The sequence below is a fragment of the Sturnira hondurensis genome, unplaced genomic scaffold, assembly GCF_014824575.4.
Source record: "Sturnira hondurensis isolate 20B ecotype Veracruz unplaced genomic scaffold, ASM1482457v3 Scaffold0001538, whole genome shotgun sequence".
Lineage (NCBI taxonomy): Eukaryota > Metazoa > Chordata > Mammalia > Chiroptera > Phyllostomidae > Sturnira > Sturnira hondurensis.
The window spans coordinates 1022180-1094268 of NW_028074169.1; the positions used below are offsets into that span (position 1 = coordinate 1022180).

At 39.7% G+C, this 72089-nt stretch overlaps 1 protein-coding gene across 1 annotated transcript; it reads left to right on the top strand.

Annotated features, from left to right (window-relative positions):
- Positions 1-30194: 30194 nt before the first annotated feature.
- CST3 (cystatin C) lies at positions 30195-34790 on the top strand. Its single transcript, XM_037030088.1, has 3 exons — positions 30195-30552; positions 33279-33392; positions 34480-34790. The coding sequence occupies exons 1-3, from the start codon at positions 30313-30315 to the stop codon at positions 34561-34563; spliced, it is 438 nt and encodes a 145-aa protein (XP_036885983.1). The 5' UTR covers positions 30195-30312; the 3' UTR covers positions 34564-34790.
- The last annotated feature ends 37299 nt before the right edge of the window (positions 34791-72089 follow it).

A 72089-nucleotide genomic window follows, 5' to 3' on the forward strand; every position in this document is an offset into this window, starting at 1 on the left:
GTGGATCATACTTTTAGTTCCTGAAGCAATTGTTTGTTTGTTTTTTAACATCCATTAATTGCTAAGCGTATTGACTATTACCTAACACTAAAATTTTCCAACCTTTGAGTCCCTCATAAATAGTAGTTCATATTACACTATAATTATCTATAATTACAGCTTTCTTTCATATCTATCTAAATTCTTTTAGGCAGTTAGGGAGCAAGTCAAAGGTTCTTTCTGAGTCTTTTGTTTCTTAAAAATAATCTGCTTAAAATAATATCTCAAAAGGCATATTTTGGCCTTGGCTGATGTGGCTCAGTGAATTGAGTGCTGCCCTGTGAACCAAAGGGTCACCACCTGTTCAATTCCCAATTAGGGCACATGCCTGGGTTGTGGGCCAGATCTCCGGTAGGGGGTGCTGGAGAAGCAATCATATATTGATGTTTCTCTCCCTCTGTTTTTCTCTCTCTTCCCTTCTCTCTAAAAATAAACAAATAAAATATTTTTTTAAATGCATGTTTTGGACTGGCAAATTCTGCTTTCCCTCATTAAAATACTTGTTTGTGTATTTCTCTCTTTATCAGACCCAGAGCTTCTGGAGGAGAGTTTGTAAACCTTTCAAGTCAGTAGCTGACACCATGTGTTCCATGAATATTTACTAAATAAGTGAATGAATAAATGGCATAGACATGGAGTTGATAACACTTTTCAGGGAGCGTAAACAAGAACAAGGTGGATGTAACAGAAATGTGATTCAGGTATAAAGACTGAGGTAACATTCTTTACTTCAGCAGCCCATCCCATGGCACCACCCAGGCAGGGTCTCAGGCCCAGCATAACAATATCAATGACAAATGAACTTATAAATATTTGCAAGTAAAATAAATAAATAAATAAATAATAAAAATAAAATGAGTAAAAAATGTTGCTTATACACACTAGAACTTTATCCTCATTATTTGGTCCTGAGTGAGTCAGAAATATATTTTTGGAGAAGTATTTGGCAATCTGTATCCAAAACCTCTCTGTAAACTTTAACCCAATAATTTTAATTATAGGGAGAAAACAATCTAAAACACACATGAAAACTTTTTCCTATGATAGTGTGTAAAATATTTTTATAATAGTATTACATTTAAAAACAACAACATTATATTAAAAAATAACTGGGAGCAGCCCAAAAGTTAAGCATTAGAAAAAAAATTATCAAATAACTTGTTGAACAGTGTTGTGGACTGCTCTGCCTGGTTTTATGAATTGTAACTCTACTCACTGTGGCTAAGGATAAGCAAGCTATGACCTCTGGAATGCCAGCTGGAGGAGACAAGACTTGTCTCTGGTAGCAAATGCTGCCTCAGTCTCCTCCCTGCCCCCAAAGCATGATCGGAAGTCCATGATGGGTAAGACCCCTCACAGCAGGGGGACAACCTAGGCCAGACAGGACCACTTGGGAGGTCATCATGGGAAGACTTGGGGGCTGCAACAAAGAGCCATGGACTCTAGCCCCCCCCCACTTTGAGATAGCCTTAGTCCCCATGACCTCTGGGAGAAGCACTTCCTGGCTCTAATCCTCTTAAGCCTGAATACCTGTTGGGGAGGAATGCTTGCCTTGCTAGAGCATGTCCTAGAGCAGGAAAAAATCTGGCATCACAAAGACTACCTGATAAACTTGTGAAATCTGCTCTGCTAAGAGTGCTTTTATTCATATGTTAAGGATTTGAGCTGAAAACTCTAAAACTCTCTGCCTGACAGACTCTGACTCAGACTATCTACTGTTTGATCTTTGCCGCCCTGTATTCCTGCGTATTACAACCCAATAAAAGCCCTTGCAGGAACGGGCTCAATGCCTTTTTTCCCTGAGAAACTGGCTACTGCTCAAAACCTTTTTCCTCAGAGAAACTGGCCACCTCTCCTCCTCAAGCAGAGTTTACTCTCATCTGTTGCAACCCGGGGGGGACTTGCGAGGAAAGTCACCCCCACAGAATAGGGAATAAAGCAGAACTTTAGAAGACAATTTACCACCATGAAAAAATGTTCCTCATTCCAGCTGGTGTAATTCAGTGGATTGAGCACAGGCCTGTGAACCGAGGGGTCACTGGTTCATTTCCTGGTCAGGACATGTGCCTGGGTTCCCAGTGGGGAGCACATGGGAGGCAACCACATATTGATGTTTCTCTCCCTCTTTTTCTTTCTCCCTTCTCCTCTCTCTAAAAATAGAGAAATAAAATCTTTTTAAAAAGTTCCTGGATATTAAAGATCAAAATCCAATTGAGTGAATTTGAAGACATAATTGGCTTTATGAAATGACTCGTGAATTGGGCAGTATGACATTTAGATTCAAGAAGTTGTACAAAATGAAAGATTTTAATAGGTATAAAGAAGGTCAGACAAAAAAAGTTAAAAGGATGGATTATTTCATGCAAGAACACCTTCCTTTAGGGGATGACACAGGATCTTAACAGGCATGTAACCTCACTAGTGCTGACCAGCAAATTCTAGACCAATCGTTTTAATATTTCACTCCTGGAAGAGACTGAGACTACAATTTGGTTAGTTATTAAGTCTTAGTGGGGCATAAAAAAAGTAACTTCTCTTTGGGTCTATTTTTTTCTTTTTAACATGACATAATAATTGAGAAAAAGCAGTACTGAGTTGTAATCATACTGTGATTTCAGTGTGGTAAACAATAATCAAGTGCACTAACATGTACACAGATACATACAGTCACATGCACCCATGAAATTTACCTTCCTTATACTTTTCTTTTTTCTTATTTTTTCCTGCAATAAAATATTGTTGTAATTTTATTTATTTATTTTTATTGTTCAAATACAGTTGTCACCCCACCATGCATGCACCCTGCCCCCCCATCCCCACCTCCCACCCTTGAACCTACTCCCTTTAGCTTTGTTCATGTATACTTTATACATGTACCTTGATGACCCTTCCCTTGTTATCCCCCATTATCCCTCTCCCCACTCCTCTCTGGTTATGATCAATTTGTTCTTTATTTCAATGTCTCTGGTTATATTTTGCTTCCTTGTTTGTTTTGTTGATTGGGTTCCACTTATACATGAGATCATATAATTTGATATTTAAAAATTTTTATTTTCAAACATGAGGGCAAGTTTGAAAAGTCTGTTGTCTTTTAAAATCAGGTTTTCCTTTACCAATGATGACATCTTTATATAAAGACTAGCTTTTTGGGGGGTTGAGATAAGATGGGAAGGAAGGGGACAGGGAGGGGAGAAACTGCAGCAGGTAAGGGGATGGGGGGAAAGTTCTTCCTCATTAACAAGGAAAAAAAGAAAGAGAAGCAGCAACAAAAATTTTTATTAAATAAAAGTTGCCTCCTCATAATGGCAGACGCTGTCTGTGATCCAGAGCCTGAAACCCTCCAGAGACACTTCTGGAGTAGGCAACCATTGGCTGACATAAATATACAATTTGAACAACGAGGATGAATCTCAACAACTTCAAACCGAATAAGAAGAGGCACACAGAGAAGTTTCTGCATTGTAGAATTCCTTTTATATGAACTTCTAAAATTATAAAAATTAATCTATAGTGGAAAAAATCAGCTCAGTGGTTGTCTCTGAAAGTGAGAGCCCAAATTGACTGGAAAAGGGAATGGGGCTTTCTTAGGCAATAGTCATATTCTGTGTCTGATAAGGGTCTGGATTACACAGAGGTATGCATTTGTCAGAATTAAATGAATGTACACTTGAAGTTTGTGCACTTCATTGTTGGCAAATTTATAACAAGTGAAAAAGCTGTAAATAATATTTGAACTCCAGTTAATGCTATTCATGCTTAAATATTTGGGGGAGAAGTGTACTGAGGTTTTTAACTTACTATGAAATGCATTTATATATATATATATTTGCTATAAAATTCTTCTAACTTTATACGTGCTTGAAAATTTTTATAATAAAATATCAGGGAAAATTCATCTCACTTTCCCACCTTCCACCTTCCCTGTGCCTCTTCCTTCCTGTCTGCTTCCCTCTTTCTGACATCTCCCTCTTCTCTGTTCTCTTCCAGTCTCACCAGCCTGTGGGCTCCAACTTGGCAGGGCTCAACTGCCAAGTACTTGGCAATACTGGGCGGTACTCTCACCATATTCCAGGAAAAGCTGGGATAGGCAGAGCTCTGGCTTGACTAGGTTCTAGTGTTAAAGGAATGTTATTCAGATGCTTGTTAAAATAGTAAGAAAGACTCTATTCAAAACTAGTGCAATAGAAATCAAGACTACAGAAATAGGAGAGAGAAGGAACTCAACCTTAAATATAACCAGGACGAATGAGGATGTGTAGTCAAGCTGGGGGAAAGCAGTCAAAGAATGGAACATTACTAGAAGACACTGGAGATATTCTGGCTAAACTGACCTAAGAGGACTCTTTTAAAAGATTTAAACATCAAATGTGGGTTATAAGAAACTTTATCAGATATCAGGGTAAGGGGATTCTCACCAAGAAAGGATGAGGAGGTCTGTCAAGGATAGGACAGAGCCAAGGCCCAGCCTAGTGAAGAAGCAGGCTTGGAGGAGTTAGACTAAAGCTCCATCAAGTCCATGTCACTATACCCAAATCCTCTGTGAGTGACAGAAGAGATGGAGTGTGAAAGGGGCACCATAGAAAGGGAAGGTTTTTCTGAGCGGCTTCTGAGTTTCTGTTCAAAAATCTGGTATGTCAGTTTTAATCGGATCTTGGGTAGGAATAAACTTCTTTCTGCTGCCTCATTTCAGATTGCTAAATACAACTGAAATGCATGATTTCACAAACACTGAGAGGGAAGTCAAAACAGCAACCACACTGTGGATTTAGAAAGGAAACTCTGGCCACCCAGAGGTGCCAAAGGGATTGCTCAGTCTGACTCAGAGCTGCCCTGTTTCCCTCATGGCCAGAGATAGGGTCCAGAGAGAAGGCAGAGCACTCTAATGCGCAAAACACCCACCTGAATCTTTGAATGCCCTCTCCTTGCCCCTCCCCTCTTGGCTGTCATTCTTCTGACACTGGAGCTGCTCTAGAAACTATGCAGCTTATGAAAATAAATGATAACTTGTAATAAAAAGCAATAATTGCTTGGTGTATCCTTAAAAAAAAAGATTATTTTCCTTTCTATTAAGTGCAAAATAGGTGAGACTACCATTACTCTCTCTTGCCCCTTTGTACACAAGTTGTACACACGCTTTCCCATTGGTATCACAGTTTCATAATAATAAAATATGAACCCTTATCAGAGCCTAAGTGTTCTACCAATGCTAGCACATGGTGTAAACACATCCCTAAGTTGGGCAGTGGGAAGGGAGAAAAGAAAATGCATGTGCAAAGACTTCAGAGTCTGTGTTCTAATCATGTCTTAACCCTTTCTGGGAGGGGGGAAGAAAGAGTCAACAATTAGGTTATCACAATTTCATTAGCAAAGAGGTCCTTGACTTCTCCCCAAGATAGAAATAAAGAGAGGAGACAAAACAGAAGAAGAAGTTTACTGAAAACAAAGTGGAGGGAGAGGAGAAAGGGAGGGAGTATGTCATATGTAGAGTGCACACACTAATAAAGAATTATGGCTCCCTGAACTGCTTCTGAAGGCTGGCTATACAGGGCTGGGTTCTTCATGCAGGTGCCAAGCTAAGCTATTTGTTCTCCAGGTTCCTTCCATAAACTCGTATCTACTGGTACAGGCATAGAACTAAGCTCTTTCAGCAGTGCCTTAACAGAAACTTTAAACCTATCAAGGAGAAGTTCAGAAAGTACTGAAGAGCATTCCTCTCCATTTAAGAGAAGCTCAGCCTGTCTCAACAACAATATGGGGCAGCTCAAGTATGATGCTGAGTGAAAGAACCCAGGCACACCTGCTCTAAAACTGCATGATTCACTTTATGGGAAGCACAAGAGCAGGCAAAAACCCAAGTCTACAAGAAAAGGCATGTGCGTTGTCAAGAGCCAGGGCTGGGCCTGGGACTGACTGTAGAGGCCTCAGGCAACTTTACAGGATAGTGGAAGTGTTCTAGACTGTGATGGAGTTGTGAGACTGGTGTACACATTAGCTAAAATTTCTCATTCTGGATACAAAAGGTGAGGTGTTGATTGTATGTAACTAAAACTCATTCAAGGTGATCTTAATCATCAAGAAACTTTTCCAAGCAGCAGACTGAAAACTGGAGTCAGTAATGTAGCTCCCAGAGGGGACATGTGAGAACAGTCCTTGAGTTTTAACATACATGCATTCTTTCAGTCACATGCTCTCTTCATGGTCTTCTTCCCACCTACCTCCTGCACCATCGTGGTAAGGGTTTTCCTGCACCTTCTTCCTTTGACTCTAACCCCCAGTTTATTGTCTACATACCTGCTAAGCTGAGATGCTGCATCATATCCCTTCCCTATTTAAACACTCTCCAGTCAATTCTTGTTACTAGAAAGGTCAGCTCAGCTCCATCCACTTCAGGACTTTGCCTTGACTGTTGTTCTCATTGCCTGGAGCTCTCTCTCCCTGGTCTCAGCAAGACTTTTTCTCCCACAGGTTTCATTTTAAATGTCTGTCTTCTCAAAGAGGTCTCCCTGAACTGGGTCTGGTATCAACCATCTTTCTCTTTCACTGCTTCTATTTTACTTTCAACAAAACCCTATCATTCCCTGATGTTCATTATTGATCATTGACCCCTGCACCCACACACATACCCTAAACCTGGGCTGTGCAATACCACAACCCCTAGCCATACTTGGCCACGGGGAACTTGAAATGAGAACAGTCTGAACCGACACCTGTTGCAAATGCAAAATATGTACCGAGGAATCCTCAGACTTAGCACACAGAGAATAAGGTTAAACATCTCATCAACAATTGCTTTCATGTGTTAAAATAACACATGGGATGTTAAAATAACATTTTGGTTTGTAAAAAATTATATAAATAGAATCAATTCAAAATGGTGTCAAAGCTGCCATCCCAGAGGAACTGCCTTGAAGGTCTTAATCCTCAAACATTTAGAAAGTTAAAAATGGGCAGAATAAGCCTTAAATTGAGCCTACAGCTGTATTATATTTTTAAAAAACGTGCTAAACTAACAGGTGTCAACAAAAGGTTATCTTTGCCAATTTAATGACAACAGGACTCCTTAATTTGACGTACAGTAATGGGAGAGACACTTCATTGAGTTAAAAGAGCTCAATTGTGAAAGCACAGTGGAAAAAGGTCAGGATTTTTTTCCTCCAAATCGCCACTTATTTCCTTTTACCCTGTTCTACTTCTCCTCATCCCATTTTCCCTCTGGTAATCACCATAATATTTTCTTCTATATCCATGAGGGTTTTTTTTTGGGGGAGGGCTTAATCCCCTCACCTTTCCACCCAACCCCTCAAGCCCACTCCCCTCTTAACAACTGTCGAGTCTGTTCTCAGTATCTATAAATCTATTTTCCCTTTGTTAGTTTATTTTGTTCATTAGATTCCACATATAACTGAAATGGTATGGTACTTGTCTTTTTCTAACTGGCTTATTTCATTGAGCATAATGCTCTACACATCCATTCATACTGTCACAAAAGGTAAGATTTTTTTCCTTTCTGTGGCCAAGTAATATTCCATTGTGTAAATGCATCACACTTTTTAATCCACTCATCTACTGGTGGGCACATCGGCTGCTTCCAAACGTTGGCTATTGTAAACAATGTTGTAATGAACATGGTAGTGTAGATATTCTTTTGATTTAGTTTTGGTTTCCTTTTGGTACATTGCCAGAAGTGGAGTTAGTCACTGGGTCATGAAGCAGTTCCATTTCCACTTTTATTTATTGTTGTTCTGCTACTATTGTCCCAATTGCCCCCTGTGGCTCTCCTCTGCCCTGCCCATCACCTGCTCCCACAGTCAATCCTCACCCTGTCGTCCATGTCCATGGGTCATTTATACCTGCATATGAACTAAACAGTCCCCCTTCTTCCCCCCTTACACTCTTCTCCCTCCCCTCTGGTAACTATCAGTCTGTTCTTTGTTTCCATGCCTCTGGTTCTATTTTGCTTGTTTGCTTTGTTCATCAGGTTGCTGTTATAGGTGAGATCATATGGTATTTGTCTTTTGCTGCCTGACTTATTTCACTTAGCATAATACTCCCCAGTTCCATCCACACTGTTACAAAGGGAAGGAGTTCCTTCTTTCTGGTATATAGCATTGCATTGTGTAAATGTACCACAGTTTCTTGATCCACTCATTTACTGATAGGCACTTAGGTTGTTTCCAGCACTTGGCTGTTGTAAATTAGGCTGCTATGAACATAGGGGTGCCTAGGTTGTTCTGAACTGGTGTTTCAGGATTCTTAGGGCTTAACTCTAGCAGTGGGATTGTTGGATCAAAAGTCAGTTCCATTTTTAGTTTTTTGAGGAAATCCCACACAGTTTTTCACAGTGGGTGCATTAGCCTACATTCCCACCAACAGTGCACTATGGTTCCCTTTTCTCCACATCCTCTCCAACACTTGTGTGTTGATCTTTTGATGATGGCCATTGTGACCAGTGTGAGGTGGTATGTCACTGTGGTTTCAAATTGCATCTCTCTGATGGCTAGTGATACTGAGGATCCTTTCAGATGTCTCTGGGCCCTCTATATGCCCTCCTTGTAGAAGTGTTTGTTCAGGTCAGATCCTTTGCCCATTTTTTTAATTGGATTGTTTAACTTCCTGGTGTTGCTTTGTATGAATTCTTTATACTTTGGGGGGATCAAGTACTGGTCTGAGGCATCATTGACAAATATGTTCTCCCATACACTTGTTTCCCTTTTCATTTTGATGATGTTTTCTTCAGCCATGCAGAAGCTTTTTAATTTGATATAGTTCCATTTGTTTATACTTTATTTCCCTTTCCCCAGTGGATATATTGGTGAAAATATTGCTGTGTGGGATATCTGAAATTTTACTGCTTATGTTTTCCTCTAGGGCATTTGTGGTGTCACAACTTATCTGTTGTGGACCATTCTGCCTGGTTTGAGGAATTGTAACTCTACCCCCCATGGCTAAGGATGAGTGAGTAACCTTCAGAATGTAAGCCACAGGAAACAAGGCTTGTCTCTGGTAGCAAATGATGCCTCAGTTTCCTCTCCCTGTCCCCAAAGCTTGGGCTATGTTGCTGACAGGTAAGTCCCCTCAGAGGAGGAGCAACCTAAGCCAGACATGATCACTTGGGAGGCCATCATGGAAGGACTCAGGGGGCTGCAACAAAGAGCAAGCAATAGACCTATGCCCCCAGCTATGTGACATAGCCCACGTCCCCATGTTCTCTGGGAGAAGTGCTTCCTGGCTCTCATCCACTTAAGCCTGAATACCTGATAGGGAGGGGTGCAGCTCTTTGCCTTGCCAGAGTGGATCCCAGGGGAAAATCTGGCATCACAAAGAATTCCTCAAAATCCTGTGAAACCTGCTCTGCTAAGAGTGCTTTCATTCATATGTTAAGGGTCCAAGCAGGAAACCCTAAAAGTTCCTGCAAAACCCCCTTCCTGACAGACACTGACTCAGATTAAGCCCTCAGATTTCTTTGAAATGTTATCTACAGTTTGATCCTCAGCACCCTGTATTCCTGTATATTACAACTCAATAAAATCCCCTGGAGGAAGGGGCTCAAGGCCCTTCCCCTTTGAGGGATCAGCCACCTCTCCTCCCCAAGCAGATCATGTCTTGTTTACTTTCATCTGTGGGGGATGGGGGAACTTGTGGGAAAAGTTGCTCCCACACTTATCTTTAAGTCTTTTATCCTTTATGAGTTTACTCTGCTCTATGGTGGAAGTCGATGGTTGTGTTTCATTTCTGCATGTACCATTCAAGTTCTCCAAACGCCATTTGTTGAAGAGGCTAATTTTACTCCATTTTATGCTTCTGCCCTATTTGTTAAATATTAATTGACCATAGACATGTGTTTATTTCTGGGATCTCTATTCTGTTCCACTGAACTGTGTCTGTTCTTATGCCAGTACCATGCTGTTTTCATTACAGTGGCCTTGTAATATAGTTTGATATCAGGAATAGTGATACCTCCTATTTTCTTCTTATTCCTCAAGATTACTGAGGCTATTTGGAGTCATTTTGGGTTCCATATAAAGTTTTGAAATATTTGTTCTAAATTTTTTAAGTCTATCAATGGTGTTTTAATAGGGATTGACTTGAATCTATGGATTGCTTTGGATAGTATGGACATTTTAATGATGTTAATTCTTCCAATCCATGAACACAGTATATGCTTCTATTTGTGTCTTCCTTAATGTTTTTCTTCAGGGTTGTGTAGTTTTCTGAGTACAGGTCTTTTACCTCCTTGGTTAGGTTTATTCCTAGATACTTTATTTTTCTTGTTGCTAAAGCAAATGAATTTTTTTCTAGTTTCTCTTTCTGATATTTCATTGTTGATGTACAAAGATGCCTTTGATTTCTGAATATTGATTTTATATCCCACTACATTGTCAAATTCACTTATCAGGTCAAGTAGTTCTTGGTGGGGCCTATTGGGTTTTCTAAGTACACTATCATGTCATCTGCAAACAAGGACAGTTTTACTTCTTCCTGTCTAATTTGGATGCCTTTTTTTTTTCTTTTATTTGTCTGATCACTGTGGTTAGCACTTCCAATACTATGTTGAATAAAAGTGGTGATAGCAGAGGCCCTTGTCTTGTCCCTGATGTTAAGGCAAAAACTTTATTTTTGCCCATCAATTATGATGTTGGCTGTAGGCTTCTTGTACATGGCCTTTATTATGTTAAGGAATGTTCCCTCTACTCCCACTTTGCTGAACATGTTTATCATAAATGGGTACTGTACAATATCAAATGCTTTTTCAGCATCTGTTCATGAACAGCATCTTTCATGATCATGTGATTTTTGTTTTTCATTTTATTATGTGGCATATTATGTTTCTTGATATGTGAATATTATATCATCCATGAATCCCTGGAATAAACCCCACTTGATCATGATGTATGATCTTTTTAACGTAGTGCTGGATGTGTTTTCCCAATATGTTGTTGAATATTTTAGTGTCTCTATTAATCAGCAATATTGGCCTATAGTCATTTTTCTTTGTTGTGTCTGTATCTGTTTTGGGGACTAGGATGATGCTGGCTACATTAAAAAAGTTTGGGAGTATTCTGTCTTCTTGGAATAATATATGAAAAATAGGGATTAGCTCTTTTTTAAATAGTTTGTAAAATTTTCCTGTGAAACCTTCTCATCCAGGGCTTCTATGTGCTGGGAGATATGTATTACTGCTTCAATTTCATCAGCTATTATTGGTCTGTTCAGCCTTTCTGCTTCTTTTTAATTCAGTTTTGGAAGATTATATTTGCTATAAAATTGTCCATTTCACCTAGGTTTTCAAATTGCTTGTCATATAGTTCTTTTTAGTAATTTCTTGCAGTCCTTTGTATTTGTGGTATCAGTTGTAATCTCTCCTCTTTTGTTTCTGATTGTGTTTATCTCTCTCTTCTTTCCTTGCTGAATCTGCTTAAAGGCTTGTCAATTTTGTCTATCTTTTCAAAGAGCCAGCTTCAGGATTTATTGATCCTTTGAATTATTCTTTTAGTCTTTATGTCCTTTAATTCTTGTGATCTTGATTATTTCTTTACTTCTGCTCACTCTGGTCTTTGTTCCTGTAGTTCTTATAGATATACAATTAGGCTGTTTGATATTTTTCTATCTATTTTTAGGTAGGCCTGTATTGCTATGAACTTTCTTCTTAAGATGGCCTTTGCTGTGGCCCATAGATTTGGGGCTGTGTGTGTTTGTTTTCATTTCTTTACAGGTACTACTTGATTTCTTCCTTGATCTCATTATTAACCCACTCATTATTTAGTAGCACGTTATTCAGTCTCCTTGAATTTGAGTGTTTTTCATTTTTATCTTGAGTTTGATTTCTGGTTTCAAGCCACTGTGATTCAAGAAGATGCTCGCTGTGATTTTAGTTTTCTTGAATTTGTTGAGGCTTGTTTTGTGTCCTATCATGTGGTTTATCTTTGAAAATGTTCCTTGTACATTTGAAAAGAACATATACTTTACTTTTTTGGAGTGAAATGTTCTGTTTAATTCATAAGTATTTTTGATCTATAATGTCATTAAACATCACAATATCATTGTTGATTCCTTTTTTGGAATATCTATCCATTGTTAACTGTGTGGCATTAAAATCCCCTATGATGACTGTGTTGCTGTAGATATCTTCTTGATGTCCTCCAAGGTTTTCCTTATATATTTGGACACTGCAATATTTGGTGCATATATATGTTTTTAAGGGAAGTATCTTCATGTTGAATTATTGTATATTTCTCTTTTTGTGCATTTTTACATTCTTTACTTTGAAATCTATTTTTGTCTGATATAAATATTGCTACCCCACTTTTTAATGTCAGTTTGCTTGGATTTTTTTTTCTATCCATTCACTTTTAGTCATGTAGACCTCTGTTTTGATCTGGGTCTCTTGTAGACAACATATATGTGGGTCAACTTTTTTTATTCATCCAGCTACTGTATATCTTTTGATTTAAGCATTGAATTTGTTTACATTCATGGTTATTAATGATAGGTACCTATTTATTGCCATTTTTTCTTTGTACATGTGTTTGCCCCCCCTTCTCTCTCTTATTAAAGCAGTCCCTTTTGAGTCTCTTTAAATGCTGGTTTGGTGGCAATGCATTCTTTTAGTTTTTATTTATTTTGTCAGTGAAATTCCTTATTTCACCTTCCATTATATATATATATATATATGTATATATATATATAAAATATATATCTACATATATATATAAATCATATATATATATGATTTATATTTATTTATCTTTAGAGGTGAAGGGAAGGAGAGAGGGAAAGAAATGTCAATGTATGGTTGCCTCTAATGCATCCCCTGCTGGGAACTGGCCTGCAACCAAGGCACATGCCCTGACTGGGAATCAAACCACAAAACTATGGTTCGCAGGCCCACACTCAATCCACTGAGCTACACCAGCCAGGGCTTACCTTCCATTTTAAATGAGAGCCTTGCTGGGCAAAGTAGTCTTGGTTGCAGGTCTTTGTTTTTCATTACTTGGGAAATTTCTTACCATTCCCTTCTGGCTTCTAGCATTTCTATTGACAAATAAGCTGTTAACCTTACTGGAGCTTTCTTGCTTGTTACTATTTCTCCATTGCTGCCTCTAAGAGTCTCTCTTTGTCTTTGAATTTTGCCATTTTAATTACAATGTGTCTCGGAGTGGGCCTTTTTGGATTCATCTTGATTAGCACCCTCTCTGCTGCCTGGAGTTGCATGACTTCTTGTATCATGAAGTTAGGGAGTTTTCTGCTATAACTTTTTCAAACAAGTTTTCTAACCCTAGATCCTCTTCTTTTCTTTTGGTATCTCTAGAATACAGATGTTATTACATTTCATATTTTCCTGCAGCTTCCTTAAACCCTTTTCTTTCTTTCTAAGTCTTTTTGTTTTGTTGCTCTGTCTGGATTTTGTTTCTACCTTGTCTCCCAGCTTACTAATTTAATCCTCTGCTTCATCTACCTTGCTTTTAATTCCTTCTGCTATGTCCTTCACTCAGATATTGTATTTTTCATTACTTCCTGGCTCTTATTGATAGTTTCTATGTTTTTTTTCATGCTGATGTAGTTCATAATAAATTCCTTTTAGCTTTCCTGGAGAATTCTGGAGTTCTCACTGAGGTCATTAAGCAGACTTATAACCATTATTTTGAACTCCATGTCTGATTGTGTGTTTTTCTCTACTTATTTGCTTTTTGTGGGGAACTTTCTTTTATTTTGAGTGGGGTTGTTTCTTTGTCTCCCCATTTTAGGTGACTCTTCTTGTTTATTTCTGTGTATTAGATTCATCTGCTTTGATCCCTATCTTCATGGTGTGAATTTCTATGGTAGGAGAGCTATGGGTTTCATTTGTGCAGTCTCCTTGATCTCCTGAACTTCATGCTCTTGAGTATATGCCATTTATGTGGGCTTTTTTGGGGGAGGCTATAATTGTGTTTTGTTTGTTGCCGGATTATCCTTTGGTGGATCCTTCCCACCTCTGCCTGACTGAGAGTCACTCCACCCACCATGCCTTGTACACTCTTGTACAGATACTGCCAGAACAAATCAAATAGCCCAGGAAACAAATTCACACCCGCCAAAAATAACTCCCACCCACAATGACACTATAAATATCAAATGAGCTAATTTTCATAAAGGTGTAAAGAGATCACAATTATTAAAAAGTGAAAAATGAATATGAGATGACTAACTGATATCTTTCAGTAATCATTTGAGAGGGTCATGGGAGGCACATTAGTAAAAGTAGGTAATAGAGACAAGGTGAAGAAAGAAAGTAAAATTTACATCAGAAATAAGAAATGAAGGAAAAATGTGGAATGGAGTAAGAGAAAAAAGCATATAATATTAAGTTTAAACATAATTTTTTAAAAATATAGCATGAGAGAGAAAAATATATGAACTATATTGGAGAAAACGATCCACCACAGCATTATCAGCAACAAATGAGTAAAAATTACTACAGTTAGGATGGGAATAAGAAGGAAAAGAGATAAAACAAAAATCTTAAGAGATGTCTAGAGGAAAGAGAAGTGATTTTGAGAGAATAGACAGAGAAGAAATACTAAGAGTGAGATTGAAAGCCAGGCTAAGAGAGGTAAAAAGTAAAAAAATGAAAGGAAAAAAAAGGGCAGGGTAAAGGCAAAATGGAATAGGATAGGGAAATGGTAAAATCTGGGATTTGAAATACAAAAATATGAAGATTTAGAAATAAAATGGAAGAAATGCAACAACCACCCCCATATCCACAGCCAATGAGCAAGGAATGATAAAAGTGAAGAGAAAAATAAGGGTATTTTCAGAATGGGGAAACAATATGAGATGACTAATGACAAGAAAAATGGTTTTGAGAGGCTGGAGGTGGGAGAAATAATAACAATGTGTAATGGAAACAAGTCATAGCAAGAGAGAAAGTATAATTTAAAATAAAAATAAGAAGAAGCCCTGGCTGGTGTGGCTCAGTGGACTGAAGGCCAGCCTGAGATCCAAAGGGTTGCTGGTTGGATTCCCAGTCAGGGCACATGCCTGGGTTTCAAGCCAGGTCCCCAGTAGGGAGCACTTGAGAGGCAACTACAAACTGATGTTTATTTTCCTCCTTCCTTCCTTCCCCTCTCTAAAAATAAATAAATAAATAATCTTAGAAAAGGAAGAGGAAAGAAGGCAAAATGGAGTAAGAGAAGAAAGGAGTGAAATATGATATTTGAAATAAACTATAATATAAAACCTAGTGACCTAATAGGTACAAACTTGAAGGACAAGCCATGAATTTTGAAAATCTAGGCAGAAGAAAAAATAATGCAAATCACAAAGAAGACTGTGGTGTAAATCATCTCAGTAGAATCTAGTGTTTACCACTGTCATTTCTTTCTGGATCTGCCCCTGGTGATATCAGAGGATGTCCCAGTTTGGCCCTAGTCAGTCTGAGAATTCCAGCAATACACAGTCTGTGGCTGTCTCCTTCAGCTGCTAATCTAGTTGATCTATAATCAGCAATTAGATTTAAGCACCACAGGGTTGGACAGAGTAGTTTTTAAGGTTGGGGCAATTACTCCCCTTCAGGCTGATGCCACTTGGAAGAGACTGCTCTGCCTGAGCAAGATAGTACCTGCAGTATGGGGAATGACACAGAACATGGTTCCTGGAGACTTCTCCTTCAGTTCCTTCCCCAAAGCCACCATCCTCAGATTCTCCTCAAGCATCTCTAATGCATTCTGCCACCCCTTTGCTAGAGCCCAGGGCAAGTGGCTACAAGTGAAATTTTATGTGATGGCTCTTTAAGAGGCTTCCTGTCTCTCCAGCCATCTCTCCGTGGTGGACAGAAACCATGCCACTTTTCATGGCTAAATGTTACCTGGGTTCCTTTGTGGCTCTGGTGCTATAGGTTGGAGGACCCAGCTTGGGGTTTAGACCCCACACAACCCCCCAGCCACTGAAATTTCCCTCTGGATGTTCAGCTGCCACTTGTGGGATCCCAGCCATCCCTCTCACATCTCCTCCACACTCAGTACCAGTCACCTTGTGCTGAAGTGTTTTCTTCTGTCTGTCTGTGATCATAAGGCCTCTATCCAGCTATTGTTCAGTTGGTTATTCTAGATGATTTCTCTACAGTTTAGCTATAATTCCAGATTGGTCCTATGAGGAAGTTGGTGAAGCTTCCACTTACTCTTCTGCCATATTGGATCTCTGTCCATTTCCACTTTTGTGAGGTAACATCATACTGCTTTCCACAGTATCTGCACCAATCTACATTCCCAACAACAGTGGAAAAGAGATTCCTTTTCTCCATATCCTCTCCAATGCTTGTTTATTGTTGACTCTTTGATGATAGCTATTCTGACACGTGTGATGCATTTCATCGTGATTTTCGTGTGCATTTCTCTTATGGTCTATGATGTTCAGCATTTTTTATATGTCTATTGGTGATCTGTGTGTCCTTTCTGGAGAAGTCTCTATTTGGGTCCTTTGTTCATATATTTTTTTTTTCATTTAAAAATGTCATAAATGTATTTCTTTATTTATTTACAGTAAATGCTTTCATATGTTAAAGTCTAAATAGGAAACAAAAATCAGGCAAGTTCAAAAAATAAAATTTTCATACATGTCAAAACTGGGGTGGAACAGGAACACGAATCTGCAGGCTGCGGGGCCCGCATGATTTCTTTTTATTTTAATAGATTTTTATTTAATACTTGTTCAAGTACAGCTTTCTGTCTTATATTCCCAAACCTGCCCACACCTGCCCCATGCTTCCCACCTCCCTCCCATTTCTGCCCCCCCTTAGTTATTGTCCATGTGTCCTTTATACTTGTTCATGTGAGTCCCTCCCATTTTCCCCTATGATTCTCTCCCATCTCCCCTCTGGACCTTGTCAGCCTATTCCGTAATTGAGTGTCATTGGTCATATTTTGCTTGCTTGTTTGTTTTGTTTAGATCCCTGTTAATGGTGAGATCATATGGTATTTGTCTGTCACCGCCTGGCTTATTTCACTCAGCATAATGCTTTCCAGTTCCACCCATGATGTTACAAAGGGTAGTAGTTCCTTCTTCCTTTCTGCAGCAGAGAATTCCATTGTGTAAATATACCATAGTTTTTTGATCCAGTCATTGACCGATGGGCATCTAGGTTGCTTCCAACTCTTGGCTATTGTGAATTGTGCTGCTATGAACATTGGGGTGCATAGGTTCTTTTGGATTGGTGTTTCAGGGTTCTTAGGATATACTCCTAAGAGTGGGATTGCTGGGTCAAAAGGCAAGTCTAATTTTAGTTTTCTGAGAAAATTCCATACTGTTTTCCATAATGGTTGTACCAGTCTGCAATCCCACCAACAGTGAACTAGGGTCCCCTTTTCCCCACAACCTCTCCAGCACTTGTTGTTTGTTTCTTTGTTTATGATAGCCATTCTGAGTGCTGTTAAGTGGTATCTCATTGTGGTTTTAATTTGCATCTCTCTGATAGCTAGCGATATCGAGCATCTTTTCATGTATCTCTGGATCCTCTATATGTCCTCCTTGGAGAAATGTCTGTTCAAGTCCTCTGCCCATTTTTTAATCAGGTTGCTTGTCTTCTTTGAGTGGAGTCGAGTGAGTTCTTTGTATATTTTGGAGATTAAACCTTTGTCTGAGGTATCATTGGCAAATACGTTTTCCCAAACAGTTGCTTCTCTTTGTATCTTGATACTGTTTTCCTTAGCCATAGAGAACCTTTTAATTTTGATGAGATCCCATTTGTTTATTCTTTCCTTTATATCCCTTGCTCTAGGGGACGTATCAATAAAAATATTGCTGTGTGGAATATCTGAGATTTTGTTGCCAATGCTCTCCTCCAGGGCTTTAATGGATTCACGGCTTATATTTAAGTCTTTTATCAACTTTGAATTTATTTTGGTGTATGGTGTAAGTTCATGCTCAAGTTTCATTTTTTTGCATGTAGCTGTCCAGTTCTCCCAACACCATTTGTTGAAGAGGCTATCTTTACTCTATTTTATGTTATTGCCCCCTTTGTCGAATATTAATTGACTATAGGGATTTGGGTTTATTTCCGGGCTCTCTGTTCTATTCCATTGGTCTATGTGCCTGTTTTTGTGCCAGTACCAGGCTGTTTTGATTACAGTTGCCTTGTAATACTGTTTGATATCAGGTATTGTGATCCCTCCTACTTTGTTCTTATTCTCAACATTGCAGCTGCTATTTGGGGTCTTTTATGGTTCCATATAAATTTTTGAAGTGTTTGTTCTATATCTGTGAAATATGCCATTGGTACTTTAACAGGTATTGCATTGAATCTGTAAATTGCTTTGGGTAGTATGGACATTTGGATGATGTTAATTCTTCCAATCCATGAACACGGTATATATTTCCATTTATTTGTGTCTTCCTTGATTTCTTTCTTCAGTGTTGTGTAGTTTTCTGTGTACAGGTCTTTTACCTCCTTGGTTAGGTTTATTCCCAGATATTTTATTTTTGTTTTTGCTATATGGAATGGGATTTTTTCTTGATTTCTGCTTCTGTTGCTTCATTGTTGTTATACAAAAATGCCTTTGATTTCTGGATATTGACTTTGTATCCCGCTGTTTTGCCAAATTCATTTATTAGTTCCAGCAATTTTTTGTTAGAGGCTATAGGATTTTCCATGTACACTATCATGTCATCTGCAAACAATGCCAGTTTTGTTTCCTCCTTCCCGATTTGGATGGTTTTTATTTCCTTTTCTTATCTGATCACTGTGGCTAGAACTTCTAATACTTTATTGAATAAGAGTGGTGAAAGTGGGCAACCTTGTCTTGTTCCTGATCTTAGTGGAAAGCTTTTAGTTTTTGCCCATTGAGTATGATGTTGGCTGTGGGTCTTTCATATATGGCCTTTATTATGTTGAGGAATGCTCCCTCTATTCCCATTTTTCTGAGTACCTTTATCATCAATGGGTGTTGTACCTTATCAAAAGCTTTTTCTGCATCTATTGATATGACCATGTGATTTTTGTCTTTGCTTTTGTTTATATGGTGTATTACATTTATTGATTTCCATATATTGAACAATCCTTGCATCCCTGGGATGAATCCCACTTGGTAGTGGTGTATGATCTCTTTGATGTATTGCTGGATGCGATTTGACACTATTTTGTTGAGGATTTTAGCGTCTATGTTCATCGGCAATATTGGCTTGTAATCTTCTTTCTTTGTTCTGTCTCTATCTGGCTTTGGAATTAGGGTGATGCTGGCTTCAAAAAAAGAGTTGGGGAGTTTTCCCTCCTTTTGGATATTTTGGAAGAGTCTGTGAAGAATAAGGGTTAGCTCTTCCTTAAAGGTTTTGTAGAATTCTCCTGTGAAAACATCTGGTCCAGGACTTTTGTGTGATGGGAGTTTTTTGATTACTGCTTCAATTTCATTTGCTGTTATTGGCCTGTTCAGGTTTTCTGCTTCTTTTTCATTGAGTTTTGTAAGATTATATTTTTCTAGAAATTTGTCCATTTCACCTAGGTTTTCAAATTTCTTGGCATACAGTTCCGAATAGTAATTTCTTACAATCCTTTCTATTAATGTGGTATCAGTTGTAATCTCTCCTCTTTCATTTCTGATTGTGTTTATTTGGGTGCTCTCTCTTCTTTTCTTTTCTTTTTTTAAATTTATTTATTTATATTTAGAGGGGAAGGGAAGGAGAGAAGGAGAGAAATATCAATGTATGGTTGCCTCTCATGAGTCCCCTGCTGGGAACTGGCCTGCAACCCAGGCATGTGCCCCGACTGGGAATTGAACCGCGATCGTGCGGTTCACAGGCCCGCGCTCAGTCCACTGAGCCACACCAGCCAGGGCATCTTCTTTTCTTGATGAGCCTACTTAAAGGTTTGTCTTTTTTGTTTATCTTTTCAAAAAACCAGCTCCTGGATTCATTGATCCTTAGAATTGTGCTTTTAGTTTCTATGTCATTTAATTGTGCTCTGATCTTGATTATTTCCTTCCTTCTACTTGCTCTGGGTTGTCTTTGTTGTTGTTCCTCGAGTTCTTGCAGGCATCGGTTTAGGTAGTTTGTTTGAAATCTTTCTATCTTCTTTAGATAGGTCTGTATTGCTATGAACTTCCCTCTCAGGACTCCCTTCACTGTGTCCCATAGGCTTTGGGTTGTTGTGAGTTCATTTTCATTTGTTTCCAGAAGCTTTCTGATTTCTTCCCTAATTTCTATCTTGACCTATTCGTTGTTTAATAGCATACCATTCAGTCTCCATGATTTGGGGTGTTTTGGGTTTTTTCCTGTGGGGTTGGTTTCCAATTTCAGTCCCTTGTGATCAGAGAAAATGCTTGGTATGATTTCTATTTTCCTGAATTTATTGAGACTCATTTTGTGTCCTATCATGTGATCTATCTTTGAAAATGTTCCATGTGCATTTGAAAAGAAAGTGTATTTAGCTTATTTGGGATGGAGGGCTCTATATATATCAATTAGTTCCATTTCGTTCAGGGTGTCATTTAATGCTGCAATATCTTTGTTGATATTTTGTTTGGAAGATTTTTCCATTTTAGACAGTGGAGTGTTAAAATCCCCGACTCTAATTGTGTTGCTGTCAATATCTTTCTTGAGGTCCTCCAGAATTTTCTTTATACATTTGGGTGCTCCTGTGTTGAGTGCACATATATTTATGATGTTAATGTCTTCTTGGTGGGTTCTCCCCTTGAGTATTATGAAGTGACCTTCTGGGTCTCTGTTTATGGCCCTTCTTTTGAAATCTATTTTGTCTGATATTAGACTTGCTACCCTGGCTTTTTTTTCTTGACCATTTGCTTGGAAAATTATGTTTCCATCCTTTCACTTTTAGTCTGTGGTGGTCTTTTGACCTGAGGTGGGTCTCTTGTAGGCAGTATGTGTGTGGGTCATGCTTTCTTATCCATTCAGCTATTCTATGTCTTTTAATTGGTGCATTTAATCCATTTGCATTTAAGGGTATTATTGAAAGGTACTTATTCATTGCCATTTGTGTATCCTTGTTCTTTTCTATCTCTCTCTTTTCCTTACTTTCCTAAAACAGCCCTTTTAGTAATTCTTGTAGAGCTGGTTTGGTGGAGGCGTATTCTTTTAGACTTCTTTTGTCTTGGAAGCTCTTTATTTGGCCTTCTATCTTGATTGAGAGCCTTGCTGGGTACAATAGCCTTGGTTGTAGGCCTCTGTTTCTCATTACTTGGAATATTTCTTGCCATTCTCTTCTTGCTTGGAATGTTTCCATTGAGAAGTCATTAGCCAACCTTATTGGGACCCCCTTGTATGTTACTTCCTTTTCCCCCTTGATGTCTTTAGTATTTTCTCTTTGTCTTGTAGGTTTGCCATTTTAATGATGATGTGTCTTGCAGTAGGCCTTTTGGGTTCCACCTGATTGGGACTCTCTGCGATTCCTGAATCAGTGTGACTTTATCTCTCCTCAACTTAGGAAAATTTTCCGTTATTACTCTTTCAAGTAGGTTTTCTACCCCTTGTTCTTCTTCCTCTCCTTCTGGTATTCCTATTATTCGGATATTATTACGTTTCATGTTTTCTTGCATTTCTCTTAAATTCTCCTCATTTTTTTCTGATTCTCTTTTCCATTATTTGGTCTGTCTGGGAGATTCTTTCTATCCTGTCTTATATCTCACTTATGAGATCTTCTGCCATATTGATTCTATTCTTCATACCTTCTACTGTGTTCTTCAGTTCTGAAATTGTATTCTTCATTTTCTCTTGGCCTTTACTAATGGTTTCTATTTCCTTTTTCATGTTGGTGTAGTTTGCGGAGAGTTCATTGTAGCTCCCCTGTAGTTTCTGGTAGCTCATTGTAAGCTCTTTGAATTTCCTGATAACCAGTGCTTTTAATTCAATATCTGATAGTTGGCTTGCCTCTATTTCATCTAACATTCTTTCTGAGACTTCCTCCTTTTCTTTCATTTGGGGATTGTTTCTTTGTCTTCCCATTGGTTGTGTTGCTCTTCTTGTTGGCTTCAGCTTCTTACAGTGATCTGTTCTGTGTTCCTGGGTTTATGGTGTGAACTTCTGTGGTAAGATGCCTGTGAGATTCAGTGGTGCAGTCTCCTGCAGGTATCTTGGTGTTCTCCACTTCCACCTACTCCTCTTGTTGGTTTCCAGCTGGTCAAACCTTTTCTTCTGGTCTCCCTAGCTGCAGCAGCCTGAGGGGTATTAGTGTGGCCTTTCTGTCGTCTCAGTGAACTTAGCTGAGAACTTAGCTGGTCTTGCCAGTGCCCTCCCAAGATCCAGAATGGCGTCGCTCTCCAGTGCCCTGCTGAGAGCAGGTTTTCCCCCAGGCTTCTCAGCTCTGGCCTGGCCTGAGGGCACACACTCCCAGCCAGGCTTTCCTGGTCTTGCAGGCTTGGTCTTGGACTTTCCCAGTGCTGTGGCTGCACACACTAGGCAACTCACAATTCTTCCAAGCTGGCAGCCACAGCCTGACTCCCGGTGCTTCTCAGTCTGAGCCCAGCTGGCTAGCGATGGATCTGGCGACTGGCACTCCCCCAAGGGCCCTGTCAGTAGCGCACAGCTCCCCGAGACTGCAGCAGCGTAGGCCCAAGTCCCGAGCTCTCAGTTCCCCACTGGCGCTCTGTCAGGGGCCCTGCCAGTAGTCCGCAGCTCCCCGAAGCTGTTTGTGCACCGGCTGGATTCCTCCACTATTGGGAATTCGCAACACCGGGAATGCGCACCACTGGGAATGCATGGGACTCCTAGACCTCCAAGCTGGTAACCACACCAGACTCCCAGTGCTTCTCAGTCTGCGCCCGGCTGGGTAGGGATGGATCTGGCAATTGGCGCTCCCCCAAGGGCCCTATCAGTAGCGTGTAGCTCCCCGAGACTGCAGCAGCGTAGGCCCAAATCCTGAGCTCTCAGTTGTCCACTGGCGCTCTGTCAGGGGCCCTGCCAGTAGCCCGCAGCTCCCCGAAGCTGTGTGTGCACCAGCTGGAGTCCCCCGCTATTGGGAATGTGCAACACCAGGAATGCGCACCACCGGGAATGCACAAGACTCCCAGACTTCCAAGCTGGTAACCACACCGGACTCCCGGTTCTTCTCAGTCTGCACCCGGCTGGGTAGGGAGGAAGCTGGTGACTGGTGTTCTTCCAGAGGCACTGCCAATATCCTGAAGCTCCCTGAGACTGTGGGAGTACCAGCTCAGGCTACTGGGAATGCCGGGGCCCTTCAGTTCCTGAAACTGGCAACCACAGCCTGGCTCCACGGGTTATCAGAGCTCTCCGGTTTGCTTCCCAATGCCCACTCCTCTCTCTGCCACTACAGGCAAACCGATCTCTCCTGGTGTTTTCCAATCTGTGCCCTGCTGGTTAGAGTCGATGCCGGTGACTAGTTCTCTCCCAGGGTTGTTGTTGTTGCCCTCCCGGGCTCTTAGAGATCAAGGCGGCCCTGCCAGGGCCCTGGCGCTGCCCGGTGGAGGGCCTCCAGCCTCTGCACTGTTCCCTCATACCTTGTTGATCTTAGGTCCTTCTCCTCTCCTCAAGCTCTGGTCATTCAGTGTCCGCTATACTTTCTGGGGTCTTGCCGTCCCATATGCTGGGTCCCTGTTGGGTGTTCGCTGTGCTCCTCTGCAGAGCAGCCTGGTTTTTCTCCGGCGTGTGAAGGGAAGCAAAATCCTTTGTCCTACTTCACCGCCATCTTCCCCAGTCTCCCTTTTTGTTCATTTTTTTATTTGTATTGTTTGGGTTTTTATTTATGTTCAGTTTTATAAGTCCTTTATGTTGGAGATTAACCCCTTACCAAATCTATCATTTGCAAATAGCTTCTCCCATTCAGTGGGTTGTGTTTTCATTTTCCTGATGGTTTTCTTTGCTGTGCAAAAACTTTTTAGTTTTATGTACTCACATTTTTTTTGTTTTATTTCCCTTGCCCCAGGAGAGATTCAGAAAAAAAAAAATACTGCTATGAGAAATGCCCAAGGTTTTATTGCCTATATTTTCTTCCAGGATTTTTCTACTTTTTTTGGGGGGGGAATGAGTCTAACATTTAATCTTTAACACATTTTGAGCTTATGCTTATGTATGGTGTAAGAAGATGTTCTAGTTTCATTTTTTGCATGTATCTGACCAGTTTTTCCAACACCACTTATTGAATACATTATTCTTATCCCATTGTATATTCTTGCCTCTTTTGTCAAATATTACTTGACCATAGGACATACATTGGTGTGAGGTGGGGAGTTTACTCTCTATTCCATTCCACTGATCCACATGTTTGTTTTTATGCCTGCACCATGCAGTTTTGATTACTATGGTCTTGTCTTATATTTAGCATAGGTTGCATAATTCTTCCAATTTTTTTGTCTTTCTCAAGGTTGTTGTGACTATTGTAGGTGTTTTGTGGTTCCATATAACTTTTTTGGAATATTTGTTCTAGTTCTCAGAAATATGCCATTGCTATTTGATAGGAGTGTAGTTGAATCCACAGATTGCTTTGGGTAGTGTTAACATTTTAATGATGTTAATTTTTCCTATCCATGTACACAGTATTTTCTTCCACTTATTTGTATATTCTTAATTTTCTTTCTTCAGTGTTTTGTAATTTTCCAAGTACATATCTTTTACATCCTTGATTAATTTTATTCCTAGGTATTTTTGATAGTGCATTATTGGTGCATAAAATGTAACTTATTTCTAGATTTTTTTGGTCTCCAGCCACTTAACTGAATTTATCGATGAGTTCTAGTAGTTTTTGGTATAATCATTGGGGTTACCTATGTACAATATTACATCATCTGCAAAATAATGACAGTTTTATATCTTTCTTTTTAATTTGGATGCCTTTTATTTCTTCTTCTTGTCTGATTATTGTGGCTGGTACTTCCAGCACTATTTTGAATAATAGTGTAAGAAGTGGACATTCCTGTTTGTTCTTAATCTTAAGGGTAGTACTTGTGGTTTTTCCCTCTTGTATGTGATGTTGGCTGTGAGACTGTCATGGAAGGCCATTATTATGCTGAGGTTTGTTGCCTCTATTCCAATTTTGCTGAGAGTTTTTATCATAAATGGGTGCTGGATTATATTAAATGCTTTTTCTTAAAATATTACTATGATCATTAGTTATAATATGTCTATTCAGATTCTCTGACTCTTCCTGATTCCGTTTTGTAAGATTGTATGTTTCTAAGAATTTATCTATTTCATCCAGATTATCCAATTTGTTGGCATATGGTTTTTCATACTATTTCCTTAAAATCCTTTTTATTTCTTTGGTGTCAGCAATTATATCTCTTTAATTTCTGGTTTTATTTATTTGGGTCTTCCCTCTTTTTTTTCTTGGCAAGTATGGTTAGGAACAGCATGATTTTGAAACAGTTTGGGAGAGGTAGCCCAGGTGAGGTGGCCTCCAGCTGGGGAAAATCTTCCAAGGAAATTGAATGTGTGCTTCCACCAAGAGAGTGAATGTGTGGCTTGTACACGGAATAATGACCCTCCCCCATCCCTGACTGATCCATTGCTATGCAAATTAGGACTCCAAATCATCACAGTTTGATTGGTCCAAAATAGCACTCTTCAGATTGGTCAAAATGGAGCAGCTCTGATTGGTCAGCACAGATACAAATGAAAATATAGCTACACACCTAAAATTAGACATGAAAGTCTCAGATCTATTGATTGAATTCCTATTTTAGGAACTCTTTTACAAAGGTTGACTCTCAATGCAGGAGAACAGTGTACAGGCTAACAGTACAGTCTGTTGCTTTTCTCTGATAGGCAGTGTGCATGTGAGGCCTCTGCCACAATGGCTGCTTGATTTCAGTTTTGAATTTGGGCCCAGTCAACTACAGAGTCTTTTTTTGGCAGGTATTTTATTTCTTGGAGTCAAAACAGGGAAGCAGAGTTCATAACTACAGAACTGAAAATCAATGACATTCTTTAGAATAAATATCACTGTATTAATTTATCTGCTTTCTGAAGAAATTGAATTTCTTCATTTTATTCAAGTAATTACTCCCATTCCCTTTCTCATAAACATTTTTATCTTTGAAACCAGCAAAATGACCAACAGTTCCAGCTACTGACCATTCCAAAAGCCAAGCTTTTGAGACAGATACTGGTTGAAAAGGAAAGGGGTTTATTCAGGAGTCAGTGACCTGAGAAGATGGCAAATCTCATGCCTTCAAAAACATCCATGGCTTAGTATCTCAGACATCCTGGCTAGGTTATATAGGGGAATTGTGGGAAGAGCTGGGCTAAGGAAATTCTGGTAACATGCAGTTTCTCAGTTCTGTCCTCAGGTTGTCTCATTGTTATCTCTTGCATGTGTCATTATGTAATTGTATTGCTCTATCTTCAGTTTTACTCCTGGAATTCAGGTACAGATGTGCAGGCAGCATTTCTGTTGGTTCCAGTAGGAATTGCTGATGTTTGTCCAATTCTTGTGGTCTGGGTTGTTCCTTGGTCAGGCAGAAACAGCAACTGCTAATATCTACAAATTACTCATAAGAAAGCTTTTGGTACATGACTTTTCTATAAGTCTCTTAGAACAACCTATTCTATAATTTGTTACACTTTCATCTCTTAATAAAAGCACTATATGAGTTTCTGCCTAAAACAGTATTTCTGGATTACCTATACTTTTGGATCTCAAATCAAGACTTGTTGCCTCTCACCTTGATTTTTTTTCAGTTAACATAACAAATAAAAATATTGTTAAACTTACTGTCTCCTGTATATTTTTACATTATTTAACATTCCCACTAGAAAACAGAAAGTTACACATGAGTTTTGTTACATCTCTATAGGACATCCACTCTACAGTGTTAAGTCCAAGGCTCACTCACCCACTTGTCCCATGTCACATACAGACCCTGGCCAGGGAGCAGCTCAAAAAGATTTGTTGAATAAATAAATGAGTTGTGAAAAAGAGAACTCAAACTTTTTTACCAAACAGAGCTTAATGAATTCGCTTATGCTTGGCAAAGAAATTCCCCAACATATGATGCAGATGAAATGTTCCCAAGTATTTGAAATGGTACTGTTACAGAACAGAGGTCCAAGGTGGGGGGGCAATATTTGGCCCCTCCAGGGATGCCAAAAACTTACAGAACAGACACACAGGGACCTGGACTCTGGAGGATGATATACTAATACCATCCAGACCATCCACTGGGCTCGTCTGTCTGCCACCAGAGGAAAGACCTCTCTCAATGCCAGAGATCTGTGAAAAGGAACAGAAAGGTTTATTTAAAGCTATACAGACTTAAAGTAGTGACCCAATGTCCCCATTAAAATATCAAAGTTCTTTAGGATAACCACAGATGCCCACAGCACTTCCTTCTCCCCATGCCCTAACTCGTGGTACCGTAACTCAGGAAAAGAAGCACAAGTCCGTGTTTCCAGGCCACTGGCACCATCAACTATGTTGCCGTCCAGGCAGGATCTCTAATTAATCCAAAGTAATGTTGATACAGGGTGCAGCCAAGAGGGCCACCCCCTGCCAAAAATATTTAGAATGGTGTCCAGAACTCAAAGTGTATAGGAATATTGGAGAGACATATAAGATGTCCTCACCCTTTCCCCCCACAGGTGTGAGTTGGGGGAAGGGACACATGGAGCAGGAACATGCAGGGCTGTTTTGTACAGCCACAGCCTTGCAGCTAATCCATGGCGCGGTCACTTAACATATCTATAGCCTTTGGCGGGTCACTTGGATATGTTAAATGGCTGTGGCCAGGTTTTGAGCTAGGGGAATAAAGTCACTTCCCCCCAAGATGTAACTGGGGGGCAGGTCCCCTGAGTTACAGTGCCTGTGTGGGAACTTGAAGAAGATTGGCTCTAGGACATGGGGCCGTACCTGCCCAGACTAACAATGGCGGCCCAGTGAACTTGTAATAATACAGAAATACTAGCAGGTGTAACTGATCTTGGGAGGAGTCAGAAATAGGGGTACAGAGGAAGATGGGCATGGGGATTTAAACCCAGACACGGCAGCCATTAGAGAGATATCCACGTGGTTTCAGCAGAGTAAGGGTCCCCTCTTGCCCAGGTGAGAGAGCCATGTGGTTTTGGCAGAGTGAGGACCCCCTCTTCCCTAGGTGAAAGGGAAAACCACAGAGCTTTGCCAGAATGGAGATCCCTGCAGCCAAGTGAAGAAGAAAGACACATGCTTTTGGTGGAGTGCGGACCCCTGCAGCTTTGGTAGAAGAGGCCCCCTCGGCTTTGGAGCACTCCCTTTGGCCATGTGGCCTAGAAAGCAGGAGAGACTTTGACTGGAACTTGGTACAAAGAACTCTTGCCAGTAGAAGGTGCCGCATGACTTTGGATTAATTGGAGATCCTGCCTGGACAGTCAACACAGCTAACGATACCAGTGGCCTGGAAAAATGGACGTGTACTGTTTTCCTGATTTACGGTACCCGGAGTTGGAACAGTGGGAGAAGGGACCGCTGTGTGTGTGTGTGTGTGTGTGTGTGTGTGTGTGTAGGTGTATACTCTAAAGGACTTTGATATTTTTATGGGGACATTGGGTCACTACTTCAAGGCTGTACAGCTTTAAATAAACATTTTGTTTCCTTTTCACAAATCTCTGGCATTGAGAGATGTCTTTCCAATTGGCGGCGGACAGAAGAGCCCTGTAGGTATTAGCATACTGTCCTTAGGAGGGGCCCCTGTTGTTCTGTAACAGTTTTTGGCATCCCTCAGTGGACCAAATATTGCCCCCCCACCTTGGACCTCTGGTCAGTAACAATGTGGCACCTTCTCATGGTCTACTGGCAAGAGTTCTTTGTTCCCTTCTTCCAGGCAAAGTTTCTCCTGCTTCCCAGGCCATGCGGCCAAAGGGAGCACCCCAAACCCGTGTGGTCCTCTTCTACCAAAGCTGCAGGGGCTCTGCACTCAGGCAAAAACCACATGGTTCCCTCTCCTTCACATGGCTGCAGGGGTCCCCACTCTGCCAGAAGCATGGCTTTGTCTCACATGGCTACGAGGATACCCACTCTGGCAAAGCCACGTGGCTCTCTCCACTGCCACAGCTATGTGGTACACTCTCCTTAAATGGCTTCCATGTCTGGGTTTTAAATCCCTGTGCCATTCCTCCTTTGCAGCCCCATTTCCAACTCCTCCTACAATCAGCTACACTTGCCAGCATTCCTGTATTATTCCAAATTTACCGGGCTTCCATTGTGAGTCTGAGCAGGTGTGGCCCCATGTTGTGGAGCCAATCATTTCCAAGCTCTCATGCAGGTGCTATAACTCAGGGGACCTGCCTCCAGTTACATCTAAGGTGGAAGTCACTTCCATCCCCCCCTGGCTCAGAGCAGGGCCACAGCTATTTAACATATCTATATAACCAGTTAAAGGTTATAGATATGTTAAACGACCATGCCAGAGGTTAGCTGCAAAACCTTTGCTGTACAAAACAGCTCTCAATGGCTTTCCTCCATTTGTCCCTTCCCAACTCACACCTGTTGGGGGAAGGGGTGAGGACATCTTAATATTTCCTGGACATCTTGAGTCCTTGAGTTCTGAACCCCATTCCAAATCCCCTTTTTTGGGCTTCCATCTTGGCTACACTCTGTTACAGTACCATTGCTCTGCAAATGCCAGAATTTGACTAATTGCTCAGAGACGAAGACAGCTATTTTTCCCTTTTAAAAAATTATTTATTTATTTTTAGAGAGAGAGAGGAAGGGAGGAAGAAAGGTAGAGAAACATCAACGTGTAGTTGTGTCCCACGTGGCCCCCACTGAGGGACATGCCCTGCAACCCAGGCATGTGCCCTGACTGGGAATCTAACCTTCCACGCTTTCATTCGCAGCCCGGCCTCAACCCACTGAGCTACAGCAGGCAAGGTACTTTATAAAGGAAGGAATTAGAATTCAGGCTTTACAAGCTTTTCAGACCCAGAAAAGGGTGACATCTTCTGTTGAAACCAGGGTGAACTGAGCTTGAAAGCAGCCTAGAGAAGTTCTGGAAGTGGTGGGGAGGAGGCGGAATGTGTTGGGGGAGAAGCCTAGACAGACTGGTTGAGGTAGGCTAGGACTCGGTGGAGAGGCCGAGATCTGGAGAGAGGAGGAGCTGGGTGAGGTGATAACAGACTGCTGGGAAAATGGGCTGGTAGGACAGACAAGACCTCAGGACTCTAAAGGAATAGGGCCTGGGGGAGGGGCTCGTCTGCGGAAGTGGGCGGGGGTGATGTGACGAAAGGGAAAAGGAGGAGCTGAGGGCGGGGTCGCGCGGGCTGAGGCTGGGCCGACTGGAGGGAATAAAAGGTTCTACCTGCGGCTCTCCGATCAGGTTCCTTGTCTAGCTTTCGTCCACCCTACTTCCAGTGCCTACCGAGTGGACCATGACCGGGTTTCTGCGCTCCCCGCTGTTCCTGCTGGCCCCCTTGGTCCTGGTTCTAGCAGTGAGCTCTGCAGCCGGCGCGAGCCCCGGCAGGCCTGTCGCGACCGGAGGCCTGGCAGAGGCGGACGTCAATGAGGAGGGCGTGCAGCAGGCGCTCAACTTTGCCTTGAACGAGTACAACAGAGCGAGCAACGACGCCTTCCACAGCCGCGCCTTGCGGGTGGTGCGCGCCCGCAAGCAGGTACACCCCTGGGGCCGGGGACCAGGGCCTGGCAGGACTACTGAGACAGGGAAGCCTTCGCCTCCGGAGGGCGTGGCCCTCAGGACCTGATCAATCTACGTCCCCACTGCCCAGCTGGCAGGAGAGACAGCCCTTCCGTGCTTCTCAGACAGGATATTTCCTAGTGTTTAATGTGGCCCACAGACGCCACAAACCATGGGTTTATTCACCAGGGCTTCATTTATGTTTCCAAGCACCGGCCCAGCTAGAAGGACGTGGCTTGGGGTCAGGGCCATTGTCCAACCGCTTTGCTCTCTACCCCAGGCTCATGGGACTGGGGGCTCAGTGTGAGCTGGCAACTAAATGACTACAGGCAAAGGAAAACCAGACTGCACAGCTGGCTGCTCTTCTGGCTCTGCCACTGAATGGTTTTTTAGACACTTTTATCCCTTTTAACTTTTAATTTTGAGATGATTTCAGACTTACAGAGCCTTTACAAAAATAGCACATAGAACCCCTATAGATTCTTCAAATGTTAAAAGGGATAAAAGTGTTAAAAGATTACCCAAATGTTAAAATTCTGTCCTATGCTTTATCCACCTCCCTCCCTCCCTACATATGTGTGGGGGTACATACATGCATTTATTTCTCTGAACCATTTGAGAGTACACATTTCCTTAAAAAATGGCATTTTTCTACATAATCTCAGTACAATTTTGAAAATCAGGAATCAGCTGGAACAATTTTCTAATACATAGAACTTATTCAAGATGTCTGTGATTATTTGACCAATGTCCTTTATAGCCAAGGACACTCCAGGGTCATGCACTGCAGCCACTGTCCAGCCACTGCAGACTCCTTTACCCTGTCTTACTGTTTCGTCATCTTGGCATTTGTGAAAAGTCCAGCCAGCAAATGCAGACTGGTAGTCGGTTTGGATTGGCCTGAGGTTTCCTCAAGATTTGGGTCATGCAGAAGAGGCTTGTTCTCCTAGTCTTCTCTCAGTAGGTGCCACTAAACCAATCTTCATGTCCTCCATGTGAAGTGGTATTTGGGGACATAGGCACTCCAGACATCCTTTTTGAGGAGGGCTCTTACTGCTCACTTGGTCACTCCTCAGATACCAGCAAACACAGAGAAGTTCAGGATATGGCCTGTGGTATATCCAGTTGGATGCTGCAGCAGAGGGTCTTACGTAAAATTCCAAACCTGCCAAGAAATCCTGGAGGGGAGGAGGCCCCAGGAGCATTGTTTCTTGCCATAGATCCCACCCACGGAGCAAGCTCTGGATTTTGAAGTCTCATTCCCTACCCTGAAATGGATGCCCCACCACCAATAGCTGGAGATAGCTGAGTATATAGTAGCCTAGAGAGGATCACACCTGGTTCTGCCTCTGCTAGCCTGCCCTGAGATTCTGGCCAGATTGGGAGGACAGTCATAGTCCAGAAGGGGAAGGGAGGAAGCATCAAGGGAGGGCTATTGTCCTTGAAGCAAGGCTGGAATTTAGACTATCTGGTCTGCATCCACTGATGAGCAGAACATAACCACACAGCAACAAAGTGTGGTGTTGTGTGCCAGTATTTGGGTGTCCAACCTGCAGCCCATGAGCTGCATGTATCCCAGGATGGCTATGAATGCAGCCCACCACAAAATTTTAAATTTATTTAAAACATTATGAGATGTATTTGTGAATACATGTCACACTGCATTTAATGTGTGGCCCAAGACCACTTTTCTTCCAAGGTAGCCAAGTGACACCAAAAGGTTGTACAACCCTAGTAGGGCTTGTTTTCACCTCCTCTTGAAACATCAAATGGTGTGTCAAGATCAGACCCATTTCTCCTGCAGCAGTTGGCTGGCACTGTTCCCTTTGGATGAGATGTGCGCTCCCTGCTCTCCAGGTCCCCACCAGCCTGCTCCTTTCTACCAATTTGTTGTCATAGCTCATCAGCCCATGTGGAAAACTGACACCAGAGGGATCATAGGACTTGCTTGAGGTACATCTGATAATCTAATGCCTGGTTCAGGCCCTTCATTTCAAGGTTTTTTGAGTTCTCACAAAGTGTGTCTGTAGCATGCTGGTATGAAGACAAGTTCCACTTCTCTAATCTCAAGTGTAAAAGACATGAGGTGTATAACACATTTTAGAAGTGTCCCCATCACAAATAACTCTTAAACGTCAAGCATTCAAAGGACATCTTTTATTGGCCTCAAGCATCTGAGTGTGTGTGAAAAATGTCTAATTTCCTACTGTTCAGTGAGGGAATGAGTAAACCAAGTTACAACTTTTGAGGAGCTGAATATTACTAACTGGATTATAGCTTCAAGGTCATTGTCATGTGAGTCTTACTAACAGAATCAGCTCTAGCAGAGGTGTTACTTTGCCCTAGTCTCTGTCCTGGCTCCTGGCGCTGGCATGGTTGATTTACTGACACCCTGGCTTGCTCCCCGGAGCTCCATCTTTAGCTCCTGGCAGAATTTTGGTGTCTGGCTTCCATCTTCTGTTTTTCTGCCTCTCTTCCTACCAGGTTATGTAACATACCTTTTCAGAGCTGCTCTGTAAGCAAGTTACAAGGGGGACCTGAGGCACATCAGCTTGGGCAGCCATCAGGAAGTGGCTGGGTGCCTTCTGGGTGCTGGCTCTGGCAACCCATGGATGTTGGCCCTGTATGTGATAATAGGGAGGTAGCAGTGCTTGTGTGACCTGGGCAGGTATTGAAAGCCTATCCTTCTCTTCACATGCACAGGTCGTGGCTGGGCTGAACTATTTCTTGGACGTGGAAATTGGTCGAACCACATGTACCAAGTCCCAGCCCAACTTGGCCAGCTGTCCCTTCCATACCCAGCCACACCTGAGAAAGGTATGTGCCTCTGATGTTGGCCAGAGGCCACATATGCAGGGCAGAGGGGTAGGTTAGTGCCTGTGGGGGTATGTCATGGGTGAGTGCTGTGGTGTGGGTGGAATGTGCATGTGTTGGGGTGTATATGGGGGGGAAAGGGTGCCCGTGTGTGTACCAGTTTCCAAGATTTTTGATTTGAATTTATAAGGATATTTAAGCTGGAACATTTGGGAACCATATGTCTGCTGAATGGAGGAGCAGCTGTTGGGGCACATGGGGTCTTGTAACCTCAATATCAGCCACTAGAACACATTAATGAGTATTAGAGGTCTGTAAGGGGAGAAATCCTTTCATACTGCCCTGCTCACTGAGCACCAGACTATCCCCTAGGTGGGACAGTTCTTTTGATGTCTCAGCCTCTGGGGAGACCTCCACCCTCTTGTCACCTTCCCAATCACATTTCTTCTTTCAGGAAGGTTTCCTCCACCTGGGTTCTGCATTCTGGACCTGTCTTAGTGCTGGCCCACTGGAGATGGANTCCTGTAACCTCAATATCAGCCACTAGAACACATTAATGAGTATTATAGGTCTGTAAGGGGAGAAATCCTTTCATACTGCCCTGCTCACTGAGCACCAGACTATCCCCTAGGTGGGACAGTTCTTTTGATGTCTCAGCCTCTGGGGAGACCTCCACCCTCTTGTCACCTTCCCAATCACATTTCTTCTTTCAGGAAGGTTTCCTCCACCTGGGTTCTGCATTCTGGACCTGTCTTAGTGCTGGCCCACTGGAGATGGAGGGAACTGTACCCTCTGGGGCTGTGTTGCCTTGCCTGGGCTTCTCCTTAAAGGGCCGTGCAGGGAGTATAGCAGTGTGGATTCCTATGGGGAGGAAGGAGAGGAAGTCATCTCCTGGACTCGAAGTGATGGGATGGGTTACCAAGAGGCCACTGCAGAGTCCTGCAGAGTGGTCTGGGGCTGAGCAGGATAGGGGTCTAAGAGTTCCACCAAACAACCACAGTCCCTCACTTGCACTTCTGAGATCTGGTGCTGGCCATTTCCTTTTTTACTGTGACCCTTACTGACCACCATTCTTGTTTCTCTTTTATAGAAAGCACTCTGCTCTTTCCAGATATATACTGTTCCTTGGTTGGGCAAGACCTCCATGGTGAAGTCCAGCTGCCAGGACACATAGAGGATGTGACAGGCTGGGCCACACTGACTGCCTCTCACTTGCACTCCTCTACCCTGGTGGAGTCCCCTCAGTGTACTGGTCCCAGACGACAAATAGAGGCTTCTTGAGCATTGTTTGAACAGCTAAATGGCTCTAACTTGTTTCTCTTTATTGCTTTCTAGATTACCTGTCCCTGGTGCACATGTTCTTCCCCTATTTTATGCAATAAAAAATAACATCATCTGCTCCTTGAATTATTCACTGTCTGGGAATGTGCCTGAAGGGTTTAGCACTTACTTTAAGAAGAGTTCTGGAGGGCAGAGGAGGGGACAAAAGCTGACACATCTGGACACAGAGGCATGTTAAGGAGAATATACTGCCCTTTTTCAGATGACTGAGTCATGGAGGGGGTCTGGGAAGCTAGGCCTTCAGCTCTAGTGGTTGCTGATAACCAGTAAAAAAAGAGGAAGGGGACCTATGCTGCTGGTTCTGGAGACTTGGCTTCTATATTTGAAAAGAAGTCAGACTGTGAGCAGGGTCTAGACGGGAAGGAGAGTTCAGATGGGGCCCATAGCCTAGGGCCTTTCTTAGCAAGGTTCTGCAGAGCCATTTTCAGCTGAGCTGATCAGACCTCTGGAATTGATGTGACTGCTCAGGTTCCCTAGAGACTAAAGAAATAATGCTTTTACATCTACCTCCCTATCTAAGAGCCTATAGGCACCAATAAGGAGTTGGAGAGTAAATGTATGTGTATTTAAAGCTGATTGGGGAAATGCCAGTCAGATTCAAAATCAGTCAAGGTCGGATGCAGGCTTGGAAAAGAATGTGAAAGCAATACTTTCTCTGATGTATTCTGGCAAGCTGTTATCTATAAGGGTTTTAGTAATTTACACCTGCCAGACCATTTCTGGGTCCTCAAGCATTTGTGCCTTTTCTGGTCTCAGTTGGCTGCAGAGTCTGCTTACCCTCTGACTTTATTTAAGGAATGAACTTTGGCATTAGAGAAGTGAAACACCCCCAACAAGCCTTGAGCTGGAGAGATTTGAGCCTGAGCCCTGTTGGGGAAGGGGAGGTGTGCCTGGACTTAGGGATGGCATGTTTATGTTGACGAGAGGGGAATGGCAAATCAGACTTTAGAGAGAAGTGGTGGCCTGGGCCAAAGCCTCCTATAGGGTCTTTGCAGACTTGGAGAAAAATCTTGATTTTACAAAAGCAAGCAGCATCCAGGCACTGCAATGACATGCTGATTTCACGTAAAGCCATGATTTTGAGACACTTCCAATTTAATTCTCTCTTCCTCTTGGAAGGTGGAGGTGAAAGAATGAGGTACAGTGAGGGGATGGGGGTACTGAGAAGGGTCTGGCTGAGTGACCTGTGCCTCCCATACTTTAGCCCCCTGCCTCTTCTCCCTTCCCTTTTTCACTACCCAGGCCTCCTGTTTTACAGCCAACATCATAGGGTTCCAGTTGGTACCACCCCAGTTTCCCCACCAGGTAGGGGGCTAGCCTGTGGATGCCTCATCTCTGATGCTCTGGGTTAGATAATGCAACCCAGAGTACTCTGACCCACTAACCTGGACATCACCAAGACTAGCATATCTTATGGGGAAGCACAGCCCTGCAACTTTTACTGCATGGTTTCACTTTGATGTTTATTTTAAATGTAAATATTAGTGTATAATTTATATAAAATATCCACATTCATAGACTTAGCACAATGACTGGCTCTGAGTAAACAGTAAATAAGTTTTAGATATTTTTTCATTGATCTTATTATATACTGTAGTGGTTTAAAATACAGTTTCATATTTTCTTTGCATTGAGAGGTAGAGTCTATGAACTGCCTCTGGGCTCTGGTTGTGCTTGTGACTGCTTCAACCAAAAACTATGGAGGAAGTGACCCTGTGACTTTCAAGATGAGGTCAAGGAAGGACCCAGGGCTTCTGCCAAGCATTCTTGCATACCTGCCCCAGGTAAAGCCAGCATCCATGTGACTAGCCCCACTTCTCAAGACCACCATGCTGGAGAGGCTCCTGCTTGTACCTTTTTAAAAGCTCCAGCGAAGCTGCCAAAGCTGGCATCAGCTGTCAGCCAGTTGAATGGGCTACCATGGATGTCCAGCCCAACTGAGTTCTCAGGTAACTATATAGCTCCAATGTCACCTCACAGCAGTCCCATGAGAGCCCCCACCCAAGAACTGCCCAGCTTCTCTCTATGAATTTCTGGTCCAGAAAACCATGAGCAAGAAAAAATGGTTTTTGTACCACACCTCCAAGTGTTAAGGTGACGTGTGTGTGTGTGTGTGTGTGTGTGTGTGTATGTGTGTGTGTGTGCCTTCATACATACAGGTAAAGATGTTGAATCCAGATGGCGTGGATAACATCTCCATTGATTGTGTGACCTGGGCAAGCTCCCTACTCTCCATGAACCCCATTTATTATCAGTAAAAAAACAGTACAAGCCCCTTTCTCTTCCACTTGTTAACATCTGTAAAGCACCTAGAACAGCGCAGTTTATTATATAAATAGATATTATTCCAGTCAGAATGCTAACACATTTTTATATGTTGTTACATGAGTACTTCATTTTTTTCAAATGATGTTATTAGCCACAGTGAGTTCCTATGGTGTCATAGGTCAGTTTCTGCATCTCAGGCCGGAATATAGCTGGGTTTATTTTTCTGTGCCAACTACTCCATTTTAAATATACTGTGTTAATATCCATTAAGTAAAGACCATTCTCTTTATTCTTTGATAAATTTTATTTCTAAATATATTGTATTTATTCTTCAAAATGAAAAAGAATTTTCAAGTTCAAAAAGAATTACTGTGTTTTAAACTAGGACAATTTTGAATGTATATTTCCATTTAGCAAAAAAAAGATTGACATTTAATATCCAAGCTTTTCATTTCAAAATATCTCCTGCCATGTGTTTGTGCTCATAATATGTTCTTCAGTCATATAATGTAACTTTTTATGCATCTTTGATATTTCCTGTGAAATTTATGGCTGGATATTTTATATTTCTCTCAGGAATATTTCCCACTCTATGTCTCAGCACTCATTGCTGATAGAGAAAAATTATTGACCTTATCTAGTTTTCTTTTATCAGTCTTGGTGTCTCATGATTAATAGGCCCTTAGAGGATTGGTGTTTTGTGGCTCCTTACTGCTATGAGTTGCAGAAAGTCAGGAGTGGCTTTAGACAAGGCCACAAACCTCATCAAAAGAAGCAGAGAGGGGCAAACATCAACCGTGTCTCAAGCCTACATGGCCAAGGTAGAGAGCTGGTCATGGAAAGACAACTGTCTAGTCACCTGTTTCTGTTCATTATATTCTACTGTGTGAACAAAAACACATAAAACTGAAAAGCAGTGCATCAAATGGTAGCCCAAACATGGATCAGATTCTCTTCAAAGCAGCTATTCTGCCATCTTACCTTTGGCATTGGGTTTACTGATAGTGTCACCTCAGTATCATCTGGGGTTTATGCAGCCCAGAGTCAGATACACTTAGGGGTTATTCAGATGTCAACTGGGTCCCCAGCTCACTGAGACCAGATAAGGTGTATGAATAATCTCAAGCATGGCTGCCTGGGCAATCACCAGGAAAGTTTTTAAAAAGAGTGATGTCTGATTGCACTCTAAGAAATTCTGACTCAGTTGGTCTGGGCTGGGGCCTAGGCACTGGAATTTTGAAATACTACCCAACTAATTCTGAAAGGAACTGCATAACTATAACTGAATTAGATTTCCTCTGAAGATCCAATTACTTCTCAAACATCTGCAATTTTCAGCAGGTGCAGGGTTCTCTCTCAAAAGTCATATCAGTATCTAGACATGCTTTTCGTGCCAGGGATCTCTGCAGATATATAACACAGCCTTCTCCTTGAGTCCCAGTAAATAAAACAAAACCAAACAGAACATGAAAACATCCTTCAACCAAACCACTGGTTAAATCATTGAACTTTTGTGGAAATTTCAGATAGCTCTGCAGGTTTCTGTGGAGCAGTAGTCTTGATATCTTCAACCCCAGCATTTTGCATCTCTGTCCTTGAAATACCCTTGACCTCATTACTAGAGGTAGTTTCCAATTGATCTTTACCCCACTGAATCACTGACCTCATTTCTTTGTTCTTCTCTCCTTAGCATTTCCCATTTGTCCACATTGTCCTTGCCCTGCGAATCCCTCAGCTGGTCCCAATTCTCTCTTTGAGGCAGAGCAGCTCGCCTCTTTCTAAACTTTCACACACCCATCAAGGTTCTCAGAAAATAAAGTGTTTCATAGTAAACAGGATCTACCCTTTTTGTGAAGTACTTTGATCATGAATAGCAACATGTATTTTTCTTTTACCCAAATCCAGGCTCCTGAGGAACAGGCTAAGGAAAATACGTGCCTTTCCTGAATGGCTACCAGCAAATAAATGGTGCAGAGGAATGGTTACCCCTTGGGCCCTGTGTGTTTCTCACTGATCACACTGTCCATTTTGAGGTAACACCACCAAATGATCTCTGAGGTGTGTGTTGACTTACAAACCAGAGAGTGCCTCACATTATTATGATAAAACAGCAAGATAATAATTCATGTGATAATTCCCTCTCCTTCCCTCTCATTCCACCTGTGTGCAAGGAAGCTGACTTCACCTTTTGAACCATGGTTTGGAGAATGTGAGCTTAGCTAAATCAGTCTGGACAGCAACCCCCCATCCCCCTGGCCGCCCCTGCCCCAAGTCTTAGTGATTGGCTTAAAGATGGCACATCACCAAAGCCTGGGGCATCCTGAGGCTTAATGGTGGGATTTTGTTTGAACTATTTGAAAAGCAGGCTCTCTCTTCCTGGGTATGAAGATGAGAAGACAGGAGATCCAAAGCAACTGAGAATGAAGGCAAATTACAGGGGACAAGATAACTAAGTCAAGAGACTACAGAGCACTTCATTTATATCATTTGAGTTCCTACACTGTGCTTGAACAATGCAAATGAGGTACACTGTAAAACATCACAGAACTCCCAACTCAGTGACATATCCCTTTCAGATATTCATTTGGCTCTAAGAGACTCAAATGTAAGCTAAAGAAATGGAACCCTCAACTTTCAAATAATTGAACACTCCACCTTTCAGAACAATAGTGCTAAAAAGTATAGTTATCTACAAATTTTTTAAATCTTTTATGGCAACCTAGGATTATAGTGGTCATTATGAAGAATGTCCCAGTATGTAACTGTGCAAACTGGGTTTCAGCCACTTATCACATTTAATCCACATGACCAGCCTCTCTGGTGTGTGCCCTGGGTGTTTCAGAGTCACCATCCTCTCACAGCAGCTCTCTCTTTCAGAATCTGGGGTGCACTGTTCACAGTCTCCATGTAGCAGTCCAAAAACCATGTGCTGTGCTACACTGAATCATGGTGTCCCAGATGCTGCAGTCCAAGGACATGCCCATCCCAGTGTGGGACCCTGTCTCCAGGAGTAGGCTCTCATCTATGAAGGGCCTAAACCCCCAGTGGGCCCAGCATCTTCTGCTCCCATAAGGGAGCAAGGCAAGAGGCCCAGAATTTCGAAATACCAAATCCTGGAGAGAGAAAGCTTGCACACCAAGGAAGAGTGACTTTTCCATACCAAGGGAGATAGAGAGAGACCCTTTCCATACCTTTTCTTTAAAAAGCCCTCACAAAATTTCATGTGTGTGGTAAGCTAGTTAGAGTGTCCAGCTTTTCCTATAGTGTACCAGTGTCTGCCTTTTTTTTACCTCCCCAGTGTCTTTGACCCTCTTTCAGCTTCCATCTTTAGTCAGTACAAAATTTCCCCAGCCACGTACAAGCACACGTGTATTTGTGGCACAAACAACCCAAATGTGCATCCTGGGTGGGGCATCTAGCTCCCACAGCTCCTGCAGGTGCTATATGAGCTTTTGTGCCAGCTGTATCATAAGTCACTCTTCTGGCACATGTTCTTATAATCATGTTTATAGTTTGAGCATGTTTTCACAGTCATGTTTACAGTTTGCCCCAGGCATCATCTTTCTTCCACAGATCTTCTCTTCAGGAAGGCATGGGATGTTTTATTTGCCTTTGTTGTGAAACGTATGTTAAAAACCGTGCCTTCTGCTCTGTCAGTACCTTTCCTTTTTGAAGGAATTATAGGGGAGTACGGTTCCCCTGTTTCCAGGGACTTCTGCTCCAGTATACCCTGCCATAGTTAGATGATATTGTTCACTTATGGAATGCACATGAAAGCAAGAGTTTCTGAATCAAATAAGAAGCGGCTTTAATTTGTATGTAGAAAACTCCAAAAGTCTTAGATTCCAAAATAATTTCATTGAATGACTAATTGCAAAAGCTAATGAAGCATTGAAGACACAGGATTTACCTAAAACAAAAGACTGTAAGACTGACATACTACTTTTTCTATCATCCTTACCTGAATATTCAGTCTACTAACCCTCTATCTAAATTGACATTCTATTCTGAAGAGACTAGAGTAGACTGTAAATGAAAGTTTACCAAGTTAGTGGTCTTACAGGTGCAACAGCTCCAAAGCCAAAAACCTAAAACAACACTTGGACCTCCCCTGTTTCATCCTCCTAGGCATCCATTATCAAAACACTGGCCCAAAAATTAGTGTCTCATTTGCAATCAATTGAGACACTAACCTCAAAGGGGAGTCCTCCATGTGGGTTGCTCCTAACCTCAAAAGGACTCTATGTGATTCCCCCATAAACTGCTATGAGTTATTCCCTAAAATAGACAAGGGTAAACCAAAATTAAAATTGTTGCTATAAGAAATGTTCAGCCCTGGCTGGTGTAGCTCAGTGGATTTCAGCACAGGCCTGTGAAGCAAAGGATTGCAGTTTGATTCCCAGTCAGGGCACATGCCTGTGTTGCAGGCCAGTTCCCAGCAGGGGACACACGAGAGACAACCATACATTAATATTTCTCTTCCTCTCTCCTTCCCTCCCTCTGTTTAAAAATAAATAAATGAAAATTTTAAAAAATGTTCAAACCTAACATCAACATAAAAATGTTCAAACCTATAGAGAATTTTATGACTATTTGATCCAAAACTGATGGCCATTGTTGGAAAGCAAGATTTCAAATGCTCTGGGGAAATTACAGTTTTTCAATTTCTTTTCTGCAATTGAAAATAAGAAGAAAGGAAGATTACATAAATGTGAGAGAAAGCAAGACAAGAATTGGATTACAGAATAACAATGTTATGTGCTCTCTTGAGGGTTGTTTTTCTTATTTCAAAATTGTGTTAATCTAGAAGCACAAGTACAATGGACAAAGCTTCTTTAAGACAAAGATAATTTTTTTTACTAAAAAAGTTACATTATTGAGGCATGACTACCCACCATGACCAGTCAGTAATTTATGCCCAGTTAGTGATTTATAATCAGATTACCCTGTGGGGTTACTTTCCATAGAACCCTTTTTCTCCATGTAAAATCCCCCATTTTGGTCATAAATCAAACCAAAGGATGAATTGGTGGCCAAATTTTGGTCAGATTGTATGGTCTCACAACACTAAGAAGGCCTATTCCTAGAAGTCTTGGTATTAGTGTTGTCTTATTGAAATGGTGGACTATTGGGAATGGGGCAATACCAAAATCCTAGGACGTGAGTTGAGGCCAGATTTTCCCAAAAGAGGAAAGCAGTCATGTCTTATGGCCTTCATTTCTATCCTGTGAACTGTCATGATATAAGTTTTTCTGTCTGTCTAATTTTCCTGTATTTTGCATCTAAAATATTTAGATAGGTTATGAAAGAGTATTAACTGTTATTTCTAAAGATTTTATTTCTGTATTTTAGAGATAGGGGAAGTTAAGGAGAAAGAAAAGGAGAGAAACATCAATGTAAGAGAGAGGCAACAATCAGTTGCCTCTCATATGCTCTCCCACGAGGAACTGAACCCATTTTAGACATGTACCCTGACTGGTAATCAAATAGTGACCTTTCTCTTTGTGGGATGATGCACAACCGACTGAGACATACCAGTCAGTGTAGTATTAACAGTTATTATATATATATATATATATATATATATATATATATATATATATATTCAGTACTCAAACAGTTGGACTATATAGAAAAACCCACAGAACAAGTATAACTTATTATAATTAATATCATTAGCAGACAGGTAAAGACAAACAATTGGTTTAAACAATCTGGGTTAAACATCAGTTTGTAGGTATACAAGCATTGTCAATATTTTGGCATAGACATCTACGTCTGATGGTGGTTTCTCATCCATGAGGGATTTTTGATGCATGTTGTCATTGAGAAGAGTGTCAGACACAAAAGTAGATGTTCATTCTCAGTTAGATACCTGATAAGGTCCCTCTTAATGAGATTGGATACTGTCTTTTATTTGATGTTCTTTCCAATAAAAAAAATCTTCAGGTGGCAGTCAATGATCTTTAAAGCCTGTTTTCTGGGAGCTTGCTGTGAAAGGAATTATTTGGTATTTTCTTGAAGATATCCCCTTTCAGTAATGTCAGGTCATAATTCCTCATCAATCAGTTATTTTTATTTATTTACTTCTGTTTAAAAATTTTTATTTATATTTAGAGAAAGGGGAAGGGAGGAAGAAGGAGAGGGAAAGAAACATCAATGTGTGTTTGTTTGCCTCCTGTGCACACCTCCCTCCCATACCCACCAGGGACATGGCTAGCAAGCCAGGCATGTGCTCTGACTGGGAATTGAACCAGTGACCCTTTGGTTTGCAGGCCTGCACTCAATCTACTGAGCTACACCAGCCAGGGCCAATCAGTTATTTTTAGATCCAGCTTAAATGTACTATATAGCATGAAGGAATAAAAAACTGCAAAAATGAGGAAACATGTCCATCTTAGGTTTTTCATAGCCCCAACTTATTTAATTTACAGCCATTGTTTACCCAAACAATATAACCTAGAAGGTTTTCTTTTATCATTTATTTTACAATGCTTCCCATTCAACTTAATATAAAGAACAAATCCTTTAAGGTTTTCCAAGGGGCTCTGAAACACTGAAAATTTATTCTTACATATATTGAAATTTTAACCCTTAAAACCTCACTTTCTAATAAAAACTAACAATGTAAGAAATTAGCACTTTTAGCTTAGACATTTTATAAACTCTAGAAACATTTTTCATAGACATCAAAATCAGTTATTAACTTGGACTATTTTTGTAAAGCTGGTTAAAATATATGTAATATCAATAACTCAAAAAATAGTTCTACGTGAAACAACAAACTAGCTTTTATTTACAAAGTATTAATCATAGACTATGTGAAGTTGTAAAGCATTTGAGTTAGTTTCTATACTTCTGAAGAATTTTAGAATACTGAATCCTTATAAGTACTTGCTTATAAATTAGTTTTAATAATAAAGGAATTATTATTAAATTATTAGTTTTAATAAGAATTTAAAACAATTTTTAGTTTTAATAATTTAAACTAATAATTTAAAACAATTATTAGTTTTAATAATAAGGCATCTTGAGATAGAAAATTATTTCACATTTGCAACATGCATATGTAGACGTACACAGCAGACACAAAGACCAGCTGGATCAAAATTTTGTTTTGGAAGCATTTGCATTTTTGTATCCATTCTTGACAAGTCAAGTTCTAAATAACCTTCTTCCTTTTGAAATAAGAACAGTCATTTTTATTTTTTTAATATATAATATTTTTGAAGAAGAGGGGAGAAAGGAAGAGGAAAAGAAACATGAATTTGCTCCACTTACTTATACATTCATTGGTTAATAATTCTTGCATGTGTCTTGACTGTGAATCAAACCTGCAACTTTGGCACGTCGGGATGATGATGAGGACATTTTTAATACCTCAAAGAATTGATTGGCACCTAAACATCATAGGTTGATCCATTTACCTAAAACTTTTTGAAGGTTTGAGAGACCAATTAAAATACAACCCCCTTTTCTAATTGTGTGTACAAAAGATTAGTTCAGGAATATCAGAAGATCTTTATCTCGGCTAGCTTAGCATTAACAGGAGGCCAATTGTCATAGGACTTGTGGAACTCAGACACCTGACTTCCTATAGTCATCTTGAGATCTATAAAGTCTGAACAAACTTCTAGGGAAAAAAATAGCTTTTACATGGACATCTGACAAGCCAAATGCAGTGAATATCTCTATAGGTTTGCTTTATGCCCCAGAGATAATTTTTCTGAGGCAACCACGTAAAGATTCTTAATCACCTAAGAATATTGGAACGAGGGCCAGCAAGAGCTTATGTGATATTGCCCAAACCACTATGCTTTTATGGCATGGGACCCTGTCTTAAGATGAAACTATTCTACTGTGCTCTTCCCTTCACAAGCAACAAAAAACTCTCCCTGGGGCTCCCTCAGACTTCTCCAGGACAGATTGCACTACCACATTGGGTGCCTCACAAAGGCTATGTCCACCAATCCATATTTGGGAAACTAACAAATACAGTCACCCCATTGGCTATTTGGGTTGGGGAAGCAAGTGTCCTTTTCCTTTCAGAACTGAAGAAGAACTTAGTCTTTCATTTAACCAGCAAAGATTTTGTTTAGACTCTCAGCAAGCAATCCAACAAAAAGCCAAAATTAAAAGCAGCATCCCAGGACTTCCAGCCAAGATGGAGGTGTAGGTAAATATACTTTGCCTCCACACAAACCAAAGAAGTACAACAAATCTAAAAACAAAAAACAATTAGAACTGCCAGAAAAATCAAACCATATGGAAGTCCAAGAGCCAAGGAGTTAAAGATAATGCCCTGGCTGGTGTAACTCAGTGGATTGAACATTGGCTGCAAACAAAAGGGTCTCAGGTTCGATTTCCAGTCAGGACACATCCTGGGTTGTGGGCCCAGTCCCCAGTGGGGGCACTTCAGAGGCAGTTGCACATTGATGTTTTTCTCCCTCCCTCCCCCCTCTCTAAAAATATATAAATCAATAAATAAGTAGCCTCAAAAAGTGCATTTAAGAAGAAACATTCATAGGAGAGGTGGACATGGGCAGCTGGGGTAGAAAGGAAGCCCAGCAAGGTGGCAGCTGGTGGAGCACATGATCCCATATTTGTGTGCAGATAAACTGGAACAACTGGGGAGCCAGACAGACCAGGCAACTCAGGATTGCAGTGCAAGGAAATAAAACCTTGAAACCTGTGGGGGTTAAGGTGGCAGGACAAGCTATCAACCTCACAGGAGAATTAGTTGGAGGAATCCACAGGGTACCTAGAACAATCACAAGCTCTCCCCCGACCAGAATCACCACCAAAGGGCCCAATTTGCTTGTGTGAAGTGACTGAAAGCCAGTGGAAAGCCAAACAAGCCACATTGTTCCCTTTTGGACCCCTCCACCACATACAGCTGCACAATGCAACAACCTGGGTTACCCTGCCCTGGCAAATAACTAAGGCTCTGCATCTTACTATGTAATTGGTGCACTGAGACAAATAAATAAATAAGGCCCAGATGAAAGAACAGATCAAAGCTTCAGAAAAAACACAACTAAGTGATGAAGAACTAGCCAACCTAGCAGATGCAGAGTTCAAAACACTGGTAATCAGGATGCTCACATTAATGGTTGAGTATTGTTGCAAAATAGAAGAAAAGGGGGAGGTTATGAAAAGTGAAACAAAAGAAAATGTACAGGGAACCAACAGTGAAGGGAAGGAAATGAAGACTCAGATCAATGGTTTGGACCAGAAGTAAGAAGTGAACATTCAACCAAAACAGAATGAAGAAACAAGAATTTAAAAATATGAGGAGATGCTTAGAAACCTCTTGGATAACTTTAAACATTCCAAAATCTGAATCATAGGGATGCCAGAAGGAGAAGAGGAAGACCAAGAAATTGAAAACATAATGAGGGAGGACTTCCCTAATCTAGTAAAGGAAATAGACTTCCAAGAAGTCCAAGAGTCCCAAGAATGTTGAACCCAAAGAAGCACACATCAAGGCACATCATCATTACATTACCCAAAATTAAAGATAAGGAGAGAATCTTAAAAGCAGCAAGAAGAAAGGAGAGAGTTACCTACAAAGCAGTTCCCGCAAGACTATTAGCTTATTTCTCAAAAGAAACCCTGCAGGCAATAAGAGGCTGGAAAGAAGTTTTCAAAGTCATGAAAGTCAAGGACCTATATCCAAGATTAGTATACCCAGAGAAGGTATTATTATTTAGGATGGAAGGCAGATAAAGTGCTTCCCACATAATGTCAAGTGCAAGGAGTTCATCATCACAAAGCCCTAATTATATAAAATGTTAAAGGGACTTATCTAAGAAAAAGAAGACAATCAAAAATACAAACAGTAAAATAACAGACAGCTATCAACAACTGAATCTAATAAAAACAAAAACAAACTAAGCTAACAACCAGAACAGGAATCAATTCATAGAACTAGATATTATGTAGAGGATTATCAGCAAAGAAGGGGAGGGGGAGAATAGGCGAAAAGGTACAGGGAATAAGAAGCATAAAAGGTAGGTACAAAATAGACAGGTTGAGAATAGTATGGGAAATAGAGAAGCCAAAGAACTTACATGTGTGACCCATGGACATGAACTAAGGTGGTGGAATGCTGGTGAGAGGGAAGGTAGAAGGGAATAAAGGGGAGAGAAAAATGGGACAACTGTAATAGCATAATCAGTTGAATATATTTTATAAAATAAACATAAATAAAAGCAGCAACCCATTCTTTTCTTTCCCTGGGTTATGTCAACCCTTAACCACCTTGAGGATATTGTAAGACCAGCTTAAGTTAAAAGTCATAACCCCCTTAAAACATGGAAGACCAGGATTCTGATATAAACACACCCAAGTTCATTTGATGTGAAGCATAACAGGCCCCTGCTGGTACCTAGCACGAGGATATGGTCCACAGGGTGGTTCTTGGTGGGTTTCTTTGGAATTCTGCTGACTTCACCAAGTAAATGTCAATGTAAAAGTGTCCAAACTTACTCTGGCTGGTATAGCTCAGTGAATTGAGTGTGGTCTGCAAACCAAAGGGTCCCGAGTTCAATTCCCAGTCAGGGCACATGCCTGGGTTGCAGGCCAGGTCCCCAGTACGGGGTGCATAAGGCACAACTACACGCCGATGTTTCTCTCCCTGTCTCCCTCACTTACCCTCTGTCTAAAAATAAATAAATAAAATCTTTATTTAAAAAATGTCCAAACTTATAAAGATTTTTTTAAATAAAAAGTTATTTGAGCCAAAAAGAAGACATACCTGAAAGCAAGATCTTAACAGACCTCAACAAATGCTTCCCAGAACAGCAATTTGAAGTTTCATTTTTTGCATTTGGAATTAAACAGGGAATATAATAACACTACATACAAATGTGAGGAATCAATGCAGGGGTTAAATTATAATATATATCTTGGGATTATGTGCTCTTTTAAAGGTAGTAATGCTTCTGAGTGGTCTAAAGAAGAGGTTTTCAAAGATGCGTTAATCTAGATGCACAAAAACAATGAACAGGTTTGCTTAAGGCAAAGATAGTAACCTTTACTTCTTTAGTAACCTTTTACTAAAGAAGTTATGTGTCTGGGGTGTCACTACTCACCAGAACTTGCTTTTTTAAGAATTTATAATCAGATTACCCTATGAGGCTACTTTCCATAAAATCTCTTTTTTTTTGTCCAAAAACTTACTGGAAAACTTTGCCAAATGTCATTAGGTACCAGGGCTAAACTCTCTATTTTATATCCCATTTGTTCTGGAGCCTACAGATGAAATCCTGGGAATCTGGCAGAAGCCAGTGTTAATACAAGAAAAATCCAAACCTGTAGAGAATCTTTCTGAGTTTATGTGAGCCTAATTGATGAGAATTGCTGGGAAGCAAAATCTCAATGGATTGAGAAAATGCTCTAGAGAATGGCAGTTTTACAGTTGATTTTATACATTAATTAGATTCAAAGGAAAAAAAAATCAAAGGAGGAGATGTGAGGAGGGTTACAGAAACATGAGATGCATTGGTTGTAGATTAAGAGGGTGGGAGAAAGCAAAGCAAGGGAAGTCTCTGGATTAGATAAAAAATAAAATGGAGAGACATATACTTCTTTTACATTGATGGGTACAGGGTACTTAATAATTAACATTTACAACACACATGTGAGGGAATAAGATAACAATGAGGAATTCTGTGGTGCCGTGCTCCCGTGCAGCATTTTTGCCCTGAGGGGTCTGGGAAGGGAGACCACTATAACATTTCAAAGTATATTATCTTAGATTTTTTTAAAAAGGCTCACTTAAGGTCAAGTTTTACTTTGTCAAGAAAGCTGCAGGCCTTGGATGTGACTGCCTTCCATGATCCACTTTTACTCAGTAATTTTAATGTTTAGACATCTTATGTGGTTACTTTGAACCATTAAGGCCTCCCTGGAATTTACTAGGTTTAGTATGTGGCCCTTTCTTCATCCACTTGTGCAACAAATGAAAGAGTTCTTACCAAAGTCAGGTTTTCTACTCAAGAGTGGAAGGTAAATTTTATGTTGTCCTTTTCTTTCCACATTTAGACTCCTATGAGTTCAGTTTAGGGATACACATTAACTACTTATTCTTTTTTTTTCTATTTCTTTTTTTATTTAATTATTGTTCAACTACAGTTTTCTGTCTTTTACTTCCATCCCAGCCCACCCCCCAGTGCTCCCCACCTCCCTCCCATTCCCCCCTGCCTTAGTTTTTGTCCATGTGTTCTTTATACTTCTTTCTGTGAATCCTTCCCCTTTTCCCCTGAAATTCTCTCCCCTCTCCCCTGGTCCCTTTCAGCCTGTTCTGTATTTCAGTGTCTTTGGCTATATTTTGCTTGCTTGTTTGTTTTGTTGTTTAGGTTCCTGCTAAAGGTCATCAGAATGGCCATCATAAACAAAGCAACAAACAACAAGTGTTGGAGAGGTTGTGGAGAAATGGGGACCGTAGTTCAATTCACTGTTGGTGGGATTGCAGACTGGTGCAACCACTATGGAAAACAATATGGAATTTTCTAAGAAAACTAAAAATGAATATGCCTTTTGACCCAGCAATTTCACTGTTAGGAGTATATCCTAAGAACCCTGAAACACCAATCCAAAAGAACATATGCACTCCAATGTTCATAGCAGCACAATTTACACTAGCCAAGAGTTGGAAGCAACCTAGGTGCCCATCAGTGAATAAATGAATCCAAAAACTATGGTACATTTACACAATGGAATTCTAGGCAGCAGAAAGAAAGAAGGAGCTCATACCCTTTGCGACAGCATGGATGGAACTGGAAAGCATTATGCTGAGTGAAATAAGCCAGGCGGTGAAAGACAAATACCATATGATCTAACTACTGATTCTTTTCTTTACCAGGAACAGCTATTAACGTCTTCTTGATCATTGTGTCATATCCTGTTTCTCAATGTGATTATGTATAATGTTTTTAAAGCAACAATTCCCAAAGTGTGGTTCTTGGGTAAGCAGAAGCAACAATAGCAGCCAATAATTTGTTAGAATATATAAATTCTCAGGCCCTACACCAGCCAGGCTAAATCAGAAACTCTGGGGTAAGGCCCAATAATCTGCATGTTAATATTATAAATTGTGGTAGGCAGCCTCCTGAATGTCCCCCATGACCTCTGTCTCCTAGTATTTATGCCCTGATGTAATCCCCCCCTCTCAGTATGGTCTGGACTATGACTAGCTTATAATGATAATATTATAGTAGAAGGGATAAGATGTCGCTGCTAAAAACGGGAGTATAAAGTCTACGAAGACTGTGGCTTCTACCTTGGTCACTCCCTGGCTTTCTGGTCCTTAGATCACTGGCTGCTGTGACATAATGTCACTCAGGCAGTTTATACAGAGAGTCCTATGACAAGAAGCAGGACTTGCAGAAACCATATTAGGGAGCTTGGGAGCAGTTTTCCCACCACTGACTCCAGTCAAGACTTCACTGAGATGGCAGATTTGGACAACAGTTTAAATGTAATTTTACAGACACTTTGAGCTAGAGGAGTCCAATTAAACTGTGCTTGGATTTCTGATCAAAAGAAAATGTGAGTTATTAAATTTTTATTGGTTTAAATGCTAAGTTTTGTAATAATTTATTACATAGTAATATGACTGATATGGGCTAAAATTTGAAAACCACTGCTTTCATTTTAGCAATAGTAGGCCAGTCACAATTAAATCTGAATTTTTCACTCTTCTCCTTGCCTCTCAGTAAGGTTCAGGTAAGTTGTTTACTTCACCTGCCTCTTAGGTTGGATCCTAACTTTTCCTAAATATGATATGGCATGTATTATTTGCCACATTGAGTGTCTCTCCTTCCTTTCTTTTGCTTCCCCTTGCTTTCAAGAACCACTCATTTTCTGTTCTTACATAGTCCACTACATTTTTTCCTAATGGTATCTCATGGGAAGATATAAATCAATAACTCTAGTCTGCCCAAATTGCCTCCTATTGAAGCAAAGTCTTTGTTCATTATTTCTTCCTAAGATTGATAACTCCATCTAAGAAAACATTTTGATAGAAAATAATAGAAGACATTTCAAAATGTTCACACCCCAAGCCTTTGGTAAATGTCTAGTATGTCTTACTTCTGTTGTACCCATCCTTAAATTCCTTGAGTTTCTCATGCACATTTCTTGTTTTTTTAATTTATTTTTCTCTTTGTATTTTTAATATTTTTTCTTAAAGCACATTTCTTTGGAGCTGAAAAAAAAACCCTGTTTGTTAATGTAAAATGGCTGCATCACCTGGAAATCCCACAATAGAACTTTGATAAGTTTAGGTTGCTGAAATTAATTGAGAAATCTGACCTAATTGCTAAGGCTGTGGACCTCAGCCCTGTCTATGCATTAGGATCACCCTACCCAGACTGCTAAAGTCACACTCAGTTGATTCTAAGAGTCTTATGGTCAATCCTTCTGCCATTCTTACTCTGGGTACTCTGCACAGCACCCCCCACAGTAGTTTCTTGCTGGTAGTTACCTTTGGTGGTAGTTACCTCACCACCAAAGATACTATTCCAGCCTGTCGTGAGACCTCTCTTCTCTTCACAGGGAGATGCTATTAGCCCAAGTCACTTTCTAATACAACTTTTTAGTTTTCCCCTCAAAAAGAATTGAATTAACATTGTTCTCTTTCTCCCTATCCTGGTCTTCAGGTTTACTTTGTACTTCACATAAGTATCATTGGTCCAGTTACTTAAATTTCTATGAAAGTTTATCTCATCCATTAGCTGAGTGAACCAGTATATGAGTGAGAGTTTTCCAGAGAAACAGAGTCAATCAGATATATGTACATAGAATAATAGATATATTTTAAGAAATTGACTCATGTAATTGCTAGTAAGGGCTAGCAAGACCAGAATTCATCAGATTGGTTAGCAAGCTGGAAAGTGAGGCAAGATTTGTGTTACAACCTTAAGGTAGAAATTACTTTCCTGAAAAATCTCATTTTTACTCTTAAGTCCTTACACCATTTGAGACTTACTCAAAATTATCAAGAGCAATCTATTTTACTTAAAGTCAGGTGATTGCAGATGTTAATCATATCTACAAAATATCTTCATAGAAATATGTAGACTAGTGTTTGACTAAACAATTGGGCACCAGCCCAATAAGGTTGACATAAAGTTTAACCATAACAATTGATTTTTTTCTTTATTCTTCCTCGGTTTTGAAAGCTAATCTGAAAAATATCTTTAAAACATTTGCATTTATCCTTAATTTCAAAGAAATCTGATTTTAAGACAGAGGTTTCCAAACACAGTCCCTTTCATTAGCATTTCTGGCCTTTAGTTTTGCAGTGATATCACTGAAAAGATAAATTCTTTTAATAATTACAGCAAGGGTTACAGTGACATTAGCAAATGCCCCTTTAGTGGTATGCAACCTGCTAGAAATGCTTGGGGATAGTCACATGGATTCACATTTCTCTTTTGGAACCCATGTTGTGGATGGACTATCCCTTGTAGTTCTTATGATTGAAAAATGCCCTCAATAGTAACCATCATTAAAATTTTGAGAGAGACAAGTTTTATCGTTTGCAGTTGCTAGAGGGTATGGCATGCCTGGAGCCACACAGCAAGGTCACAGAGAGAGAGAGAGAGAGAATGTTACCCTTGTTTGAGGTCAAGGGTAGGGGCCTAGAGATTTGAGAGTTGACTTTTTTTTAAGATTTAAAAAAATTATCTTTATAGAGAGGGGAAGGGAGAGAAAAAGACAGGGAAAGAAACAACATCAATCAGTTGTCTCTCGTATGCCCCTAACTGGGGACCAAGCCAACAAACCATGCCTGAGCTCTGACTTGGTATCAAACCTGTGACCTCTCAGTTCACAGGCCAACACTCAATCCACTAAGCCACACCACGCAGGGTGAGGGTTCACTTTTTATTGGTGAATTTAAAACATAAGAACAGAAATTAAGGTGTAAGAATAAATTTTTTAAGTAGCCAAATGATCAGTTTATCTAAATAAACCAGAGATTTCTGAAATAGCAGGAGCATAAAAATGGAATAAAAATAGCCTCTTCAAGAAATGGTGTTGGGATATCTGGACAGCTACATTTAAAAAAAAATGAAACTACCATCAACTTACATGATACACAAAAATAAACTAAAGATGGATAAAAGACTTAAATATCAGTCATGACACCTTAAAAGTCCTAGAGGATAACATAGAGAGGAAAACTTCAGACATTCCATGCAGCAATATTATCCCTGATATATCCCCTAGGGCAAGAGATATAAAGGAAAGGATAAACAAATGGGGTTATATCAAACTAAAAAGCTTCTGCACAGCTAAAGAAAACAGTGGTAAAATAAAAAGGGATCCAAACATATGGGAAAATATATTTGCCAATGATACCTCGGACAAAGATTTGATCTCCAAAATACATTAAGAACTCACACAACTCCACTCCAAGAAGACAACCCAACTAAAAAGTGGGCAAAGGACTTGAGCAGAGACTTCTCCAAGGAGGACATCCAGAGGACTCAGAGACATATGAAAAGGTGCTCAGCACCAGTAGCCATCAGAGAGTTGCTAATTAAAACCACAATGAGATATCACTTCACACTGGTCACAATGGCCATCAGAAACAAATCAACAAACAAGTGCTGGTGAGGTTGTGGAGAAATGGGAACCCTAGTCAGCTGTTGGTGAGATTGTAGACTGATGCAGCCACTGTGGAAACTGTATGGAATTTCCTAAAAAAAAAAAAAAGGAACTGCCCTTTGACCCAGCAATTCCACTGCTGGGATTATAACCTAAGAGTCCTGAAATACCAATTCAAAAATGTCTGTGCACCCCAATGTTCATAGAAATGCAATTTACAATAGTCAAGTACTAGAAACAGCCTAAATGCTCATCAGTATAGGAGTGGATCAAAAAACTGTGGTACATTTACACAATGAAATGTTATGTAGTAGAAAGAAAGAAGGAGCCCCCACCTTCTGCAATAGCAGGGATGGAATTGGAGAACATTGTGTTAAGTGAACTAAGCCAGGCATTGAAAGACAAACACCATATGATCTTACCCGTAAGTGGAATCTAAACAACAAATAAGTGAGCAAAATAGAACCAGAGAAAGAAAGAACTGTTAGTTACCAGAGGGGATGAGGAAAGGGAGTAACCGGGGCAAAGAAGGGGAAGGGTTATCAAGGAACATGTATGTATAAAGAATCCATGGAGAAAGACATTAGTGTGGGGGCTGATTGAGTGTGAGAGGTGATAGTGGGTAGGATGGGGGAGAGTAATGGGGGATAAATGAGGACAACTATAATTAAACAACAATAAAAAACAGGCATATGCCAACAATAATAAAATCATAAGAATTTTTTAAAAAAGGTTTCTGAAACAAAGGAACTAGGGGGTAAAGCAGTTTGGCCTTTTATTTCATTATGTGATTGGCAATGTGTTTGTTTAAGATAGCCATCTTTGAGGTAGATGCCTCGACAATCAAAACTTGTCAAGATATTGTATTACAAAAAAGAAAAATCAATAGCTAAGTGTTGGAAGTAACCTAGATACCCAACAGTAAATGAATGGATCAAAAAACTATGGTACCTTTACATAATGTAATTCTATGCAGCAGAAAGAAAGAAGGAGCTCCTACCCTTTGCCACACCATGGATGGAACTGGAAAGCATTATGATAAGTGAAATAAGCCAGGCTGTGAAAGACAAATACCATATGATCTCACCCTTAACAGGAATCTAATCAACAAAACAAACAAACAAGCAAAATATAGCCAAAGACACTGAAACTGGGAACAGGCTGACTATGACCAGAGGAGAGAAGGAAGGGAATGTCAGGGGAAAAGGGGAAGGGTTTGCAGAAACAAGTATAAAGGGCACATGAACAAAAACAAGGGGGTTGGGTGGGAATGGGAGGGAGGTGGGGAGATCTGGGTGGGGGTGGGCTGGGATGGGAGTAAAAGCCAGAAAACTGTATTTGAACAACAATCAAAATTATATGTATATATAATTATATGTACATATATATAATAAAATTATATATATATATAATTATATAGAGAGAAAGTTAGACACACACAGACACACACACACNTTAGACACACATATATATATATATATATATATATATATATAGAGAGAGAGAGAGAGAGAGAGAGAGAGAGAGAGAGAAACTACTGTCAGGGCTTACATACTATTCACGCTGTGATACCTAGATATCAGAATTGTGTAAAGACTTTAATGGCCTGAATAGAAGATATGTTGAAAGTCAAGAGTATGGCACACTATAACCAAGAAATTATACATCTAAATAGGGTTACATTAGAAAATTCTTTAATAATTATGCAGACAGTAGTGTAAAATTCAGTGCATACCCACTGTCTCAAACTTGGAGAGTCCAGCCATGAAAATTGGTCTCTGACCTTGCAGGCCCTGAAAAGCTGTTCAAATATTTGACTAAGATTGTGAAATTGTTTGAACCTGTTGAATTGGTAGATTGTCTCACATATCATTGAGCCATTCTCTTCATCCTGAAGTTCAGTTAATGAGTTGTGCCTCATTTCAGGAGACATTAAATGCAGATGGGCTTCCAAAGTTAGAACTATACAGTGCAAGTGATTGTATTACGTATTACGATATTTCTATAGAAACAAAAGAAAAACAGTACTTAGTGATTAGAGCAGACTATAAACCCAGTCTGGGTGCTGTAAGTGGCCAACTGAAAAGATTTCTAGATGTTGGGCTAGAGTCATCTCCAGATGGAGTAAGGGCAAGCAGTGACCACCTTACAGATTTTCCTAGTTTACAATTCAAATGCCTCTAGTGATTTTTTTTTGAGTGGCTGATGCAATTACATGAATGAAAAGTATACATTCTGTAAATTTTCATCCATTTCAGTGATATGATATGAAAGTTGTCAGTACTTGTTAGAGTCTTTTTCATGAGTCTTTCTGAAGAAAAAGTACTTTTGCAAGACCGTGTGTTCAAAAGATTCAGAATAAAACATTTGTAAATAACAAAAAGACCTTAAATTGCCATAGTTGAAAATCTCATTCGAATTATCATGCAATTGACAAGGAAATTTAGCAATTTTTGTGACACGCAACATTTTAAGGTGATAACTGATTGTGACTAATATCTGGTGTTTAGAAATTTTATATAGTTTCTGGAAAACTTATGAATAGCATATAACCATACAAATACAATTTAAAGAAGATTTAGCATCACTTCTTATTTGACAATGCTTCCCATGTAATTAATGTAAAGTTTAAGCCTAATTAGTATATCATCTCTCTTTTTACAAAGAGAGTGAATAAATTCTTAAATTCTTTCAAATGAGCAAGGCACCCTCTAGAAAATCCCAAAATGAGTTTGAAGGGGAAAAATAAAAATTCACATAGAATTGATGTTTTGGAAGTTTGTCAAAAACATAAAAATGTTTCAAGAAGGAAGTGTCAGAAGATGGTAGCAAGGTAGGTGGGAATGGAGACCACTTCCCCCTGCACACAGGTGGAACACCTAGCTGATCTTCTGAGGGACAGAGTGAATAGCCCATGGAATCCCAGCTTATATGAAGTTTTTGAGACCAAATTGTAGAGGACATTGAAAAACAGACAGTAAGGAGATTGCATCAGGACAGTAAGGTCCCTGGGATCTTTGCAGGGACAGAGGCTGCTGTGGTCCCTGTCCTGGATCCTAGGAAAAGAGCCAAATCATCAGCTCCCTCCACTAACAAACAGGGAGGACAGAATGACAATAGGATAGACCTGGATGCTTGAAGTTACTGCGGGGAATAAAGATGAAGTTGAAAATGCACAGAAGTTGTGTCCACCAGCTGGTACTGTGGATGTAGTAGATCATTAGCAGATAAATTGGGGACTTAGGTGACACCTAGGGAAGGGAGAAGAGTTGGGCCATGACAGACCCTGACCCAGAGAGTCTCCGGTCTGATTAGAAAGTTGGGCTGTGAACAACCCAGGCACCTATTAACAAATGCAGGCTTGAAGAAGAGGTTTTTACTCCAAAAAAGAAAGAAAGAAAGAAGAAAGAAGAAAGAAAGAAAGAAAGAAAGAAAGAAAGAAAGAAAGAAAGAAAGAAAGAAAGAAAGAAAGAAAGAGGCTCTCAGTCATGGTTTAAGGAACTCTCGCACCATGGCTGGCTCTTGCTTCGACAGGCTCGTGAAGAGGAAGGAGGTGGTGCTGCACACTGACTGTTCAGAGAAAAGCAGCAGGGTTCAGGGAGTTAGCAGTCCCCAGAAAGACTAAATTCAGTGGGGGAACTGAACTACCTTGAAGAGACTTTGAGAGTAAGTAGCACCTAAGCCAGCAAAGAGCAAGAAGATGGTGTGTGAGTTGCCCCTGATTAGTGCACCTCACAGGTGGCACAACTGGTGGATTAAAGATACAGGTCTGACACAGATGAGTAGTGGGGGGCTGAGAATACCTGGGTTGGAGGCTGGGCAACTGTGGTTAGTGTGGCCCAACCCTGGCCCTCACCCTCACAAAGCAATAGGAAGGGAGAAAAGTGAAGCCCAGCTCCCTTCAGCCTACAGCATCTAGGAAGATCAGCAGAACTTGCCTGGCGGGTTGAAAGTCAGCAGGAGGCTTTTTTCTTTTTCTCAAGTGAGATAATAAGACCTGCAGTTGTGAAAGGTCCAGAGACAGACCCAAAGAAGGATCACAAGGCTAATCCCAACAACTGAAAAACTGAGACAAATTTCATGTCGCTATTCTAGAGAATTTCATGTTGTTGTTTATTTCTATTATTATTTTTCATTATTTTTACATCTTGTATTTTATTAGTATTTTTATTTCTCTTCTTTCTGTTTAGCTTTCTTTGTTTTATATTTTTCTTTACCTACATTGTTTGACTGGTTTTCCTTGTTCTCTCATATTGTATTTTAATTCTCCTTCCTTCACCGCACTCATATTCCAATAACACACTACTCTTGGTAGTGTACTTTCTATTCTTGTAATTCAGATCATTTATTTCTTGTCACATTATTCTTGTTCTAGTATTATTGTGAATAATTGTTGTTCCATATAATTGTAAATACTATACAGCATCCCTCCCTGCTCTTAGCCCAGAATTTTATTACTGTTCTGGTTAACTATTCTCTCATACACTATGCCTACTTTCTATCCTTTACACATATGTCATCATTTGACCTCACACAAGCACTCTGTTTTCTGTATTCAGCTCTCAATCCTTCTCCCCTCTAACAAGAGCCTTATCTCTTTTTCACCTTTTATAAAAAGGGGTCAGTTGGGTGAAATATCCTGGTTAATGCTATACTTACCTAAAAGATATCCTATCTCTTCTATACTTTTGGTACTTTAAATCCCCTAGAATATACTCCTGCTGTCTTAATCCATTTTTCTCCCCCCGCCTCTGCAACTGATCACATACAAGAGTAGTTGGGAGCTGGGGAACACCAATATACCTGATGGAAGAGAGAACCCACCAAAAAATGAACCACTGACAGGTAAACACACAAGTACAACAAGAGAGCCCACAGAAACAAAAGAAAGGGCAAACCTAGAGCATCCAGACAAGGAGATCAAAGAGACCACAACACTAAATCGCATGTCATTCCTTCCATAGAAGTTCACCCTACAAAGACAGCTAGCAAAAGAGAACATCAGGAAATGAAGAAACAAACAAAAAGAGTCACCTAAAACGGGGAGAAAAAAAAACCCTGCAATCAAAAGGAATGGAAGATTTCATACTAAAAAAGCTAAATGAAATGCAGGTAAGCCAACAACCAGATATAGAATTCCAAATAATAGTTATAAGGATGCTCAAGGAACTCACAGACAATTACAAGGACCTGAGTGAGAACTACAACAATATCAAAAAGGAAATAGAAACTATAAATAAAAACCAGGAAGAAAAGAAAAATACAATTTATGAAATAAAAAAACACACTAGAAAAATTTACAAGCAGGCTGGATGAAGCAGAACACCAAATTAGTGAACTGAAAGACAAAGTGAAAAGAAACACCCAAGTAGAACACATGCACCAAGAAGACTAAAAAAATATGAAGATAGCTTAAGGGAACTCCAAGATAACATGAAATGCAACAACATTCAAATCATAGGAATACCAGAAGGAGAAGAAAAGAAACAAGTGATAGAAACCTTATTTGAAAAAATAATGACAGAAAAGTTTCTGAATCTGGAGAGGGGAAAAATCATGCAAGTTTAGGAAGCACACAGATTCCCAATGAAGATGAATCCAAAGAGGCCTACTCCAAGACATATCATAATTAAAATGCCAAGTCTTAAAGACAGAGAGGGAATCTTCACAGCAGCAAAGAAGAAACAAGAAGTAACACACAAAAAGACTCTGATAAGGATAGCCACTGATTTCTCAACAGAAACACTCCAATCCAGGAGAGAATGGCAAGATATATTCCAAGAAATGAAAAATAAATACCTGCAACCAAGACTACTCTAACCAGTGAATCTCTCAATTACAGTGAATATGTAAATATGGAGTTTCCCAAACAAAAGATGGCTGGAAGAATAAATCTCCACCAAACCAGAACTACAAAATATGCTAAAGGCACTGCTCTAAGAAAAGGAATGAAAAGAGTGAGAATGAGAGGAACACAGGTACAAAGGGGGGAAATGAACAAAATACTTGTCATTAATAACCTCAGATGTTAATAGGTTAAATGCTCTAATCAAAAGACAAAGAGTAAACAAATGCATAAGAAAACATGACCCAGATATATACTGACTACAAGAGACCCACCTCAGGACAAAAGACCTACACAGACTGAAAGTGAAAGGCTGGAAAAAATATTCCAAGCAAATGGACAGGCAAAAAGAAAAAAAGATAGGCTAGCAGTATTCATATCACAAAAACTATACCTCAAAAGAAGGGCCATAAAAAGAGACCCAACAGGACAGTTCATAATACTCAAGGGAAGAATTCATCAAGAAGACAAATATTATAAGCATATAGGCACCCAACATAGGAGCACCCAAATACATAAGGAAAATCTTGGAGGGGTTTAAGAAAGATATTGACACCAACACAATTATAGTAGGGGATTTTAACACCCCACTGTCAAAAAAGGATAGATCTTCCAAACAAAATATTGGAGAGGGCTCCACTCACAGCCCCCCCCCCCCCCCCCCCAGTGCCATCCNTACCAAGACCTGATCTGCTTGGGGAGGAAAGTTGGCAAATCTCTCAAAGGAGAGGGGCCAAGAGTCTTTTCCTCAATGAGCTTTTATTGTGTTCATTTTGCATGGGAATACAGGTAAAGCTTGTTAATCATCACCAGGCAGTAAGGAGCAAACAATACATAACATACAAAGAACTACTTACTAATGGTTATTCTGAGACAGGGTCTGTTAGCTAAAGGGCTACAGAACTCTGAGAAACAAACTCATTTCCTGCTCAGACCTTTATCATTTAATTGAGAGCATTCTTAGCAAAACAGGTTTCACAGGATTTTATATATTCTTTCTTAGGCCTGATCATCTGGGGAGCCCGCCCTTTCCAGCACAGGGTTGCACCACCAGCTGTCATTGCTTCAGGCTCAAGTCAGACAGGGGAAGTAAGGCAGATAAGAGATTAAGAGAATTCTTGCAGACAGAATGAGGACTTAGGCTTTGTCAAAGCTGAGGGGTGAGGGTCCATCAACCCCTTTCTCCATAACCCCCCAAGGCCTTCCCTGGGGCCTCTACGTGATCATGCCTATCTTAGGTTGTTGCCTATTTGGGGAATCTTACCCATCATTGGCTAACCAATCAAGCATTGGGGGCCAGTTATGGATGAATAAAAAGGAGCAGAAAAAAGTGAGTCCCTATTAAGGAGATAAGCCTTGTCTCCTAAATGGCTTATTGTCCAAAGGTTGCTTTCTCAGCCTTAGCCATGCAGGGGTTACAGCTTCTGAAACCAGGCAGGGTGGTTCCCAACAAAGTATCAACAAAGATATTTCAGCATTGAATAATGTCTTAGATGAAATGGACTTAAGTGATATATATAGAGAGAGATAATTTTCCATCCTAAAGAAGGAAAATGCACATTCTCTTCAAATGCATATGGAACATCACAGATAGACTCTATGATAGAACACAAAACAAGCCTCAACAAATTCAAGAAAACTGAAACCATATCAAGAATTTTCTCCAACCATAAGGGACTGAAAATAAACACCAACATCATGGGAAAAAAACTCAAAAGCACTTAAATTCAGAGAGATTGAATAGCATGCTACTAAACAATAAATGGGTCAAGAATGAGATCAAGGAAGAGATCAAAAAGTTCCTGGAAACAAATGAAAATGAACTCATAACACACCAAAACTTACGGGACACAGCAAACACAGTCCTGAGAGGGAAGTTCATAGCTATACAGGCCCACCTAAAAAAGCTATAAACATTTTAAATAAACAATCTAACACTACATGTAAGAGAACTGGAGGGACAACAAAAAATGCAGAGCAAGGAGCAGGAAGGAAATAACCAAGATTAGAGCCGAATTAAAACATATAGAGACTAAAAGAACAATACTAAGGATCAATAAACCCGAGCTGGTTCTTTGAAAAAATAAACAAAATTGACAAGCCTTTAAGCAGTCTCATCAAGAAAAAAAACAGAGGACCCAAGTAAACGCAATCAGAAAGGAAAGAGAAGAGGTTCCAACTGATTCCACAGAAACACAAAAGATTGTAAGAAACTACTATGAACAACTATATAAAGAAATTTGAAAACCTAGGTGAAATGGACAAATTTCTAGAAAAATATAATCTTCCAAAACTGAATGAAGAAGAATAAGAAACCCTGAAGAGATCAATAACTACTTGTGAAATTCAAGGAGTAATCAAAAAACACCCAGTGCAGTAAAGCCCTCGACTGGAAGGTGTCACGGGAGAATTTTACAAAATATATTTTAATATTTTATTTATTTACTTTTAGAGAGAGGGAAAGGGAAGGAGAAAGAATGAGAGAGAAACATCAATGCGTGGTTGCCTTTCATGTGTCCCCTACTGGGGACCTGGCCTGCAACACAGGCATGTGCCCTGACCGGGAACCGAACTGGTGACCCTTTGCTTCACAGGCCCATGCTCAATCCACTGAGCCACAGCAGCCAGGGCAGAATTTTACAAAACATTTAAAGAAGAGCTAACCTCTCTCCTTCAAAGACTATTCTAAAAAATAGAAGATAGAAGAATCTGAAACTCTTTTCATGAAGCCAACATCATCCTAATTCCAAAACCAGATAAAGACACAAAAAAGAAAGAAAACTGCAGGCTAATATTGCTAATAAACATAGATGCTAAAAGTAATTCTAAAAAAGCATATTACAAACTACATTCAGCAGTACATTAAAAGTATCAGCCCTGGCTCCTGTGGCTCAGTGGATTTACAACCGGACTTCGAAGCAAAGGGTCACCTGTTCGATTTCCAGTTAGAGAACATGTCTGGGTTCCAGGCCAAGTTCCCAGCAGGGGGTGCATGAGGGGCAACCCCACGCTGGCGTTTCTCTCTCCCTTCCTTGCCCTCTCTCTAAAACTAAATAAAAATTAAATTAAAAAAAAACTTAAAAATATCTTAAATCATGATCAAGTGACATTCATTCCAGGTATGTAAGGGTGGTACAATATTCGCTAATTAATAAAAGTAATGCATCACATAAACAAAAGGATAGACAAAAATTATATGATCTTATCAATACATGCCAGAAAATCCTTTGATAAGCTACAGCATCCATTTATGATAAAAAATACTCAGCAAAGACAGAATACAGGGAGCATTCCTCAACATACTAACAGCCATGTATGAGAGACATACAGCCAACATCACACTCAATGGGCAAAGACTAAAAGCATTCCCACTAACATCAGGAACAAGACAATAATGTCCACTTCCACTACTTCTATTCAACATAGTATTGGAAGTTCTAGCCACATAATTAGACAAGAAAAGGTAATAAAAGGCTTCAAATTGGAAAGGAGGAAGTAAAACAGTCACTGTTTGCAGATGGCATGATAGTATACATAGAAAATCCTATAGACTCCACCAATAAACTGCTCAAAATAATAAATGAATTTGGCAAAACAATGGGATACAAATCAGTATTCAGAAATCAAAAGCAATTTGTACACAAACAATGAAGTATTGGAAACAGAAATCAGAGAAAAAATATAATTCGATATAGCAACAAGATAAATAAGGTAAGAATAAACCTAACCAAGGAGGTAAAAGACCTGTACTCAGAAAACTACACAACACTGAAGAAAGAAATTAAGGAAGACAGAAACAAATGGAAGCAGGTACAATGTTCATGGATTTGAAAAATTAATAACATCAAAATATCCATACTACCTGAGGCAATTTATACATCCAATACAATACCTATTGAAGTTTGAATTGCATATTTCATAGATATAGAATAAACATCTCAAAAAATTTATATGAAACTGTAAATGACCCTGAATAGCTGCACTAATTTTGAGAAATAAAAACAAACTAGGAGGGATCACAATGCCTGATATCAAACAGTATTAGAAGTCCACTGTAATCAAAACAGCCTGCTACCATCATAAGAACAGACACATAGACCAATAAAACAAAACCAAGAGTCCAGAAATAAACCCAAGCCTCTTTGGTAAATTAATATTCAGCAAAGGAGACAGAATTATAAAACGGAGTAAAAATAGCCTCTTCAAAAAATGTTGATGGTCCACTTATTTACTAATGAGCAATTAGGTTGTTTCCTGCACTTAGCTATTGTAAATTGTGCTGCCATGAACATTGGGGTGCATAGGTTCTTTTGGATTGGTGTTTCAGGGCTCTTAGGGTATACACCCAGCACTGGAATTGCTAGATCAAAAGGCAGTCCATTTTAATTTTCTGGGGAAATTCTGTACTGTTTTCCACAGTAGCTGCACCAATCTGCATTCCACCAACAGTGCACTAGGGTTCCCTACAATACTTGTTTGTTGATGTGTTTATGATGGCCATTCTAACTGGTGTGAAGTAGTATCTCATTATAATTTTAACTTGCATCTCTCTGATGGCTAGTGATGCTGATCATCTTTTCACGTATCTGGGCCCTTTGTACATCCTGCTTGGAGAAGTGTCTGTTCAAAAATCTATGGTACATTTACACAACGGAATACTATGCAGCACAGAGAAATAAGGAGCTTCTACCCTTTGTGACAACATGAATGGAACTGAAGAGCATCATGTAAAGTGAAATAAGCCAGGTCATGATGGACAAATACCATATTATCTCACCTTTAACTGGAACATGATCAACAACAGAAAAAAACAAATAAATATAACCAGAGACACTGAAATTAAGAACAATGTAACAATAGCCAGAGGGGAGGAGAGAGGGGACAATGTGGGGAAGGGTTTTCAGGTACTATAAAGGACACATGGACAAGACCAAAGGAGGGAGTGGAAACAAGTGAGGGAGGTGGGATTGGCTGGGGTGGGGGGAGTAATGAGAGGAAAACACAGACAACTGTAATTGAACAACAATAAAGTAATTAAAAACAAATAGACAAAAACAAAAGTCTTCAAAATATAAATATTAAAATTAAATTTAAAAAAGGAAATGAAGTTAGGAGATCTGGATAGCTACATGCAAAAAAATGAAAGTGGGTCACCAACTTACACCATACACAAAAATAAATCCAGGGTGGATAAAAGACTTAAATATAAGTTGTGACACAATAAAAGTCCTGGAGGAGAACATAGGCAAGAAAATCTCATATATTCCATGCAGCAATATTTTCACCCATATGTCCCCTATAGCAAGGGACATAAAGGAAAGAATAAACAAATGGGATTTCCTCAAAATAAAAGCTTCTGTATGGCTAAAGAAAACAGCATTAAAATGAAAAGAGAACCAACTATATGGGGAAACATATTTGCCGATGATACCTCAGACAAGAGTTTGATCTCCAAAATACTTGAAGAAGCCACAGGACTTCACTCCAGGAAGACAAACAACCCAATTAAAAAATGGGTGAAATACTTGAGAAGACCCCTCTCCAAGGAGGACACACAGAGGGCCCAGAGACATATGAAAATATGCTCAGCATCAGTAGCCATCAGAGAGATGTAAATTAAAACCACAATGAGATACCACTTCACACCCATGGGAATGATCACCCCCGAAAAAAAATCAACAAAAAAAAACAAGTGTTGGAAAAGATGTGGAGAAAGGGGAGCCCTAGAGCACTGTTCATGGAAATGCAGACTGGTGCACCACTGTGAAGAACAATGTGGCATTTCATCACAAAACTAATAACAGAACTGCCTTTTGACTGAGCAATTCGAGTGCTGGGATTATAACCTAAGAATCACAAAACACCAATTCAAAAGACCTATGCACCCCAATGTTCATAACAGCACAATTTACAATAGCTAAGTGCTGGAAGCAACCTCAGTGCCCATCAGTAAATGAATGGGTTAAAAATCTATGGTACATTTACATGATAGAATACTACACAGCAGAAAGAAAGAAGAAGCTCCTAACCTTTCCAACAGCGTGAATGGATTTGGAGAGCATTATGCTAAGTGAAGTAAGCCAGGCATTGAAAGACAAATACCATATGATCTCACCTATAAGTGCTACCTAATCAACAAAACAATCAAGCAAGCAAAATATAACCATAGACAGTGAAATTAAGAACTAACTGACAGTAATCAGAGGGGAGGTGGGAGGGGATATAGGAGGAAAAGGGGAAGGGTAATCAAGAAACATGTATAGAAGACACATGGACAAAACCAAAAGGGGTTACTATTGAGGGTGGTAAGTGGGGTGGGGCAAATGGAGACAACTGTATTTGAACAACAATAAAAAACTGTTTCAGAACAGTGAGTTAAAGAGTACCATGACTCACTGTGAAAAAATATTTATTTAACCCTATTTTTATTAATAGTCTTTTAAATCTTTATGAAGTCTTTATTGACTTCAAAGGCAAATACAAATGTTACATAGTTGTGAAAAAAAGTTTTAGTAGAGAAGATTATTCTCTTAAACAATCAAATATTTGATAAAGACTACATGAAGCCTAGGAAAGTATTTTGATAAAACATGAAATCTTTGCTCTCTTTTCAAAAAGATTTTATTTATTTATATTTAGAGAGAGGGGAATTATATCTTCTAAGCTGTATTTTACATTTTCATGACTCTGTGTAACTTCCAATTTGTACATTTGAATTCCATCACCTTTTTCACCAAGCCCCTCTAAATACCTGGCAACCATCATTTTTTTCTATGTACATAGGAGTTTGTTTTTATTTTGGTTCTTTTGTTTTTTTAGATTTCACATGTAAGTAAAATTGCATGACACTCATCTTTCTCTGACTTATTTCACATATCATGACACTCTCTAGATCCATACATGCTGTCATAAATGGCAACATTTCATTTTCTTGTATATGTGTATTTTATTGTATATGCGTATTACATCTTTATTCATTTGTATGTTGATTTGAATGGTTACTCCATGTAATTATTAATAGGCCCTTGTCTTCTGTGGCTTAGTGGATTGAGTGCCAGCCTGTGAATCAAAGGGTTGCCTTTTCAATTCCCAATCAGAGCACAAGCATGGTTTGCAGGCCAGGTCCCGAGTAGGGGGTGCATGAAAGGAAACCACACATTGTTTCTCTTGCCCCTCTTTCTTCCTTCTTTCCCCTCTGTCTAAAAATAAATAAATAAATAAAAACTTTAAATGATAACATAATTATCAAGAGGCAAGGAGTTACTTTCATTTTATTGTTTCCTGATTGTTTTTGTGGTTCTTTGTTTCTTTCTTGTTCTCTTGCTCTCTTCTCTTGTACAATGATGGCCTTTTGTAGCATTGTGTTTGGGTTCCTTTCTCTTGAATCTCTTTTGTAGACTTTTGATTTGTGGTTACGAAAGTGTTTTGAATATACCAAGCTATGTTTATAGCAGATTATTCTATGTTGATAGATACTTAAGTTCAAACACATTCTAAAATCAGTACCATTACTATTCACCCCTCCATGGTTTTGCTTTGCCACATATGTTATGTATTTTGTGTTTGTGTGTATTCCTTAATTTACTGTTGTAATTATGCATGATATTCCTACTTTTTTGCCTTTTAATCCTTGTAACAGCTTTAGTGTTGGTTGATTTACTGCTTTTATTGTGTGCTTGTCTTTTTCAATGAAAATGTTATTTATTTGCAATATTTTCTTATTCTTATTTTTTTCTATTAAAGAATCCCTTTAACATTTCCGGTGGTACTGGTTTGGTCGTAATTAATTCCTTCAGCCTTTTCTTGTATGGGAAGCAATTTATCTGTCCTTTTATTCTAAATGATAACCTTGCTAGATAAAGTAATCTTGAATTAGGCTCTTGCTTTTCATAATTTTGAGTATGTTGTGTCAATCCCTCTGGCCTGCAAAGTTTCTTATAAGAATTCTTTTTTACAAAACTAATTTCTTTTCTCTTGCTACTTTTTGGATTTTATCCTTGTCTTTTTACTTTTTAATTTATTGTTTTGAGAGAGAGAGAGATTGATTCTTATATGTGCCCTGACTAGGTATTGAGCCCACAACCTTACTGTATAAGGATGATGCTCTAATCAACTGAGCTACCTGGCCAGGGCTCTATCTTTCTTTAAATTTTGCCATCTTAACTATGATGTGTCTTGTGGGCCTCTTTTGATTCATCTTGTTTGGGACTTTCTGTGTCTCTATGTCTATTTTCTTCACTGGCTTAGTAAAATTTTAGTTATTGTTCCTTCAAGTAGGTTTTTATCCCTTGCTCTCTCTTCTTCTGGTGTTGCTATAATACAAATGTTGTTACACCTGATATTGTCTCAGAGGTCCCTTAAACTATCCTGAAATATATATATATATATATATATATATATATATATATATATATATATATATTTCAATTCAGTGTTTTCTGCTATCTTGTCTTCAAAATCACTGATTCGATCTTCTGCTTCATTTAATTTGCTGTTTATTTATTCTAATTTATTCTGCATCTCAGTTATTGTATTCTTCATTTCTGACTGGTTCTTTTTCATGGTTTCTATATCCTTTTACATGTTTCTTACCATCGTTTTGAGTTCTCACTGAAATCACCTATTCTTCCCCCATGTCTATTAAACATTGTTATAACCAGTGTTATGAAGTCTATATCTGGTAGATGGCATGCCTTAATTTTTTTAGCTCTTTTTCTGGAGCTTTGTCTTGTTCTTACATTTGGAACACGTTTCTTTGTCTTTTCATATTACAACAGATGCCATCCTGTGTGTCTTTCTATGCATTAGGTAAATCTTCCTTATTTCCAGGCTTGGCAGAGTGGCCTTATGTAGTAGATGTCCTGTGGGTCCCAGTCTTGCAGTACCTCTGTTTACCTGTGCCAAGTGCTCCAGGAGTGTGCCTTGTGTAGCTTGTGTGCCTTCCTGTTGTAGCTGAACTTTGATTGCTGTTGGCACATGGTGGGCAGGATTAACTTTCAGGCTAACTGATTGTAAGGACTGGCCATGGCTTAAGCAGACAAGCTGTTGTGCAGGGACTAACCCCACAGAGCAGAAATTACTTAGCTGTTTTGGGTTTTGCCTAGGCTATCCTTTGGGTATTTAGTTTGTGGCTCTATTTGGGCAGTACTCAGGTATTGTCTGAAACTAACCACCAGGTGTGTTAGTTTGGGAGCCTCTTAGGAGGGGCTTCAGTGTAAGCCAATATGAGCCACTGCTTGTGTCTGACCAAGAGCCACCTGATAAAAACTCCAAAGTGAACTACAGTTTATAACTGCCTCTACTGACCTTGGAGGTACCTGGGTGTTGTCATACTATAAACTAAGGTCGGCTGCAACTAGTGCAAGACTTGGGGCTGCTTAGCAAATGGTACAGGGCATGCTGAGGACAGCTGCTGCTTGTTTAGAGTTTATAAACCTTTGTGAGATTTTAAGAAAATTCACACTGATCAGAAAGGTCAGCATAAACAAGTTGACTAACAACAAGTGCTGGTGAAGTTATGGAGAGAAGGGAACCCAAGTACATTCTTGGTGGGAAAGCAGACTGGTGCAGCCACTGTGGAAAACTGTATAGAATTTCCTTAAAAAATAAAAATGAAACTGCCTTTTGATCTGGAAATTTCATTGCTGAGATTATATCCTAAGATTCCTGAAAAACTAATTCAAAAGAACTCATGCACCCCAATGTTCACAGCAGCACAATTTACAATAGCCATGTGCTGGGAACAGCCTAAGTGCCCATCAGTCAATAAGTGCATCAAAAAACTGTGGTACATTTACACAATGGAATGCTATGCAGTAGAAAGAAAGAATGAGCTCCTACCCTTTGCAACAGCATGGATGGAACTGGATAGCATTATACTAAATGAAATAAGCCAGGCATTGAAAGACAAATACCATATGATCTCACCCATAAGTGGAACCTAATCAACAAAACAAACATGTAAGCAAAATAGAACCAGGGGCGTTTAAATAAAGAACAAACTGACAGTAACCTGAGGGGAGGGTAAAGTGGGAGACAGGGCAAAGAAGGGGATGAGTCATCAGGGATCATGTATAAAGGAGCCAACAAAGATAATAGAATTGAAGAGTTGAATGTGAGAGGTGGGGATGAGTAGGACAGGGGGAGAATAATGGAGCAAATATGGAGACAACTGTAATTGAACAACAATAAAAAATTCTACATTGAGCCTAGCCTTGCCACTTGTGTGAATTAATCTGTGAAAGAGGTGGGCATTATATGCAAATTGGGTGGGCATGGTCTCAAAAAGTGTTATTCTGGTTGATTTCAACTCAGTCTTGGAGCTCACCTATGCTTGAAGGCTGTGTGGGGAGATCGCACAACAAAGGAGCAATGGTACCTTCCAGCATTTAGCTCTAGAAAGGGTTGCTCCTTTCATCCCTCACTCTGAAGCCAGACAATTCTGTTCTCCTATGTCCCTAGGTGCTTTTTGAGCTAATGTCTCTTCTCTGAAATTTAATCACATGTTTGTGAGAAAGTGAGTCTGTGCATGGACCCTTCTAAAGGATGTTTAAGTCTCCTAAGAACTCCATCTCACCTGTATTAATTTTCACAGTGAGCTGTTTTGTGGACTCCTCTTCTGACATTGGTGTCCCAGTTGCAAAATCAAGTGCAGGGCTGAAATCTCTTGCTTCTTCACAACTAATTCTTAGCAACCACACATGGGTGTGGGACCAGCCTGTTTCACTTATCTAACACTTCTCTAACACTTCTACCATATGGCTTCTTCTTTATACCCTTAGTTACAGGATTTCTGCTCAGCTAGGCTCAAAGTGGTTCTCAAGGGTTGTTGTTGTATAATTTACTTGTAATTTTGATTTTCTCATAGAAAGAGGCATGCACAATGTTCACCTGCACCGCCATCTTGACCAGAATTATTATTAAAGCTTATTTTTTAAAACCCTTATAATAAATGTATTCCATTTATAGACAGCTTGACTATATATAACAAAATCCCCTCTCCTCCCAATCTCTTATATTTATTTAGGTTGACTTTAATTCTCCTCTTTCCATTTTGAAATAACCACTTTTACTCTAGGACAAAATTACATTTATTTCCTTTAACAAAAATACATCTTCAAACCTCATACATTTTCTTAACCGAAACTCATCTTATTTTTCTTGCATAGAGATATTTATCATATTATTTGTAAATTTTAATTACATATATTAATTCAAATATTAAATCTTAGAAATTGTGACCTTTAGTGAAAATGAAAAATTAAGTAATTGTAACCCATTACACTAGCATTCTGTTTATTGGCCAATTTTTTAATACATTTGAAGCATAATCTTTCTCATACTGGACATATTCCCTAATATGTTTACTGGCATAACCAAATATCTCTAGTTTCTCTATAATAAGAAGACAAAGTTGGAAGAAACCTATGTTCATTAATTAATACTTTATTTTATTTGGAAATAATTTAGATATTCAGTGTGTTGTCATTATTTAACTTAGCAAAATCTTAGATTTTTCAAGTTACAAAATGAATTGGGTAACTATTTAAGTAGACATACCATAAAACATAATTATTGTTGAAAAGTTTACTTACAAACTTCTATCCCACTCACATTTACATAATTCACTTTTTCTTAGTCATATTTAGATTACTCATGAAAAATTCAGCAGACATTAAAGCAGCTATCTGCCATCTATGTTATTTCCTTTGCTGACAAATTTTGGAACAGAGAGAGCATTTGGCTGAAAACCCAAGTAGAATAAAAGTATTTTTTGTGTGCATTATATAAAATGCTGATGTCTTTGAAGGCATACCTGTTTTCATTAAATGAACAAACTAGCTTTTATTTATTAAACATTACTTCAGATCATATGAACCTGAAAAGCATTTAGGGTANAGTCATATTTAGATTACTCATGAAAAATTCAGCAGACATTAAAGCAGCTATCTGCCATATATGTTATTTCCTTTGCTGACAAATTTTGGAACAGAGAGAGCATTTGGCTGAAAACCCAAGTAGAATAAAAGTATTTTTTGTGCGCATTATATAAAATGCTGATGTCTTTGAAGGCATACCTGTTTTCATTAAATGAACAAACTAGCTTTTATTTATTAAACATTACTTCAGATCATATGAACCTGAAAAGCATTTAGGGTAGTTAATATTATACTTATGAAAGTTTAAAACTATTATATTTGAGCCCTGACTGATGTGGCTCAGTTGATTGGATATCGTCCCTCAAAAGAAACAAGTTCAATTCCTGGTCAGGACACATGTCTGGGTTGTAAGTTCAGTCCCCAGTTGGAGAATACACAAGAGGCAACTGATCAATTTTCCTCTCACGTCAATGTTTCTCTCCTTCTTCTTTCCTTTTCCCTCTCTATAAATAAATAAATAATACAATCTTAATATATATATATATTTTTAATTGATAAGTGGTTATTTTTTCTTTAAGTAAATTACATAGAGCTTTTTAAAAAGATTTTATTTATTTATTTATTTTTAGAGGGGAAGGAGAAAGGGAGAGAAACATCAATGTATGGTTGTCTTTTGTGTGTCCACTTCTGGTAGTTAGCCTACAAGGAACTGGCCTGCAACCCAGGCATGTGCCCTGACTGGGAATC

Excerpts from the sequence above, each read along its gene's own strand:
- CST3 (XM_037030088.1), top strand. The coding sequence starts at position 30,313 with ATGACCGGGTTTCTGCGCTCCCCGCTGTTCCTGCTGGCCCCCTTGGTC. Across the intron at positions 30,553-33,278 it reads TGGTGCGCGCCCGCAAGCAG|GTCGTGGCTGGGCTGAACTA; the intron begins GTACACCCCTGG and ends TCACATGCACAG. Across the intron at positions 33,393-34,479 it reads CCCAGCCACACCTGAGAAAG|AAAGCACTCTGCTCTTTCCA; the intron begins GTATGTGCCTCT and ends TCTCTTTTATAG.